Source organism: Pongo pygmaeus, chromosome 21 (genome assembly GCF_028885625.2).
Source record: "Pongo pygmaeus isolate AG05252 chromosome 21, NHGRI_mPonPyg2-v2.0_pri, whole genome shotgun sequence".
Classification (NCBI taxonomy): domain Eukaryota; kingdom Metazoa; phylum Chordata; class Mammalia; order Primates; family Hominidae; genus Pongo; species Pongo pygmaeus.
This window is the reverse complement of record NC_072394.2, coordinates 61,978,603-62,050,027: the sequence shown is the minus strand read 5'-3', so window position 1 is coordinate 62,050,027 and position 71,425 is coordinate 61,978,603. Positions and strand designations below refer to the sequence as shown.

The 71,425-nt window shown below is 48.3% G+C and overlaps 1 protein-coding gene across 7 annotated transcripts; it reads right to left on the bottom strand.

Moving 5' to 3' along the window:
- Nucleotides 1–37,543: 37,543 nt before the first annotated feature.
- Nucleotides 37,544–64,125, bottom strand: EDN3 (endothelin 3). Of its 7 annotated transcripts, none has more exons than XM_063659046.1 (5): nucleotides 63,727–64,119; nucleotides 62,895–63,183; nucleotides 42,369–42,545; nucleotides 41,133–41,192; nucleotides 37,544–39,216 (listed from the first exon to the last, which is right to left on the bottom strand). In XM_063659046.1, exons 1-5 carry the CDS (start codon nucleotides 63,776–63,778, stop codon nucleotides 39,180–39,182), a joined length of 615 nt encoding a protein of 204 aa, XP_063515116.1. In that variant the 5' UTR covers nucleotides 63,779–64,119; the 3' UTR covers nucleotides 37,544–39,179. The 7 variants fall into 7 exon arrangements, with proteins under 7 accessions (XP_063515116.1, XP_063515114.1, XP_054323547.1 ...); XM_063659044.1 differs by having other exon boundaries at nucleotides 37,544–39,220; nucleotides 41,098–41,178; XM_054467572.2 differs by having other exon boundaries at nucleotides 41,098–41,178.
- Nucleotides 64,126–71,425: the final 7,300 nt, after the last annotated feature.

Genomic DNA, 71,425 nt, shown 5'->3' with positions numbered 1-71,425 from the left:
TCTCCATCTATCTATCTATCTATCTATCTATCTATCTATCTGTCTATACTGAGACAGAGTCTTGCTCTGTTGCCCCGGCTGGAGTACAACGGTGCAATCTCGGCTCACTGCAACCTCTGCCTCCCGGGTTTAAGCGTTTCTCCTGCCTCAGCCTCCTGAGTAGCTGGGATTATAGGCACATGCTACCACGCCTGGCAAATTTTTATATTTTTAGTAGAGACAGGGTTTTGCCACGTTGGCCGGGCTGGTCTCAAATGCCTGACAAGTGACCCACTCGCCTTGGCCTTCCGAAGTGCTGGGATTACAGGTGTGAGCCACTGTGCCCAGCTGGTTTACACTTTAAAATTCACCTGGTGAAGAGCAGATGTTTGACCCAAAGAGTCAGTGACTCCTGGAGAGTCTGAATCAGTCACCCTGGGCAGACTGGGCTACCTACATTTCAACGGAGTCCCAGCTCAGGGCACAGGCTGACAGCTCTGTAGCCCCCAGGCCCTCCCTCCTGAGGCCCAGAAGGGTGAGCGGCTCTCCCAAGGCAACTCCAGGGCTTTGGGTTCCTCAGCATTTTCTTAGCACCAAGGCCAAGCTATACCCACAAAGCCAAGAAACAGGAAGCAAAAAACTTTCTGGGCCTCCGTTAATTGTGCCTCATGCAGGAGGGAAGAAAATAGAGCTCAGAAATGATGAGGGGTCGATGAGCAGCACAAAATTGGGCTTCAGAAAGAAAAATCCATTTGTGCTTCTTCTTCTCAGGAAGAGGGCCACGTGGAGTCTGAATCACTCTTCTGGGCCATTTGGTTTTGACTTCAAATCAGAAAATTGTAGTCATTACAACCCCAGGACTGATTGGCATGGAAGGAACAGCAGGTCCGCGCCTGGGCCTTTGTCTGCTCCAAGTCTGAATGGAGAGCAAGTCTCATTTCCTCCGTGGTGGGTGGGCATCCGCGAGGGTGGTGAGGAGAAAGGGCAAAGGGTGGGCACCCTCAAGGGTGAACGACCTAGCAAATGGCTTTCCCAATGCATCCGAGCCTGGCTCGTTCAGGTCTGACTTGTGCAAACATACTGCACGCTGTGGATGTTAAAAGGGGTCCTGTTGGGGCTGCCTTCTTCATTCCTGTAGGCCCTGACCCCAAGACCACAGACATGCTCCGTTCCCTCACCCCACTGCTTTGTGGTAATTACCCATTGATCATCTTCAGGCTTTAACCTTAATCCCCTTAAGCCTCAGCAAATAGCCCCTAATTTGCAATCATCTGAAATGCTATTGATTTTTTAAAAATTTAACTTGCAGTCCATTTCCACCACCACTGCCACCCAGAGGGAAGGCGGATGACTTCAGGACCCTCCCCAGAGCCATTAAACCAACCCCTCCCCCCTAAAAAATCCCCTATCTCTCAAGCACAAAACAGGCACATTTCATTATTTATTGTAGCTCGCTGACCTTTTACATTCTTAACAGCTCCAAGAACAAAGCCAAATCCCCAGTGTGCCTTAGTTTTGCAATTTGTTATTAATTTGAAGCCATCGGATGTTAAGAGTCACAGAGCTTTCCCTTCGGTGTGTTGGGGCATTCTGGTGCCCCCCACCTTGTATGTGGTGGGAGGTGGGCTTCCATTTGCCAGTGGATCTCTCCTGCCCCGGCTGTCCCAGGTCAGGCAGCCACGTGCTTTCTGCCCACATTACCAGACTGGAAGTCACAGTGACTCCCCACTCATCCCATTCCATCAGGGTCCACACACAGGAAGGCACTCTGTGAGATACACACACACGGACACACACACACACACAGCAGGAGAGCGAGCGTGAGCATGAAAGAGCGCTCTATCCTTTGTATATCATCTTTAGAAGAGATAAATTAGCAAGACAACATTTTTACCACCAGCTGTATGTGTAGTTTAAGGGCTAACTTTGTCCACAAGTGAAGTCTCCCCCATATTAATCACATTCCCAAAGGATGGGGTGTTGGAAAACCTAGAGAGGCAGGCAGGGGTGCAGCTTTGGAGTTTGACCTTCATGCATCTCTGCGTGGTCACCTGGGCAAGTCCCTTACCCCTTTCTACAATTTGGTTCCCTCATTTATGAAAAGGGGATAATAATACTGACAACACTGCATAGAACAACACACACATATACAAATAGTGCATGGAAAACGGTGAAATCTGAAAAAGAGCTGTAGCTTGAACCAATGCTAATATTTTGCTTTTGATAATCTATAATCACATAAGGTGTCACCACTGGAGGAACCTGGGGAAAGGATACATGGGACCCCTCTACTATGTTTGTAATTTCCTGTGTATCTATTGTTATTTCAAAATTAAAATGTTGGGGTTTTTTAAGGGCATAAAGACAGCACTGATTTCACAAGTTTTTAGAGAGAATTTAGGGAGCTAAGTCAATGTTGAGTGCTTACCGCCAAGCCTGGCATCAGTGTGTGCTTCATAAATGGGATTTATTTTTGATCTATCACTCTATTTGTTTAAACCACCAGCAGCTCCTTTTCTCATTAGGAGTGTCCAGAGAATCAGAATGGTGTTTGTTGAAAGGGTGTCTGTCGAGCTTGGCAAAAGCAAAACTTTTCTTTTGTGATGGTTCATTTATTCTCCAGGTGAATTGTTGCTAATTGCACTATTACATTGCCAACAGGAGTGTCAACACCAGCCCAGTTAGACGTGCTGATTGCTGATTGGCTCCAGCAAGGTGGGTTGGAAGCCGGTCCTTCGGGCAGTTTGGGGTCCATGAAACAAGACTACTGAAGTCTAAATGAGGGAGGAAGGGTGCGGTCTGCTGGTCAGTGTTGTGCTCAAATTCTTCTTGTTTTCCCTCCAACCCCTTAGGAATTCAAATCTCCTCTGTGCCTTTGCAAAGCAACATCCATCTTGAACATAAATGAAGTTCTGGCTTGATTTCTGTGCTTCGGCATCAGACATCTCCCTTTTGCGGACACCTACAGCTCTGTTCTTGAATTTTGTGATTGCGTAATAAGCACCCGCTCCTTCTTTTTAAGTCCTTTGGCAGATAGTCATTCATGCTTATAGGATGACCCAGGCAAAGCTAAACACAGATCTGGGCTCCAGTCCCACCATGGCTGTGTGACCTGGTGGAGGTTCCTTAACCTCTCTGAGCCTCAGCTTTCTTTTCCACAGATTGCTGATTAAAACACTTACTTTAGTGTTAACACAAGGGAAAGCTGGGCATGGGGGTCTATGAGAATTCTCTATACTATTTTTGCAACTCTTTTGTGAATATGAAATAATCTAAACTAGAAGATTTAAAAAAAAGCAACCCAAACACGTGCTTCCTAGGCTTTCTGAGGACTGGAGATGGCAAATGTGCGGTGCCTGGCATGGACTAGGTGTTCATCAGCTTTGACACAGTGGAGGGACATGGCGCAACCATCGCGCCAGCCTGTACTCTTTCTCTTTCTTTTCCCTGCTGCAGCCTGTGTCACAGATTAGGAAAACACATTGAAGCAATGCTGAAGGGGCAATAGGAGTGGAAGGAGGTTATCGAGTATGAGAGAGTACCCTTGATACAGTGGGGAGAGGAGTGTTTCTCCCCTTGGAATTATAATCACAACCTGAAACACAAGTTTCGACCGCTAACTGACTGCTGCCTCCCTCTCTCACCAAGGGCTGGAGGCCACTGCAGAGCAAGACAAGGTGGGTCTGACACAAGATCCATCCTAAATCCAGCGAGAACAAAGAAGGCTCAGCATCCTCCCCTGTGGCTGATCCTGCTATAGTGCTCCCTGGCAAGCTCAATGCTTTGTGTCATTCTGGAGCTCGGGGAAAGGTGAAAAATACCGTGCATCCATGTTAGCTATTAAAGTACGAGAAGTCCCTGAGTGTATTTACATGGGGGAGTTGGCAAGGGAAAGGCAATTCAATTAAACAAAAGGCAGGACACAGAGGAAGTTTGGAAGGAGGGTCGATGGCTGAAATGCTTCATCCAAATACAATTCCATCTCCCACCTGGAGGCTGCAGAAAAGCTGTGTCCGGCAAGAGATTTACAGCCCCAAGCATTGCCTCCACTGGGTGATAAACTGTGCTCTCTAATCAATATTGGCGCTGGGCTGTCTGTCTGCAGCATAGATTCCCATTTAGCAAAGTCACTGAGTAATGGAAAATGCAATTGAGTTGCATAATGAGTCTGGGTGATTGGATGGACTGGGCAGAATGGTCCAGCTAAGTATATTCAGTCTGGCACATTAATTAAAAACTTGACACTTCAAGCGCCACCCAAAGTGCCCCATTAATTATTCTGTGAATCCAAAGGTCAGATGTAGTGGATGAGTTACAAGACGATGATAAAATTGCTTGGCTCTGGGGCCATCACAAGAGCACGCATTGCACTGAGGCCTGGACTCACCTGTAGCTTCAGTGGGACACTGGTGCCCTGCCAGTGCCGGATCCAAGAGGAAGGACTGAGGCTGCCCAAGGTGCTGACACCAGCGTGGCCCTGCTAGTGAGTGAGCTTGCCACATCTCCGCTTTCATCTCAAAGATCTACAGGCACAGACAGGTAAAGGAATTTGCCCACAGTCAGAAATCAGCAGATGAGAATTCAAACCCAGGCTGTGAAGCATCAGAGCCACAGCAAGGTTATTTCATGCAAGGAGAAACAAATTGTGTGCTTAAAGCAGAAAGCAGAGTGGCATTTCTTCTGTAATGTAAGCAGCTGTGTGACTTTGGGCAAGTTGCTTCACCTCTCTGGGCCACTGTTTGGCTGTCTGTAGTTAAACAGACCCCCCCATCTCTGGGACTTCAAAAGGGGAGAGGACGGTCAGCAGGGGTGGCCTGCTCAGAAGGGCCATACTTCATCCCCAGCACCCCTCAACAACTCCAAGGGCAATGCCACCCCAGACCTCACTGCCAGGCCTTCCAAAGTCCAACAAACTCATGTCCCCTGACCACAGCTCGTTCCCTTGATCTATGTGCACCTGGGGATGCTGGTGGCTGGGAGGTGAGTTCATGAGGCCTCAGATCCGCCCTTGAAGTCAGTACTGACATTCACCCATTCTTCAGACAAGGACACAGAGGCCTGGGAAGAGTCAGCAAGGACAGAAGCTGGGTTCACAGCCCCCCAGGCCAGTCCCAGAGGCCTCAATCTTCACCAGCTCTGTGCCTCTGGGCTTGAGAAGATTGGACAGGAAGAACACAGGAAGCCCCAAGAAAAAAGAACTGAAACTGCACCAAGAGTCAATGATCTGCTGCCTCCTCAGACGTGCAGCAATCTGACAACATCCATCAAAATTAAAAGCACGTGCACTCTTGACTTCACAATGGCCTTCTAGGAATTTACCCTCCCAACGCACTAGTGCACATGTCTAAGATACAAGGCTCTGCCGTAGCAGAACTGCTTACGGCAATGAGTTTACGACTGCCCACACCCCCAGCCTCAAGTGAGGAGGCTCCAGCTCCACAGCAGGTTGGCAGGGGCTGAGCTGTGCCCCTCCACTCAATGGAAATATTTCCTGGACCAAAACGGAACTGCACCAGGGACCAAGACAGATAGGACCTCCTCCACCCCACGGAAGCTAACATGGAGAGAGGTCCCAGTGGATCCACCAGAGAAAAGGAATGTCCATCTTATCTGTCACCTAGAGTGGGATCCAGTGCAAACCAGCACACACAGGAGGATCCATTATAGTTGCTGGAATGTAAGATGGACATACCGTGTGTGTACATATGGGAAACTTCTGGAAAATGCAATGTTGGGGTGGAGGAGGTAGGAGGCTTTTTCTTCCTGTTGTTATGTCCTTCAGTCATGGTTCATTTGGTTTTGCATTCTCATGAGCATATATTATTTTATACTTAAAAAAAAAAAAGGGTTTGAATTTCAAAACTTCCATGACCAGCTCTGAAGTCAGTGGATCAGAGGGAATTCCCTGCTCACTCCTGGAACAGACCCCCTGCCCGACCTCCCTGGGCTCTGAGGGAACCACAGCAGGACCAAGTTCAGAAGCTGACAGATGCCAGTCAGTGAGCCCCAAGTCCGTGCTCTGAGCCTAGCTAGCACTCAAGCTTAGGACAGCAAAACTATTTATTTAACTGATGGCTGCTGTCTTCATTCAAATGATGCTCGCCGTGTTAGAAATGAATGCCCATTGACTCTGTTACTGTGACAAAGTGCACCTGTGTTTATCCCTCTGCTGCCAAGGCTGAATGTTCAATATTTTGTCCATCAATTTTTAACATTTTTTAAAAAATGGGACTTTGGTGCAGGAATGAAGAGGCCATCACTTTCCCAGGCACATAGCCTTTCTGCCTCCACCCTCTCCCGGGATTCTGCTTGAAGCCTGGTAGAGTCACATCCCCATGGGCCTTGACACTCAGAGGCCATGCTCTCCCAAAGCTCTGGCTTTCTAACAGCGAGGGGACACTCCTGCTTGTGCCGAGACTTGTGCAGCTCTAGTAGGAATGTCCCTCTGTGCTTAGAAAACACCCAAAGCTTGCCACGGCATCCAGGCTGCCTACCGCACCCCTCACTCAGCCTTCTTGGGCCACCAGGTGCCCATTCCATGCCAAGCTTTGTCTCCTCAACAAAGTTGCTCTGGTTGAGCCAGTGAATTGTGTCTCCAGGAGGCTGTGTCATGGCTTTGTCTTCTACAAGCTCATGCCCCGGAGGGAAGGACAGAGTGACTCTGACATGTCAGCCCATTCACTCATTCATTCACTCATCAACTCTAATAAATTTCCTGCTGAGTATCAGGTACTGGACTGGATTTGGGGAATCTGGTGATGAACACATTAGATGGGGCCAGGCGCAGTGGCTCACACCTGTAATCCCAGCACTTTGGAGGCCGAGGCAGGAGGATCACTTGAGGCCAGAGTTCAGGACCAGCCTGGCCAACATGCTGAAACCCCGTCTCCACTAAACATAAAAAAATTAGCCGAGTGTGGTGGCGCATGCCTGTAATCCCAGCTACTCGGGAGGCTGAGGCAGGAGAACTGCTTGAACCCAGGAGGCAGAGGTGGCAGTGAGCCGAGATCACACCACTGCACTCCAGCCTGGGCCTATCTCAAAAAAACAAAACAAAAAAAAAATCACACGCACACTTCAGATGGGACTCTCCCCACAGGGCTCAGCTCAGTGAAGGAGCAGTGGGAAGGAGAAGGGTTTCCCTAGTGCAGCCAGAGCTTCTGGTGAACACCCTTGCCCTGCCTCCCGCCCCACCTCCACTGCAGTGCTGGAAGCAAAATGGTGCCCAGCACAGGCAAACAGCCAGGGCCAGAGGGAAGGGAGGGCTGCCAAGGAGCTGCAGATGTTGAGCAGCTTCCTGGGGCTGCAGTATAGGATCCTGGGCTGCACTGACACCAGTGCAGCTGGTGTTTCCTGTCCTGTTTCCAGCACTGCCACACTGCCAGTGCTTAGTGGCACTCCCTTAGGGACATGTTCCCTGACTCCAGTTCTCCAGGACCTTGTTTGCCCTTAACTTCTCAGGGCCTCTACTTCCTTATTTGAACACTGGGATAGAAACAGCTGCCATTTTGAGCGTCACTGCATGCCTGGCTGTCTGCTAAGCCCTCTTTGTGTCTTGCCCCTGTGGGTCACCCCAGCAACCTGCATGATGGGCTATGCCTTTGCCCCTACAACACAATGAAGAAACGATATCCTGATCCCTCCACCAGGATGGGATGAGGACTGACTGAGATGGTGTGTGAGAAAGCCTGGGCTTGCCCTGGGAAGGCCCAGTGACAGCTTCCTTCCTTCCTTCCTTCTGAAGGATCTGCTGGAGGTCACATGCCCGCCCACATCTGGTTAGCGTGAAATACACCACCGATGACCTGACCCTGCAGCTCCCACCACATCTGGGATGTGGCCTTGGAGGAGTGCCCAGAGGGCTCCCCTCTAGAATTCTAGCACTGTGCCATAAGTAACCCCAGATGCAGGTCCCCTGGATCTTTACAGAGCAACTCCAAGCCCACCCCCAGGACACCATGTGGCAGCCACAGGGGCCACCTCCACCCTCTGGAGGAAACCCCCTGGTATTTCTTCATGGCCTTTGGTTCCTTAGAGTGTGAGCCCTGGTTCCTGTGAGCAGGAGGAAACAGGGAGAGAGGAGAGAGAGACAGGACAGAGGAGAGAGAGGGGGGAAAGAGGAGAGAGAGAGGGGAGAGAGGGGAGAGAGAGAGGATAGAGGGGGAGAGAGGAGAGAGAGATGGGAGAGAGGGGAGAGGGAGGGAAGAGAGAAGAAGAAGAAGAGAGGGGGAGAGGGAGAGATGGGAGTGGGGGAGAGAGGAGAGAAAAAGAGGGGAGGGAAAGACGGGAGGGAAAGACAGGGGAAGAAAGAGAGGGGAGGAAAAGAGGGGAGGAGAAAAGAGGGGAGGAGAAGAGAGGGGAGGAAATGAGAGGGGAGGAAATGAGAGGGGAGGAAAAGAGAGGGGAGTGGGGGAGGAGGAGAGAGGGGAGGAAAAGAGAGGGGAGGAAGGGGGAAGAAGAGAAGGGAGGGGAAGAGGGAGAGAGGAGGGAGGGGGAGAGGGAGAGAGGAGGGAGGGGGAGAAGGAGAGAGGAGGGAGGGACAGAGGTGGGAGAGGGAGGGGGAGACAGGAGGGAGGGGGAGACAGGAGGGAGGGGGAGACAGGAGGGAGGGGGAGACAGGAGGGAGTGGGAGAGGGAGAGAGGAGGCAGGGGGAGAGGGAGGGGGGAGAGGGAGAGGGGGGAGACAGAGAGAGGAGGGAGGAGGAGAGGGACAGAGAAGGGAGGGAGAGAGGAGGGAGGGGGAGAGGGAGAGAGGAGGGAGGGGGACAGAAGGAGAGAGGGGGGAGAGGGACAGAGGGGAGAGGGGGAGAGGGACAGAGGAGGGAGGGAGAGAAGAGGGAGAGGGAGGGGAGAGGGAGGAGGGAGAGGGAGGGGGAGAGGGAGGAGGGGGAGGGAGGGAGAGGGAGGGAGAGGGAGGGAGAGAGAGGGAGAGGGAGAGAGGGGGAGAGAGAGGGAGAGGGAGAGAGGGAGAGAGAGGGAGAGAGAGGGAGAGAGAGGGAGAGAGAGGGAGAGAGAGGGAGAGAGGGGAGATGGGGAGAGAGACAGAGAGGGTTGCATTTATCACAAAGACAATGGTAAGCAGAGAAGAGGAAGCCTGGCCCAGCTCAAACTCCCAACTTCCACAGTAGCTGAGTGTGGCAGAGGAGACAGGCAGAGGTCATTGGAAAGGCCCAGCGGCATCTCCCTCTTGCTTTCCTGGATCCCAGCAGTTACTTGGTGAATGTTCCTGTGGCTCTTGAAGCCATCCCCAAGGCCCAGCGATAACGTACGTGACAAGGAGGGTCCCTTGAGACCTCCCGCTGTCCCCACTCCTGTGCACCATTAATAATACTACTACTAAGGATATCAGAAATAGCCACAGTCCCTGTGGCTCTTGTCCTGCCTGAGGCACGGTGATCATTCCACTGAGTGCTCACCTCAGCCCCACAGGAAGAGGCTGCCTGGTCGCGTCCACTTTTGAGATGAGCAAGCTGAGGCTCCATGAGTTCTGTGGCCGCCGCCCAAGGTTGTAGAGCGAAGAGAGGCAGGACTAACTAAAGCCGTGCAGCGTGGGAGCCCATGGCCTCCCGTTGAGCCGTGTTCACCCGTCTCACTTACTTTATTCACTTGGCCCCTTGGAGGTGCCAGGCCTGGGAGTGCTGGGATCCGTGCTGTCTGGGGTGAGGGTCCAGTGGGAGGAGACCCACCAGCCACAGCAACTACGTGACTGGAAACACAGCAGGTGGGACCCATCTTCCTAGGAGGAGTCATGAGCAAGGCCTGCCTCCTGCACTAGAGTGGCCGCACCTGAAACCAGGAACCCTCAGGCTCCTGACAGCCCCCAGGCTTGGTGCTGGGAGTTACAGAAGCCAAAACCCAGCCTGTTCATATCGATCTCAGCTTTGCCAGGTGATGCAATCAATACCTTTGTATAATTGTGCTTAATTGAGGAGGAAATGGGCTTTATCACAAAAGGCAAAGATCTGATTTTGCATTTTAATTTTAAAAGGTTTCTTCATCTAAAAGAGCAAAACAAAAAGCCTAAAGGGGGTATTTAGGATGAGGCAGTAAGTGGTGAGCTGAGAGTGGAGGGTGCGCACTCCAGGCAGACAGAAAAGCAGGTAGGACTTTGCGGGGCCCTGCTGGGTGCACGCACGCAGGCATGACTGGTTGGCCCCATGTACACAAGGCAAATGAGGCACCATGGCACTGCAGAAAATGCCCAGCAACAAGGCCACCCTGTTCTAAAGTGGGCACGATTCAGGCCTGGCCTAGGGTCTGAATCCCTGCCCTGTGACCTGGGAAGGTCTCAGACCTGGTGTCCTCCTCCATCAAGTGGGGCAGCCGCAAGGGTTCCATGAAGCACCGTCGGCCCAGAGGAAGAGTAGAGGAAAGCCGCATGAGGGTTGGGAACTGTCTCCTCCCCAGGCTTCCATCCTTTCTGGCCCCATCCACCACCCCAGGCCTCACATGTCACTGACAGCAAGCAGAAGACACACATACGCCAGGGGCGTGCACTGGGTTAGATTCTGTGATGAGAAAAATGCTGCCACCTTGCTCAATAAATGAAGCCATGGCTGCCAGGCACAGAGCCTGGGTGATCCAGAGCAGGGGAAAAGGGCCTGTTCCCCAGGCTGTCGAGCTCCTCATAGCCAGGGAGAATCTTAGGCCACATCTCAAGAAGGGCAAGAACTAGCCAGGCTCCTACTTCTCCCCGTGAATGAAATTCACCTCCACGTGCCCATATGCCAGCTGGATGGCACTGTGGGACTCTCCCAGGGCTGTGCTGAGGTCCAAGCCAGCCCCAAAGCATAGGAGAGGTCCTTATGGCTGGGTCCACCTGTCTACACGGCTCACCAGAGAGGTGTCCATTGCCCCATTGTTGAGACCAGGCTGATACAGCTCCTGCAAGCATCTGACCTCTCTCATGTGGCCCGTCGTGGTCCCTGAGTGAGGAACGAATGGCCTTGCACCTTCCCCATCTTTTTCCCATCTCTGCCAAATTGTCCCTTGCCCTTCCCTTCCCCTTCCCCCTCCCCCTCTCCTCCAGGACAACCCACTTTAGTTCTGTATGTGCCCACAGCTGGGTGGGGAGAGTGGCAAGCAGGCAGGAACATGCCTCCTGAAGGCAGCAGCTGGTCCCCAGCTCCAGCCCATTGTTGCCAGGTGGAGACACAGGACCAGACTACCCAGTTCCTTGGGAGAAGTCAGGAATCCTGGGTTTTATGTGAAAACTGTGAAATGCACACAGCCAATTCATTACGGGCTTGTTTTTTGGGAAGGGAAGAAGCTCCGGCAGGTGGCTTCCACCTGGATGCCTGTGACACACCTGCCTAAAGGTGCAGGGACACAGAGGGGCCCAGTGAGCTGCCGGAAATGGGGGAAGCAAAAATATGAGGAAAACCAGCTTGAATGACTAAAGAAATAACCTGTCACACTGTCAGGGGAGGCCAACCCCAAGGGGAGCAGAGGAGGGCACGTCATGATTAGGGCGGGAGACCCCGAAAGTCTGTGAACCGTCACTGGAAAGAAATAGAGCCGTTCAGGGGTGCAGGATGAACTGTGCTCTGGGACAGGGCAAGAGGGAAAAATTCTACAACTAAGCAAGATGCTATCAGCTCTGCCGTCTCCTGGGAACTAATTACTAATTACTAATTACTAATTACTCAGATTAATTCCCGTGATATCAGCCCCAGGTTCCTCTGAGATTCCACACCGATGTCAAGACCCAGGTGCATAAATAGCTCTGCCTTGAAAGGAAGGAGGCAGTGTCTGCATCGTTTCAGATGAAAGATTTCCAGAGTAGTGCCCACGTTGCTATAGCCATGCTCCATTAGATAAAGCAAGTTTAAACTCTCCCAAGCCCTCAGGATCATGAAGAGTTGCTGCAGTTTCAGAGGAAGGTAAAATCACTTTTTCATCTTTTAATTTTTGGGAAGCAGGGTCTTGTTCTGTTGCCGAGGCTGGAGTGCAGTGGTTTGATCAGAGTTCACTGCAGCCTCAAATATCCTGAGCTCGAACAATCCTTCCACCTCAGCCTTCCAAGTAGCTAGGACTACTGGCAGGCACCACCTTTGCTTGGTTGATTTTTTTATTTTTTTGAGACCAGATCTTGCTAGGATGCCCAGGCTGGTCTTGAACTCCTGGGCTCAAGCAATTCTCCTGCCTTGGCCTCCCAAACTGCTGGAATTACAGGCGTGAGCCACCATGCCCGGCTCATTTTTCTTTTCTTTGTTTCTTTTTCACTCTTAAAACTTAGTTTCACTTTCTATGTCCTGCACTAGAGTTTCCTTGGGCTAACAAGTTGGGTCCAACTCCAGGATCTGGCACATGAGACTCACCCAATTTGCTTCTCCTGCCTGCTTTCCTTTAGCCAGCTACCGCCTACCCTCAGGACAATAGGCCCCTTCCTCTCCTGGGCTCCAAAATCCTCTGTTAGCACCTTTAATCCCACTGGGTTGGAATATAGGTATTTATTTGATTTTCTTTTCCCACTATATTAGCTAAGGATCTCCTGAAAGGATCACTATTGTGTTCCCAAGAGCCTCATACACAGCCTTCCATCATAAAATACTTAGTGGTTGTTGGATGGATGGATGGATGGATGGATGGTTTGACGGCTGGATGGAAGGGAGGGAGGGAGAAAAGATAAATTGATGGATAGATGGATGATTAATGGATAACTTGATGACTTGGCAATAATTCAGATGGGTGGTTATCACATTTTAGAGTGCAAATTCCTCATCTCTAAAATAAAAATAGTAAGAACACCTCTGAGTTGGGGACTATTGTTAGCCCCACTTCACAGATGAGAAGATGTGAAGTAACACGACCCCAGGTCCCATGAAGACTGTCTCCTGGAAACCTTCCCAGAGCCCTCATCTCTCTATGTACTGAATGAATCACTATCCCAAGAAGTTGAAGTCTCATGGGGAAGGAGATGGGCACTAAAGATACAAGCACATGAGTCATTGGTTTATGATCTGCCACTGGGTAAGGTTATGAAGCAGCGCAAGATGCAACGGATGAGTTTAAGATGAGAATCAACATGGTGGGGCAGGGACAGGGGTGGGTGTGGGGATGACCCAGATGGTTCTTGGACTCCACTGCCATGAGGCTTATGTACTTTGCTTTGATTGGCTCAGGGTCACCCCGATAGCTGTAAAACAGTGACCTGGTCCAGTGGATTTGTCCACACTGTCACACCCTGAAAGGGCAGCCTGCGGGGAGGAATTCCTATAAAAGAACCAAAGGCCAACTCTGAAGTTGCCCTTCTCTGAGTCTCTGTGTCTTCGCTGACATCTTCAAGGGCTGGGTTGCCTCCTGGGTGGCCCACAGACCCATACCTTTTCTGGTATGTTAAATGGTTTCTCTGTTAAAGGGGCCTGCTTAGCCAAAGATCATTGGGGGAGGAGAGGAGAGACACATTCATGAACCCATTGTGAGGCTGTGTAGTCTGCGAGGACAGTGATAAATCATCCAGGGCCTCAAGCACGCTACATTAAACTCTCATCTCACCATTTCTGTTTTTTGCTTCTTACATATTTGTTTAGATTACAACATTATCCCTGGAAAAGGTAAAAGGCCCTTCCGGAGTTTGTTTTTAAGATCCACTAGGAAAAACCTTCAGTGTTCAAATGGAAAAATAGAACCTGGGGTTAATCAACTGCTTGACTCATGTTTGTTTTAACTCGCTGTCCTAGAAAGTCAGTGCTAGAAGCAGCTTTGATGATCTCCTAATCTAAGCCCTGAGCTTTACAGATGGGGGAGCCAAGGCTCCCTGGACCAGAGTGCTACGGTAAACTTGGTGTAACTGTGTGGTGAGGTGCAAGAAAATGTCACTCAAGAAATACCAAACTGTGCGAAGATTCACTTTTTCAAATGAATTTAGAGTAGGCTTAGGGCTACCTGTCTAAACAAAATCACTTCCTGGAATTCCAATAGGTTCTCTTGTGAGGGGGAGGACCCGGGGCTCCAGGCGGTTCCCCAGTGTCACACATGTGACAGCTGACAGTCAGTCAGATGCACATGCTGGACATTCAGCTTCCAAGGAGTCCCATCCACTGTGCTTGGCATGGAGTCAGTACCTGAAAACATTTGAGTGAGTGACTATACGAAGTGTCTTGCTCGAGATCACATGCCGTTACTGGAAGAGTAGATGTGAACTCCTTGGTGCACAGACACATTAGTGCTCCACCCGCATGCCTCTGATCTCCCTAATGTGTGTCCCCTCCCCACCCCCCACCACCCGGCTTCTGTGTGTTTGCTTCTAACAGCTCACAGTGTCAGTCTTCTTTAGAGGATGATGCCTGTGCTGCTGGAATGGCTCACTTGGACTGAGGGCCAGGAGTGCCTGGGAGTCTGGTTTCTCAAACCCTCCTCCCCCCGGGGCAGGTCACAGCCAAGGGCAGGTTGATGCAGAAATGCAGAAGCCCAGCTCCTTTGTCTTGAGCAAGACAAACCTCAAGATAAAATTTATGATCCAGAGCTCCCCACAGGCTCAGGCTGAAGCTGGGACTCAGGTGAAGCCTCACCTTTCCTTGGTCTCTTCCCCTTCCCTCTCCAGTTTCTCTCTGTACCTTCTATCTCTACCTGACCAGTTTTTTGGGGGAGTGCCCCTTTAATGAATCACTTATGCACAAACCTTCATTTTAGGGGCTGCTTCTGGGGAACTTGACCAAAACCAAACTTCAAGTTCTCAATTTCCAGTTCTGCACATGCTTCCTGGCCCACTCAGCAATAGCATGTGAGTCAAATAAATACTCCCAAGGTGAAAGTCATGAATTTCTTCCAAATGTAACCCCAATATCGAAGGCCCCAATAGCCTAAGGTGATGATGGTCATCATCACCATCATCATTAATTATCATTATCATCACCATCATCATCTTCATTATCAACATCAATCATCATCATTGTTACCATCATCATCAATCATCACCATAATCATCATCCGTCATTTCCTCATTATCATCCCCACCATCATCCTCACCATCATTATCATCATCATCACCACTGTTATCATCAATCACCATTATCATCATCTTCATTATCAACATCAATCATCACCATTATCATTGTCATAATCATCACCAATCACCACCATAATCATCATCCATCATTATCATTATCACCATCAATATCATCTTCATCATCACCAGTCATCACCATAATCATCATCCATCACTATTATCATTATCATCATCAATGTCACTATTTTTGACATTCCACAGGGCCCTTACTATGTGCCAATCACTGTTCTAATGAAATGAATTAATTTATTGATCCTCACCACAACTCTTTAAGGCAGGTACTATGATTATTATTTCTCCATACTTTAAAGATGAGCAAATTAATGCTTGAAGGAGTTACATGCTTGGCTCAAGGCCACAGGGCTAGCAGGCAGCAGAGCAGAAATAAGAACAGCTCTGCTCCAAACCCTCTCCACTCCCCTGTACCTCATCAACCTGTAGTAGACACCCATGGGGGCAGATGAACATTTGTGCTGAGATGTGATGCTGGTTATGAACCTCAGTACCTACCCAAGACCCAATCTAGCCCCTTACAGAGGCCCCAAGTATGTCTGGATGACCCTGGAGCCTGCCAGCTTCAGTCCTCTCAAAGGACCCTCCCTGATCAGCCCTTCTGTCTCTGCCTCCTCTTGTGCATCTCAATGTCTTCCCTCTCTAGGAGCTGCCCAAGGGACTCTCAATGCTGGCCAGGGTGATAGATGCAGTTCCACAAATCCTAGAAAACCACAAATCCTAGAAAACCAAGTAACCCCAGTTCCACAAATCCTAGAAAACCAAGAGTTAGGATGGATTCCTCTCCCCAACTTGGGGTCATAATTTATCACCTGGGCACAAAAATGGGGCTGCTTGAGCCCAAAGTCTTGCAAAATCCCTCTGGAAATCAATGTCCTTTGTTCTTGGCCTTAAAACCTCTCACCATCCAAACTTTAAATCCAGGCCAGGGGGCTAGTGAGGTAGTGTCACCATCAAGGGTGTTGTCATCCTCCTTCTCTCCTCTGCTAAGTACCCCACACAGACTTTCCATGCCCCTTCTCTAGAAAGCCAGAGCCCCAATGCTTAACTCATAAAAAGAATCCCTCATCCCAGGAGGAAGGGCACAATGTGACCAAACAATCTAAATGCATTGCAAATGTTTGAGACAACCCCACAGAAAAGGAAAGGTACTGACTTTAGTAACTTTGGAAATGAGTGAAGTGAGTAAGACTAAAGACAAAAGGAACTGTACAGAAGCACTGGACTTGAGCTGATAAGGTTGCTTCCCACAGGGTCAAGGGAGGCACCAATGAATAATTCTGATACTAATATCCATGTCCCTGGCAACTGAATAATGAAGTAAATGGACAGAAGATGGTGAACACCAGCTTTTCACCACTGGAGTGAGATAAGCAAGGGGTGGAGGCCAAATGATCCATGTGGTGATGGATTAGATTTGGAGACATTAGTGTGAACTCAAGTTGAGCTTTACATGGATATAGGTGGTTCCAAATAAAAATATTTATAGATCTGTGCATATACATGTGTTAATATGCACAATCGGATCCCCTTACTCTGTCAGCTGAGATGGTCTAAAGCAACAGCATCCCTATAGCAATGAGCCCACCTGTACCCAGATCTTGGTTTCTAATATCATTGTCCAGTAAAAGGAACAAAGGACCCTTGGGAAAGTATCTTCTTGTAGGACTGATACAAGATGACCTTGGGGTGTCTTATAGTGCCAGAAAGTAAGGAAATGGTAAAGCAAGTAATAAAGATCCCACTAACAACAATGAGACTACGTCAAAGGGACACAGGAGCCAGCTGAAAGAGCTCCCCGTGCCCAAAGTTGGGACAATTTGTGCAATAAAATACATAAAATGTTATTGAATCGTAACCCAAAGTAAAAATAAATATCCATGAGACCACACTGATTAAATAAATGATTGAATAAGTAAATAAATTTGAGAACAGAGATAAATCTCCCAGGCAGAAGAATTCCAAATAGTTTCTGTAGATACCGTGCCCTCGGGGAGATGGAGGAGGACCGGCTACTTCTTAAGTGTGGCTGCACAGTGACCTTCTTCCAAAGTGTGTAATGAAGAACCAGACCTAATGTTGGAGAACAAGAGGCCCTCTTGATACCTCAGACAAGATCTGAGGATGAGAAGGAATTTGCAGACTTGGTGCACGGTGGTGGAGATGTAGGGAAGCACATCCCAGGCACAGGTAACAGCATGGGCTAAGACTCTGAGGCAGGGAGGAAGCATCTTTGAAGGAGCAGTGAGAAAATCAGGGATAGGACTCAAACTACAATGCACACATACAAAGGGGGCACCATCAATGAGAACAACACATGCATAGGCTCTCACAGGCTTCCAGAGCTCTCCAGACAGACAAGCTTTATCCATAGATTGGGAGAGGTCCTGAAGGCTCCTGGGGAGGGTTAGAAGCGGGCTTTTGGGAGCTTAGGGTGGTGGTTATTTAATAACCAGCAGGGAAGGCTGCACGATTCTAAACGGGGGTAGGGGAATAGGAAATCTTCCAGTAAAAGGCCATGTAGTATGTATCTTAGACTTTGTGAGTCACATGGTTATTAAAACTACTCAACTCTGCCATTGTGTCAAGAAAGCAGCCACAGACAATTGGCAGATGAACAGGCATGAATGTATTCCAATAAAACTTCATTTGTGGACACCAGAATTTGAATTTCATATCATCATTTGTATCAAAAAATATTCTTCTTTTGACTTTTTAAAAATCAATATCACAAGCCTTATCAGAGAATTGGTCTTTTATCCCAAAGGCAAGAGAGCCTTGAGTGCAATTTTGGAAGCAAGCCCTGGACCCAGGCCTCAGGCATGTACTATTCCGGCCCTCGTGGTGCCAGGCCATGGGTGATTCTTTGCCCTAGATCATCCCTTTGGACTTTCTAGAATCCCACAGAATGGCATACAGGAGGAGAGGGCCGTGCTTGTGGGTCCTGCTGCCCAGGGAGACTCGGAGAGCAGCAAGGGACTGTTTGCTGCTGGCCTGGGATTTTGACATTTGACTCTATTCTATTAGGTTGGTGCAAAAGCGAGTGCCGTTTTTGCCATTACTTTACCGGCATTACTTTAATGGCAAAAACCGCAATTGCTTTTGCACAAACCTAATATTAGGAAAAGCTCAGAGTGAATTGCAATTTGGTTGCTCTGGAATGGAGCTGGGGTCTAAATTCACATCTTTAACCAGTCACCCTTCACTGCCCCCACCACACACACACACACACACACATCTGATCTTGATCAATCTTGAAAGAATGAGAGAGAGGAGGCAATTTTCCCCCAGAAGGGAATCACCAGCCACAAAATAAGCTGCTTATAAAGCACATTTGTGGAAACAGTGCCATGGTGTGGAAACAGCCTGCCTTTAGAATGTGAGGTGTGTGATAACGGCCCCCCAAACCTGCTCCTTCTCTGCACACCTATGCAGAGAAGGAGTATAGAGTGGTCTTGGTTGTTACCCAGCAGCACAAACCAGAATCTGGCAGCCAGGCTATTTGGCCAAACACTCATTGAAATGTTGCAGTGAAGATACTTTGTAGAAATGACTCATCTTTGCAATCAGTTGACTTTAAGGAGGTTACCCTCAATAATGGGGATGATCCTCAGCCAATCAGTTGAAGGAGCTGAGAGCAAAAACTGAGGTATCCTGAATAAGAAGGAATTCTGCCTTGAGACTGTGACATAGAAATGCTATCTCAGTTTCCAGCTTACTGGCCTGCCCTGCAGAGGTCAGACATGCCAACTCTCACAGTCATGGGAGCCAGTTCATTATATGTGTATGTATATCCTACTTGGTCTGTGATATGGTTTGGCTGTGTCTCCACCCAAATCTCATCTTGAATTGTAATAATCCCCATGTGTCAAGGGCAGGACCAGGTAGAGATAATTAAATCATGGGGGTAGTCTCCCCCGTATGGTAAAAGTAAGTGAGATCTGATGGTTTCATAAGGGGCTTCCCCCTTCACTTCGCTCTCACTTCTCTTCCTGCTGCCATGTGAAGAAGGACATATTTGCTTTCCCTTCCACCATGATTGTAAGTTTCCTGAGGCCTCTCCAGCCATGCTGAACTCTGAGTCAATTAAACCACTTTCCTTTATAAACTACCTAGCCTCAGGTATGTCTTTATTAGCAGCGTGAGAACGGATGAATACAGTCTGTTTCTTTGGAAAGCTCTGATGATGTGGTATTTAAAGTACTTGGCACGTAGTAGGTATTCAGTGAATGGTGACTATTTTTTTCAGTGAATTCAGCCATGATTTATCCAGAGCCTATAACATGACAGGTCCTGGGCTAAAGCACTAGGGTAGGGGAATCTGGGGAAGAGGCTTACCATGGCCTCTGTCCATGATCACTGTCCTTGTATGCTCGTGGTCAAATGCTCCCTCCTTTTACAATGACAAAAACAAGGTTCCAAAAGTTAAGCAACTTATCCAGGTTGACACGGCTCTTAAGAGGCAAGAACCATACCTGACCTAAAGGGCACAGACTTGACCACTATGCTACAGTTTTCTGTACAGCCTTTTTTCTTTCAGGAACACTGTTCTCTTGCTTCTTTGCCTAATGGGGAAGGACAATTATTACCCCTATGTTACCAAGGGAAAGCTGAGATCAAAGAAGTTCTGCAGGATGGCACTGAGTCCAAGCTGCTAGTCAACTGCCCACCTTCCCCCAAGGCCTCCGTTTGCGATGCACAGCCTTGGCTCCCTAGGACCAAGCCCCCAAATCAGGGAAGAGCATTCACATCTCCCCCACTGAGCCTTGCCTTTTCAGAATTGCGAGGTCCTCCCAGCCGTGTGTTCCATGAAGGGAGTTTTGTTGTTACTTGTATTAGAGCTGCTTTTGGAATCCTTGCCTCTATTGCATTTCTCTTGCCTCAGTGCAGCCCAAGATGTTCATTTCCATGAGCCAGGAGCCCCCACAAAGTGCTAAGAAATAGAGTCTGAGCTATAAACATGCCCGGATGTTCTCTTGCTGCTCAGCCTAGAAGCTGAGGGCCACTGCAGAGATTCTGGGCCACGTGCAGTCATGACGTGAAGCTTATTTCTACCGGAAGTTTTTAAGGTTGTTTCATTAAACCCCTTATTGACTCTGGTTATGTTATTATGGGAACTGACTCCACTAGGGCCAGGGTCTACACCCTGGATCCAAGATCAACTAGTAATGTGACTTCGAGCAAACCAGATCTTCTATCTGAGCCTTGACCTATTCACTGTTTATCAGTTGGCTTTTGCTGCATAACAAACAAGCCCCAAACTTAATGTTATGAAACAAGACACACTGATTATTGTTTGTGAGTCTGGGGGTAAGCAGGGTGGTTCTTCTAGACCCTCTGGACTTACTCATCTGTGGTCAGGTGTAGTTCAGATGTACAACTCTGCTGTACTTGGCTGGGCTCTCTCTTGTGTTTGGGGTTTGGCTGGCTGTCAGCAGATGAGGGTGGCCTTGACTGGGACAGCTGAGCTCTCCTCTTCCTGGTTTCTCACCCTCTTCAGCCCAGTCCAGGCTTGTTCTCATGGTGGCTAGACAGGGTTTTGAGAGCCCAGAATCAAGCAAGCCTCCCGATGTGTGGAACTCTAGGCTGGCTATCATTCATTCTAGGCTGACTGTCATTCATTCTGCCCCTTGACCAGAGCAAGCCCCAGACCAGCCTGTATTCAAGGTCTGCACTTCTTGATGGGAGATGCCACGAAGTCATATTGCTAATTGTACAGCTACAGGGAGAGAGTAAAACCACAGAGACTGGTAAACAGTCTATCCTCATCTGTGCAGCAGCCATTGGCTTTTCTTCTTTGTATTTTTGCTGTTCAGCACTCATTTCCTCTTCCTCACACTGTCACACAGTGGCTGGGATGAAAAGCCTGTAGCAGACATGCCTGCACTTCTGTGGGATTCTTCCCAGAGGTGAACAGCTGGATCAAAGAACACATGAGCTTCAAGTTTGGGCCCTAGCTCCCGATGACAGGAGGCTTTGTTCTGACTTCTGCCGGCAGAGTGTTGGGGTGCCGACGTCCCCATGCTCTCACTAGTGCTCTGCAGACAACTTTCAACATCCCTGGGATCTTGTCACCCTCTCAATCCCTCAGACAACTTAGCCTGAGTGTGACCCAAGGCTTGCTAGAGTGGCACGGGGAGGTGCTGAAGGTTCGTTTCAATCCCCCAAAACTCACAGGCACTCTCCTCAAGGCAACACCAGTGACCAGAAAGGCAGGCAGAAGTGTCCACTTCCAGGACTGTCTCTCCAGGCTGATGGAGGCTCACACTCATGCAGGCGACAGAATCTGAGAGCTCACTGTCAGCAGGTTAGGAAAGCAGAGAGGGTTGGCACTAGGGCTGGGGTTGGAGGAAAAGGGGAAACTGATGACATTTCGAGGTCATCTTAGCCTTTCCCTAAAGCAGTGGGTCTCAGCCAGAAGTGACTGTGCCCTCAAGGTGACATCTTTGGTTGTCGCACCTGCCCTCAAGGTGACATCTTTGGTTGTCACACCTGGAGGGACCTACTGGCATGTAGTGGGTTGAGGCCAGGGATGCTGCTGAACACCCCACAATGCACAGGATGGCCCCACCACAGAGGACGATCTGCACAAAATGTCAGGAGTGCCGAGGCTGAGAAACCCTCGCCCAAAGAAACGGCGACAAGGCCAAGCTTGTGGGCTCTCAAGACAAAGGTCCAAAGTCTAAGTCAGCCTCGCCCACTTCCTCCTGAATTTTACTTCTTTCCCCAGTTCCCATATCTGCAGAAGGGAGTCAGCGATCGTCCCTTCCCCAGGGGGCTGTGGTGAGGTTCAGTGGGACAAGGCGAGCTGAGTGCACAGCCCAGGGCCAGTGCGCAGAGCTCAGTAAAGGACAGCGAGTGTCGAAAGCCATGTCTCCAAGCACATGCCCAAGTGTCTGCTCCCCACAGGGCTGAGCCAGCTCACATACCTGGCAAAGGAGCGACATGGACCCAGTGCAAAGCAGATGCTGCGCCACCCTCACGGCATCCCCAAGAGGGCACTCCTTGTTCTCATTTCCTTCCCCAGCAACACACTCAGCTGCTGGGGCAAGGACCAGGTGCAGATGAGAGGAGGACACACGCCAGGGCCCTGGGCCATCCACACGGACGTCCAGTGACCTCTTCCAAATCCAAGCCACCCTGTCAGATGGCGGGCCCCTTGTCACCTTGGCTGCCTGGTGGCACCTTGTTTCACAGAGCAACCTAGGGCTGCCCCAAAGCTCTGCTCAGCTGAGAGGCTCTAGACTTTCTGAGAGAGAACTGTGCTCTGCCTAAACCCAAGTCAGGAGTAGCCAAGCTCCCCCTGCAAAGGACACGAGAGCTATCGCAGCTGCCAGCCATAAATCTCTCGGGAGGAGAATTTTCCTATGAGCACACAGGTGCTGCGGGAGGGCCAGGCTGGGAAAGCAGTCTCCTTCTAGGTGGCTCAGGCCCTGCATGCAGCCTCTGTCCCCTCTTGCTTGCTCGGCTATTGTTCCTGTGTCCACCCACACCCCCAGGGTGAAACCAAGTGAGGGCCTGTCACCACCACCTCAGCCTCAGTGCTTCCAAACCAGGCTTGTTCCCTAAGGCCTGCAGAGGAAGCCCCAGAGCCTGTCACATGACTGCATGAACCCCAAACTTGCTTCCCCTTTTGTCTCCTGCTGCTCACTAATGCTAAGTCCTCTCCCTTAGCAACACACACACACACATGCACACACATTCATACACATGCACACTCACATGCACACACACTCACACAAGCACATACACTCATACACTCACACATTCCTACACACACCCTCATGCGCACTCACACAAGCATGCACTCACTCATATACACTCACACAAGCACACAAAGCACATACACACACTACACATGCCTACAGTCACACCATCATACACATATGCACACACAAGCACATATACTCCTACACTCACACATGCCTACCCACCCACACACTCATACACTCACACACACTCATACACATGCACACTCACACGGTACACACTCATATACACTCACATAAGCACACACACATACACGCAGGCCACGCACAAACACACATACACTCACATGCACACACACACAAGCACACAGACTCAAACACATACACGTATACTCACACACTCATACAAGCACACACATGCATGCACACTCACATACATGCACACACAGGCACACATACTCACATTCACATACACAAACTCACACAGATGCACACACTCACACACTCAAACACACCCCAACCCCAAATCCTAGCCATGGGACTGTGTACATGCTTTCCCTCTGTCTAGATGCCCCTCCATCTTGGGGTACACCTCCTCATCCTTTGAGGCTCTACTCAAAGACTCCTTCCTCCAAGCAGCCTTCTCAATGCCTGCCGGGATACCGAGGCAGAAGAATGATCACAGGGAGCTTGCACCTGCTTTTAAAACCCTTATCATCTCATCAAACCCTCACGAGAACTGCAGAGAAGGAAACAGGGCACAGACAGGTTGAATTACTTGCCTCAAGTCAAAAAGCCTTTTGGTTAGGAGCCAGAGTTTGCACCCAACGCCCCTCTTCTGGGCCTGCAGGCTTAATCGCCACATGTGCTGTGGTCTCTGGAATGGATTAGCCCCCTAGGGTTCTTGCAATAGCTTCTCATCTCTTAGCGCTTTGACCACGCTGCAGAAGGCTTCCTGGATGCCGCTACCCATAGGATCAGCTTCTAGAAAGCGAGGACCAACCCCAGAGCTCCAGGGCCATGCTCCACCGGCTCTGCATAATTGTTACCACAAGGCCCTTTTGGCTCTTGTGTCCTTCTGAGCTGTTTGAAGGACTGGCTGGAAGACTTCCTTTTCATCAGGATCCATCTCCCCAACTGCTCCCTAGTAAACACCCTCAGTCTCCCCATGCTGGGTGCAGATGTTGTTTTGCTACAAAGTGAGCTTGTCCCCACATAGCTGAACCCTGACACCCTCCCGCTCATCAGCATCCCATCTCTTCTCTTGCAACACACCATTCTTTGCAAAGATGACATCTCTCGGCCACCCAGTCTGACACAGGGCATGTCTCAGTAACCCAGAGAGTCCTTGTCCAGACAGCTTGCATCCCCGTTGAGATTTAGAAAAGCCCCGAAGTGACTTATGCTCCACACAATGGGGCCGCCCATCATGATGGATGTGACATTGTTTCATAGCAGACACATGAAAAGATTGCAAGGCAGACCCCCTTCTTTTTGTCTCCTCCTCATTATTTTTATTGATAACATGAGCCTAGCACACATTATTCTAAGCACATATAATGGATTATCTCATTTAGTTCTCACAACCATCCCACGAGAAAGTGTTATCACTATCCCTACAGTGCATATGGAGAAACTGAGGCAGTGATCAAAGAACTTGCCCTGGTCATTCAGAGGAGTGGGGCCAAGTTTCCAACCCAGAGCACTTAGGCCTCTACAGGCGGTGCCAGCAAAGATCGTGCCCATGCATGTTTGGGGTGAGGGCTGGCTCTTACTAGTGGTGGATTAACACTGCTTCCAAATGTTAAAGTCTCTTCTGAATGATCCCAGCCTGCATGTGCAACTAAAGGAGGGTTAACATTTACCAGACCTAACTTGCTGCTCCTACCCCACCCAGATGGATAGAATCTCTGGGGCTCCCCGTGGCCATCTCGAGGAGTGCAGATAGCAGGTCCACTGGCCAGCCTCTGGCTCCACCAGCCTTTTCAGGACAAGCCTCCTCCACCTTCTTCCAGAACTTCCACAAAAAAACAAATGTGCAGAGTACAGAGGTTGCTGAGAAGGTAATGTGCTTGGGCCCCAGGCACTTCTGCCTCCCTGGTCCCTCTCCTCCATAAAAAGGATTCCCAAGTCTATGTCCAGCAGCACTGGTGTAAAGAGCATATAACCCAGCTGCTTCCAAACTTGGCGTGAATGTGGTTCCTGCAGAGCCCAGGAAGGTGGCAGGGGGTTGGATGGGTCTGTTCCAGGAGTGAGCAGGGAATTCCTTCTGACCCACTGACTTCAGAGCTGGTCATGGAAGTTTTGAAATTAAAACCCTTTTTTTTTTTGTAAGTATAAAATAATATAGGCTCATGAGAGTGCAAAACCAAATGAATCATGACTGAAGGACATAACAATAGGAATAAAAGGCCTCCTACCTCCTCCATCCCAACATTGCATTTTCCAGAAGTTTCCCATATATACACACACGGTATGTCCATCTTACATTCCAGCAATTATAGTGGATCCTCCTGTGTGTGCTGGTTTGCACTGGATCCCACTCTAGGTGACAGATAAGATGGACATTCCTTTTCTCTGGTGGATCCACTGGGACCTCTCTCCATGTTAGCTTCCGTGGGGTGGAGGAGGTCCTGTCTGTCTTGGTCCCTGGTGCAGTTCCGTTTTGGTCCAGGAAATATTTCCATTGAGTGGAGGGGCACAGCTCAGCCCCTGCCAACCTGCTGTGGAGCTGGAGCCTCCTCACTTGAGGCTGGGGGTGTGGGCAGTCGTAAACTCATTGCCGTAAGCAGTTCTGCTACGGCAGAGCCTTGTATCTTAGACATGTGCACTAGTGCGTTGGGAGGGTAAATTCCTAGAAGGCCATTGTGAAGTCAAGGGTGCACATGCTTTTAATTTTGATGGATGTTGTCAGATTGCTGCACGTCTGAGGAGGCAGCAGATCATTGACTCTTGGTGCAGTTTCAGTTCTTTTTTCTTGGGGCTTCCTGTGTTCTTTCTGTCCAATCTTCTCAAGCCCAGAGGCACAGAGCTGGTGAATATTGAAGCCTCTGGGACTGGCCTGGGGGGCTGTGAACCCAGCTTCTGTCCTTGCTGACTCTTCCCAGGCCTCTGTGTCCTCGTCTGAAGAATGGGTGAATGTCAGTACTGACTTCAAGGGCGGATCTGAGGCCTCATGAACTCACCTCCCAGCCACCAGCATTCCCAGGTGCACATAGATCAAGGGAACGAGCTGTGATCAGGGGACATGAGTTTGTTGGACTCTGGAAGGCTTGGCAGTGAGGTCTGGGGTGGCATTGCCCTTGGAGTTGTTGAGGGATGTTGGGGACAAAGTATGGCCCTTCTGAGCAGGCCACCCCTGCTGAGCGTCCTCTCCTCTTTTGAAGTCCTAGAGATGAGGTGGTCTGTTTAACTACAGACAGCCAAACAGGGGCCCAGAGAGGCAAAGTAAGTTGCCCAAGGTCACACAGCCCATCACATTATGGAGGAGATCCATATTCATTATTATTACAATGTTCACTTTTTCATCTGATTTTAAAAGAAATTAAAACATTTTCGGCCAGGCACAGTGGCTCATGCCTGTAATCCCAGCACTTTGGGAGGCTGAGGTGGGCAGATCTCCCGAGGTCAGGAGTTCAAGACCAGCCTGGCCAACATGGAGAAACCCTGTCTCTACTAAAAATACAAAAATTAGCCAGGCATGGTGGTACATGCCTGTAATCCCAGCTACTCAGGAGGCTGAGGCAGGAGAATCACTTGAACCCAGGAGGTGGAGGTTGCAGTGAGCCAAGATGGTGCCACTGCACTCCAGCCTGGGTAACAGAGCGATACTCTGTCTCAAAAAAAAAAAAAAGAAAGAAAGAAAAAAGAAATTAAAACATTTTCATAGGACCCTAAAAGTTTCATGGGCCCTAGGCCCTGTGCTCACTGTGCCAAGCGGGGAAGTTGGCCCTGAAGCTGCGCCAGGGTTTGCAGCAGAAGGAACCACAGAGCCCTCTCCTAAGCCTGACACCTGCCTGCCTCCTGTAGGCCCCATGTCTGCCTAGCTGGAGGGAGGAGCTCACAGTCCACCTCGATCAAACTCAGTGGCTGAAATCACACCACAGGGGCGGACAGGGAAAGAATGAATTGCATGCTGTACTCCTACATCTTCTCTGTCCTCTTAGGTACCCTCGCCCTAAACCCTTTGAACCCCGAACCAAAGGCCAAGGGGTGTCAGCTCATGCAAATCAATGCCACAGGGAATCAATAACCCATCAGTTCCCAGAATCAGGCTGTGAATTCCAGGCTGGGCTTGGTCAGGCTCCCATTCGCCCATCCAACATTCCAGGATTCAGCAACAGGTGGCCACTTTCACAGAGAATGAAGGTGCTACAGAGAACCTGGCACCACGCTGATATTGAAACCACACCAGGGTCCTCCCAGCACAGCCTCCACTCTGTCCCCAGCATTTCCTGAGCTCTTCTGTGCTCCCAGAATCTGTGAGGAGTACCCCACTTTAGGCAAACATGCTCTTCTTAACAAGTTATGTGTAAAAGGAACTTGATATGAATTCTGTGTGTTCCTGAGACTTCAGTCTCACATTCTGACTTCAAGTTCCTCTGACCCACAGACTGTCTGTCAAGGAGTCAGCGCTGATGCTCTATAAATCAGCTTTGAACTGCAGAGAGGCCCACACATATGGCCTAAGAGTCCTTCCTGCACGTGAGGGGTCACTTCCAAAATATCCATTCCAGGCCAGACTGTAGCCAAACAAGAAGACTACATTTTTATTGCTTATTTTTTCTCACTCCAACAAAATCTTCATTGACAGTCTTCAGAGGATGTCTTGATTTTTGCTGGAAAATGTAGAGAAACATGTCAGATTATTACTATCATTTAAGCAATGGGTTTTTTCCAGGTATTTTGTGATTTTTAAGTAACATTATGGTAAATATCTTTGTAATCAAAACTTGGGGTATGAACAATTTCAAGTTCTTCAATCATTTTGACAAACTGTTTATATAATAACCATTCCAACTTACACTTCTACTGGTATGCTGTGAGAATGTCAATTCCTCTGTATTATTGCCAGGTTTTTTTTTAATGCCAAAATTCATTTTAGTATTAAAAAATTTATATTTTTTCAATTAGGGAATAAAGAGATGAACCACATCAGAGACAGATGCCCATTGGATCATGAGGAACTAAATCGCCTCGATCTAGATTACTAGATAAAATACAGAACACAGTTAAATTTGCGCTTCGGATAAGTCATGATAATTTTTTCAGTGAATATCCCATTATTACATGGAACATACTTCTACTAACATTTTATGTATTGTTCATCTGAAATGTAAATGTAACTGGGTTTCCTGGATTTCTATTTGTGAAATTTGGCAACCCTACCTCAATTGCCATTTGTGAGCATGTACATTTTATCTACAGGTTCCTTTCAAACATTAGCGTAAAACTTCCTACCTTTACCATGTATGCGTACTTATGCTAAGACCATACTCAGCACTTGCTCTGCACTGATGAATGTCTTCCTCGGTAATCCTATATGTCAGTACCATTGCAAGCGGTATTAATTTACTTAGAACACAAAAGCATGTATTATCTTAAAAGTTTCCACAGGCCGAGAAATCTAGAGAGGCTTAGCTGGGTGGCTCTAGCTTGGGATCTTTCATGAGGCTGCAGTCCGCCGGTGGTCCACCTGACACATTGGTGCTGACTGTTGGCAGGAGGCCTTGGGTATATGATCATTCCCGTTTTACAGGTGGAAAAAGTGAGGTTCAGAGAAATTAAGGAACCAACCAGGCCAGCTGGGGTAGAAAACAAAGCTGCCTGACTCTAGACATGAGCCTTAACAGCTATTCAGTTTCATCACGGGTGAAGAAGTTTTCCCATGTGCATCATAAAGGAAATGGTTGTAATTAGCTACTTTAAAGTGCTGCTGTGTGTGACCTTAAGTATTACTTCAAGTACAATAAGAACTAAGAGAATATGGTCCATCAGAAATCCGGTAGACCTGGAAAAGAACCATTTGTAATTATCCTATTAATTTATTACATAGTAACAGATACTTTGAAAAGGCCAGGAAAGAGTTCATTCCTGTTAGAAGGCTGGGCACATCCCCTGCAGTCAGGATTATGCTCTTAATTTGCTTGTTCATAGATAATTCAAAAAGAAGCTCCAATCCGTGCCTTGTCAGAACAATTATAAACTCTAAATTTATGGTGTCCACATGACCAAGTGTTGACTGCAAACCCTGCAGGTGCAGAAAATGTGACGTCAGAGGATGATTTAATTGAGGCATCAGGGAAAACAGCACAAATTCTGCTGTTCTGGGCTTTTTTGGTAACTAACCCTGAGCCTCTGGGAGGCTTCCAGGCTGAACACCCATCTCCCTAATCCTCTCAACAAATGGTCTCCTCCCATTCTTCTTCCACATTTCCCAAAACTCTGAGGGAGAAATGGCTGGGTCTCCGTGACGAGGGTGGGAAATATGTGGTCACTGGAGCAGGTGGTACCACCTGTGGTTGGCTCTAATTCCAGGCCCACAGCTGCTGCCCAGCTGCAGAGACCCAAATCCCAAGGTTTTTTGAGGATTTTCCCACCATCTGGCCTCCGAAATTCCCTGCCCAGAAGCTTTCTTGTGAGCCAAATTGTCCCACTGCAAATGTTACCAGTGTCCTCAGGGGATCCCTTCACAGCCCCTTCTTTCCCTGAGACATTTCAAACCTCTCCCACAGGGGCCCCCACAATTATGTCCCATCTGTCTTCCAGCAATGACTGTTCATCAGAAGAGGAGCTTCCCCCCAGCCCCATCCAAGCCTGGATCAAAAAGAGCTTGGGACTCCTCCAATCATATTCTGTTACCCTTTGCTGTCGTCATGGCTTTAGTATTCTAACAGAGGAAAAAAGCGTTTTAGAGATCTGAGAAAAAGCCCTCTTCCCATCCTTCAATTGTCTTGGTTATTCACCTGTTAGCTATATAACAACCCAGGCACTCAACATAAGATAGGAGATGAGGAAGCAGTTTTCTTCTGAAAGAGACCCCAAAAGGGTGCATAAATGTCTATGCTTTCTTTTCCTCACAGATTCTCTGCCCTTGGAAAAGCTGGGCTTGCATCATTAATTCATTCATTCAACAAACTTTCCCTGAACACAGACTTGGTTCTGAGCTCAATAAGAGCAAACATTTATCAACCTGTCTGGCCCTTTGCCAAGCCCTTGATGTGCATTCAATGCTCACAACGACTCCATGAGGAAGGTAACCTTGCTCTTTCCAGGTCACAAAAGTATTAGAGCTCAGAGAGGCTAACTTAGTCGCTCAAACAACACCTAGAAAACAACTGGTGAAAACCAGAGTTACAGAGCCTGGAGCCCGAGCTCTCACTCGCCAGCTTTCGAGGCTTCCAATAAAGCACGAGGGCCGGGGTGCACACATTGATGCCACGCCGCTCCATGTGGTAAAATAGCATTTTAGCAAATGTGCATTTTGCATCATTGCCATTTGACATAGATCCAGGTAACATTGAGTACGTCGTATAGAACAGACAGGATTTGAATATAGCAAAGGAATATTTTCTGTGAGGGCTAAACACTTCCTTGTAATATTGAAACACAAATAAATCATAGATTTGCTAGTCAGCTCTTACGAAGATATAACTCCAATTCTCCACCTTGTTCTACATCCACACCCTTTGTAATGTGATTTTATGGCTCCTGCTATCAAGAGATAGAGTTTATTCCCATGCCGCTTGAATCTGGGCTGCTTTTTGACTTGCTTCAAATAATAGAACATAAAGGAGCCAGGCCTCAGAGACCCAAGTCTCTGAACGTAACACTTTTCTCCCCCCGCTGGGCCCCTCACCCCCACCGTGAGGGCAAGCCAGGCTACCCATGAGGACAAACCAGGCTACCCTGCAGATGAGTGACTATGTAGAGCAGAGCCAAGTCACCCCAGCCAAGGCCATGCCAGACCAGCCAGTCCCAGGTCAAGCTACCAGCTGACTGCAGATGCACCAGCTAGCCCAGTCAAAATCAGCCCAGCTCAGCCCAGATGAGCAGAAACACTCATTTATGGGGGGTGGTGGGAGGGAGATTGTTTTTTAAGCCACTAAATTTTGGGGTGATCTGCTGTAAAGCAATAGCTTACTGACACAAAGCTAACAAAACATCAAGCATTTTGCTTTCTCTCTTGATTGATCATTTGAATTTAGGCAACACTTGGACCCACATAGAAAAGACCATATGGCAGCCCAGAGCTGCTTTAGCCTCAGACAATTCCTAACAGTAACAAAGCTATGGCTTAGGAGCCTTCCAAGGGCCTGTATCTGAGGGCCGAAACAAACAGAATCCATTACAAAACAAAGCAAAGCAAGGCGAAAACAAAAACAACCTTGCAAAATAAAACTGATAAATGCCTCATTACACACCTTCAAAACAAAACATTATGTCAACTAGTCAACTGTGACTCTATTAATATGTAACCACATGAGTTGTGTACAATTTTGTGCTCACAAGCAAAATAAATAATTTCTTCTTGATGAAATCAAAAAATTTAAAAATCATAAGAAAATTCAAATTATTATTATCTTTGGCAGCCAGGCACAGTGGCTCCCACCTGTAATCCCAGCACTTTAGGAGGCCAAGGTGGGCGGATCACTTGAGGTCAGGAGTTTGAGACCAGCCTGGCCAACATGGTGAAACTCCGTCTCTACTAAAATTACAAAAATTGGCTGGGCATGATGGCGCACACCTGTAATCCCAGCTAGTCATGGGGGCTGAGGCAGGAGAATAGCTTGAACCTGGGAGGCGGAGGTTGCAGTGAGCTGAAATCACACCACTGCACTCCAACCTTGGCAACAGAGCAAGATTCAGCCTAAATATATATATATATATATAATCTTTGTCACTTTTACTGAGCCCAATTCCACATAATTTTCCCAGGAAATATGGTAAACATTTTGGAAAATCTTACAGTTCTCCGATAATTACCTAGCATGGTACGCATCTGCATTTTCATGGCATCACCGTGCCGTGGCCTGAAACCTCTGAAAATGACTGCACCCAGGGCCTGCAAAAGTCTTAAAACAGCTCTGGAAAAGCATCTTCTACAGGCTCATCGCACCCGATTGCTGAGAAAATGAGAACTGCGAGTTCCCCTGAGGAGACAATTAGCACTGATCTGAATCAAGAAACACCAGCATGCCTTTTGATGAACACATGTAGTGGCTCCTAGAGCCTACGTCCCCAGACAGGAGAGCCTTGTCAGGTAGCAGGTGTCTACACTGCACCGATCCAGCTGAGACCTGCTTCCCCTTGGGTTCCGTTGCACTCTGTCAGTCCCTGAGCTCCTGGGCCCACATCGGTCTGTTTGTTTGCTTGCCTTTTCACTAGACTGTGAGTCCCTCAAGGCACAGACCATGTGGTGCTTATCTTCCTGTCTTCCTTCACTCAACAAATGTTTATGGAGTGCAATCAAGTGCTAAGTACTTGTCTAAGTACTAAGATTACAGCAGCAAACACAACAGACATCAACTCTACCCTCCCAGGGGAGACAAACAGAGGGGACAAGTTGTGTTTTAAAGTGACAAAATAAGTATGCAGAAGATAAACTATCTACAAATTAACCACGAGGTCTCCAGCCTTGGGCCTTCCTCTCCCTTTGGCTTTGTTTTCTACTGCCTCACCCTCCCCACCACCCCAGAGGATCTCTACACACTGGCCAGTTCTCCAGACCCTCTGGGAGGTAGAATTGGGGAAAAGAGCTGAGGACAAGAGGCTCTCCTGTAGGATTCTGCAAGACATGGTTAAGGAGGTGTTGAGAGAGAGGTGGGAGCAGCTTCAGGGGTGAAGGAAGCAAGCAAGAGAGAAAACAGGAACATTTTACAAAGCATGGATCATCTTTGTCTCTCCCTTCGCAGCGTGTGGGAGATTAAGTAGAGCCCCCAAGTCACCTTTTGGTGCCTGGACTGTGCTTCTGTGTGGCTCGGCTCTGAGACTGGACAGTGGGCGATTGCCTGCCATGCCATCCTGTGATAGGTGCTATCAAACAAAAAGCCATGGAGGGGCTGGACCCAGACCGGGAGGGGATGGAATCTATGCTAGCCAGGGGATGTGGAGGTAGGAGGAGAAGAAAGAAGAGCATTCTAGGCAGAAAAACAATCTAATTGAAGGTCAAAAGGTGGACAGGAATTCCGGCAGCTGCAAGGAGCCTTTTGTGGCTGGAGTTTCAGGAGCAGTCGGGTGCCATGAGCCTGCAGGGATGAACTAGGGCCAGATCACGGAAGGCCTCATAGCCCTGTGAAGGAGTTAGCCTCACTTCTACTTAAGTGCTTGGGAAATAGGAGATTCTTAAGAACCGGCTTTTTTTTTTTTCTTTTTTTTAATGCTGACTTAGTATTTGCCAAGAGAAAAGGCTCATCCACCACAGTTCTAAACTCAAGTCATATCTGAAGCTGCCTGAGCCACTAGGAAGTGCCTCTGTTATTAAATCACTTTGAAGAATGTCCAATAGCAATTCCAATGCAGGCTGATGTTTCCTCATCTGAAACCTATACCTATAAGTAGGGCTCCCTGATTCCAGGTCCCAAGGTTAATCAATTAATTACCAGGAAGAAGGTTCCCCTGGTTTTTGATCCTAGCAACCAAGTGAATGCATACTTAAGATATTTAAGGTTGAACTTTTGAACTCCAGATACTCTGACCTCAGGTATGACTGGGATATGGTTGTGATAATAATTTCTTGGGCATCCTTGTCATGATGTCACTCGCTCACTGGCCTCTGGCTTGTCGTTGCATTGTGATTTGGGAGCAAGTCTCCTCTGACACTTTCAAAAACAGAACGCAATTTTCCCATTAAATCATCTCTTTCGGCCGGGTGTGGGGACTCACGCCTGTAATCCCAGCACTTTGGGAGGCTGAGGCGGGCAGATCACAAGGTCGGGAGATTGAGACCATCCTGGCTAACACAGTGAAACCCCGTCTCTACTGAAAATACAAAAAATTAGCCAGGCGAAGTGGCGGGCACCTGTAGTCCCAGCTACTCAGGAGGCTGAGGCAGGAGAACAGCGTGAACCTGGGAGGCGGAGCTTGCAGTGAGCTGAGATAGCGCCACTGCACTCCAGCCTGGGTGACAGAGCGAGACTCCGTCTTCAAAAAAAAAAAAATCATCTCTTTTCCCTACTTATAACATTAGGCTGTCTGCTGGACCACAGGTTATAGAGAGACATAAAGGAAGATGTCACCAGGTCTTCTCTAGTGAGAAACATGGACAACACATATGGTTGGAAAGAAGTACCTGAATAAGCCTGTTGAGATGCATTTCATATTGGAGGCTGGAAATTGATGGAAACCATCCATGGCTTCTCTTGGAAGAAGCATTTAATCCACGTAATTCTAGACAGGCACTGTGTCCTAGTCGAGGCTCTTGGGTTACCAGTTACCTGCCATCGGCCCTTGGTGGGTTTTGCTGCTCATTATCCATTTTTCCTTCCTCTGGAAAAAGCATCCAAACTTCCTTTGGGTCCAAAAGCTTAGTATGAGAGCCTAGGCCACTCCTTACATGGTAACCTTCAAGCCCATTGATTAGCTCAGGATGGACACAGTACCCACGCCGGCCCAATCACAATGGAGCCAGCACTTGCACAGAAGTTAATTGGGGACAAAGCTCTCCCCCTGCTCTTGGACTTTCTGTTCCCTCCCCTGACCTCTGGGCTTGAGTTCAGTCATCAATGGCCAGTGATTTACTCAATCAGGCCTAGGTAATGGAATCGCCATAAGAAGCCTTAAGTAGGTTCCGGGAGCTTCGACGACGGCCAACACATGGATGTACTGGAGGGTGGAAACCTCCTCTCCCAGGGCTTCGTTCTCTGCCTGTTTTCCATGGGGCTGTTTTCCTGGGTCACCCCCTTTATAGTAAAGCTGAAGTTGTATGCACAGTACTTCCCTGAGTTCTGGGAATTGTTCTGATGAGTTCTCAAACATGGGGGTATAGCTTAGCTTATGGAACCCCCAAATTTGTAGTAGGCTGGGAAGAAGTGTGGATCTGCTGGAAACCCCACTTGTGTGGCTGGTGTCTGAAGTAGGGGCAGTCTTGCAGGATTGAGACTTTGGCTTGCTGGCTCTGATGCTGACTCCAAGTCAGAATTGGGTTCAGTTGTTGGACACTCGGTTGGTGTTGTAGAATTGGATAACTGGTGTGGGAAAACAACATGTAGTTGGTGTCAGGAAAAAAACCCATACCCTCGGTGGCAGAGGTGGTGTCAGAGGAAGAGAGTGTTATAGGCCAACTTGTGTGAGAAAGTAGTGAGAAGTGTCATATGCTAACGTGTGTGGGAAAGTAGTGAGAAGCAAGACTACATGTTCCTTTTTGCTCCTACTCACACAATGCAAGATGAAAAGGTACTCCAGACAGTAGTGACAGTGGTTTTCTGGGGGTGGAGGTGAGGCTGTGGGGACAGGACAGGGAGGCGGCAAGAAGGCCCTACATAGAATGTTTTAATAGTTTCAATTTTTCAATCAAAGAGTTTTACTTGCTCAATGTCTTAATTAAAAATACCTTCTCCATAAAATTATTCTGAGCCTTCATTCCTCACCCTCAGCTGCCATTAACTAATTATACAGTAGTACAGGTGGCCACCATGTGTTCAGGTGAGGACCAATTTCTAGCTATGTGGCCATAGGCTGGTAACCCCTCTGTGCCCCAGTTTTCCTCATAATCCATAAAATGAGGACACAAAGAATACAGACATCATGGAATTATGTTGAGGGCTTAAAACGACGGCATATACTTTGAACAAATTGGAGACTTATTCGTGTGTGTCCTGGGCTCCTCACACACACCTTGTGCAAGGAGAGATCCTAGGAACCACCGTGGATTGACTGACAGGAACAAGCTTCCCGGAGAAATGTACCCCCTCGATAACCCACAACAGTCTCTAATGACAGTTCCGGGTTTTCAATACTAAACTCAGACTCAAAAATAGGGGAAAAAAGAAAATATCAAAATATTCAGGCAAAGGAGAAATGGAGAAAATAGGCACTTTAAGTAAAGTTTAAACAGGCACTCCAGAGATGCCAGAGAACAGTGGAGTGGCAACGTTGGAGGAGAACACTAAGTCTTCCAGAAACAAGTGGAGGAGAGAGGCCCTTCAACTGAAAATTCAAACCAATTCTAACTGGTATAAATTGAATGGAAATATCTGCCTAGACACCTTATACTGAAACTGCAGAATGTCTAGGATAAAAAGAAAAACATTAAAGCCACCAGAAATTAACCCATGATTGGTCTCAGAGAAAATTTCTAACCAGCAATAACTGACCTCAAAAGACAATGAAATAACATCCTCCAACTAAGGGGCTACTACTGTCAACTTAAAATTCTATCCCCAGAAAAACTATCATTTATAAATTTCAAAATAAAGATATTTGCAGATAGACAAACACATAGAAAAAAGAAGAAAAGGTAAAAGAAAGAAACTGAGGCTGGGAGAGTTTAAAGCTGGTTTCCCTAAAGGACATGGTGTCAAATCCAGGTCTCCAGACTCCACAGCCTTTTTTGCTGGGCTTCAGCTGAGGCAACCTTCACAGGTGAACAGGATCCCGGGCTCAGAAGGGCTTGACGCTCATGGTTTAACGCACAATCTGAAGTTCTTACTCCTTCTAAGCCAGGGGCCTTACAGTTTCCATAGCCAATCCTGCTCATAAATCCATAGACTGTCCCTTCATTCCTCCACCCAGATGCCAGAAAAGCCTGCCACGTCTGGGCCTCGGACTGCCCGTGACTCCTGGAAGTCCTTGGCTGTCCTCCTCTGCCTGGGGCCTCCGTGGCACCTGGGCAGCTCCTGGACTCCAGGTCCTGTTAGTGCCTCCAGTGAACACTGCAGCTCCTGCTGTGTGCTGCCCCACATCCTGCAGAAAAAACCCAACTCTCTCAATCCATCAAAGTCAAAACTCTCTAAAATGACTTTAATTAAAACAAGAGGCTCCTGGGTTTTCTCAGATCAGGTAGCCATCAAACTCAAACCTACTCCTCTTCTTGGATTTCTCTTTGCTCTTTGGCTGGGCCTGTCTTTGTCCAATTCCCTGCCTCCCACGGTCTCTGATTCTTTATTCAAAAGGCAGGTGGAGAAGGTAGGAAAGGAAGTAAGAAAGAAAATGAAGGAAACCCCACTCTTTCCGAACATCCCCAATCCCCAAAGATGTCTTACAAGCTTTAAAGACTTGCAGGTGTGATCATTGCTGCCTTCTGGTTATCAAGAATTCAGCAGCCACACCCTTTCCCTAGAATCCTGAGCCCCCAGCAGTGCTCTCTTACTAGAATCCTGAGCCTCCAGCAGTACCCTCTCTCTAGAATCCTTAGCCCCCCCAGCAGTACCCTCTCCTGGAATCGAGCTCCCTCACAGTGCCCTCTCCCTAGAATCCTGAGCCCCCCAGCAGTGCCCTCTCCCTAGAATCCTGAGCCCTCCAGCAGTGCCCTCTCCCTAGAATCCTGAGCCTCCCAGCAGTGCCCTCTCCCTAGAATCCTGGGCTGCCCAGCCATCTTTGGCAGGGCCACAAGGAAGCCTCCCTATTGCTAGGAAGGCACTATGGTCTGGGGGAAGAACCAGCTCTCTCCCCGGGTTTCTCTCTTTCTGAATGCTGTGAATGTTTTATCTTCTTGGAACGGTCCCCAAACCCCGGTTCTTCCTTAACACTCAGGCAGCCCCTCATCTAGCCCCATAACTGACTTTAGATGAATTCCACTTCCCAAACCACAACTTCTTCCCGTCCTCTCCAGAGGTCCATGAAAAGTTGATGCGCAACCATGCACATAAAGACAGTGAGGAAAAAAACCCACAAATCAGAGCAAACTTTAGGTTTTTTATTAGGCTTTTGACAGTACTTTCTGAGTATTTGAGCAATTAATGGGTTTCTCTCTGATACCATCTTGCCACGGTGCCAAACAGCGCATATGCATTTTAAAAATGTAATTCAAGCTCTAAGGAATATGAGTTTGTATTCAGAATGCAATTTAAAATCTACCTACCTATTTACCTATCTATACGTATATACAGTGACTACTTCGAACAGATCCACATAAAGGAGTTGGAGTAGAGAACAGTTTCACAATAAATAATCGCTTCTCTAAACTGTACAAAATCCTACCAGCAAATCAGCCACTTTCATTTCCTCATGATAGGTCACCACGTTTATACCTGTAATAACTTATGAAATACACACAGAGAATTTAACATTTGGTCAAGGCCAATGCTCTGTCATACACCGTCTTAAATGTCTCCCTACGAGGCCCTGGACACCCCCTCAAATGCCGTTTCTTATCTCTCTGTGACTGGGTGGGGAGATGGGCAGCCTCTCCCCTGCGCAGGCGACTTTACATGGCAGGATCACAGTCCCACACTCACGGTAAGCTCAGCTCGGCGGGAAGAGCGCAGCTGAAAGAGATTTTGAACTGTCAGACGGTATAAATTGTTGCCAATTTATATAAACAGGAATTTACATAATTTACAAAGAATTTGTGTTCGTGACTTATTTTGAAGCCATTCCCCAAAGATCCACATTTACTCATGAAAGCAAATATTCAACCTAATAGCCTTGAGCTGGGGCTGTCTTTACAGTCGGCTTCCTGCAAACAAGGCCTGGGAACTCCACTGTGTGTTGGCCTGGTGTCTATACAGAATACAGAGGGTCAGTCACTGAACAGGAACAAGCTCTGTATTGCAGATACTAACTTTCCCCTTTTCTTGTCACAAACATCAAGGATCCTTTTTTCTTCTTCCTTCATTCTTTTGAGATACATTCTTTTGGTGGGTATCAAGCACAGCTGAAAATTTCTCTGCCAGAATCCCATAAGCTTCAAATTCATAAACTCCTGTAGAGCTATGATCTGTGTCTAAAGCCGACGCCTCATGGCCCTCACTGACATACACCATACAGCCTATTCTAGGCAAGGATATGAAAGTCGCGTGCTTCTGCTGCACGGGCATTTTGCATTTATTACAAGATGGACACGTGTTTACATTTGCAAAGAGTTAGCTTGGAGTCCACTTATTCTCCAAGAGAAGTCATGTCAAAAGCCAGTAAGTGGCTTTCCAACTTGCCAAACCTCTCCAAAAACAATTTCCTGCATGAAACCGGAGCTGCGGGTGTCATGCTCTGGGGCACATCTGGGATCATTTTACTCATTAGGAAAACTTGGGGTCATTCTGATTTGGGCATTCTTGCAGTGGGTGGTGGTGGGGTATTGTTAAGTGGGGACTCTTTGGGCGGGTGTTCTGCTCCAGGCAAATTCACTCCTTGTCCTTGTCCATAAAGAGGTGGAAATCTGAACTGCATGCGAGCAATGACAGAAGCCTCCCGAGACCAGGATGCTACAGGCCTGTCCTCCTAAGGGGCTCCTTCCTGAAAGAGGCAGCGGGGGCAGGTAGATGGAGCGAGGGCGAGTCCACTGCCGGGCACGAGCTTTGGATGGTGGAGGTCTAAAGCATGCTTGCTTTGTTGGTCCTTGACTTCAACCTGTCTTGGGGAAAGGGGGCAAAATTAAAAAAAAAGAAAGGTATGTTATGAAAGCGTAGCTCTGTAGCTCTGTGAAGCTGAAAAAGGGAATGTCTTCCCACTGCCTCTCCAGCCTGTTCCCTGATTGGAACTGTACGTACCCTCTTCCTAGTGCTTCTCAGCAATTTCTGAGCCTACCGCCAGACTAGAAAAGTGTGAAAAGAATAACACCAGCAGACAAGGCTGCTAGGGGCCCTCCCGCAGCCTGGCCCCATCTTTGATTATCACAAGCTAAGGATGGTGGCAGCTTCCACTCTGAGAATGTGAATCTGGAAATTAGTAACTTGAATCTTGCAAGAAAGCAAGAACATTGGCTTAATAAGAGACTTTTTCTTCCCAAGTAAAGCTTCTTACTAGAGCTTTACATGACTCATAGAGACCTGGAAGAACCACTTTTCCAGGCCCTGCTGGGACACCTGCACCACCAATTGCATCTTTTGAACATGTGACATAGAACAGTAATAATCACCACAACAGCAAAAGGACCGGTGTGCTTCTCCTGTATACAGCTTCCTTCTGGCTGTTCCCTGAGTACACTCTAGGGCATTTGCACTCACTGGTTCCTCTACCTGAAATCCCTTTCCCTCACTCATCCCTATGGCTCCTCCCAGCCTCCCTTCAGGTCACCTGGTCAGAAAGACAAGGCCACGTCAACCCAATCTCAAACTGCAACCACCCCACGCTTCCTACCCTTGCCGTGTCTTTCTGTTATTCTTTGCAATCTCACTTTATATTGTACATGTTTGCTGTCTGCATCCCCCACTAGTTAAGCTCCATAAAAGAGATCCTATGCCTTGTTCCTACTATGTCCCCAACATCGAGAATGGTGCCCAGCCCGTAGCAGGTGCCCAACAAGTCTTTGTTGAACGAATGCATAAGTGAATGAATAAATGATGCAATGGATGGATGGGTTTAATTACATCCCGCCCTCGCTGAGAGGAGCTTTGGTTTGGGGTGAGGAAGAGAAAAAGAGGAAAAAGAATGAAGAGGCAAAGTGGGACCATCTGGGTCTGACTCATGCTCTCCCGGGCTCTGTCTCTTCCGCCTCGGCCCTCCTCCTCCCGCTCCATTTTTATTATGGATGCTGACAGATCCCTCTCTGGACTAGACTAGAAGCGATCAGCCACCAATTTGGAAAGCCTCCTGTATACTGAGCATGGTTTCATCTTCCCTTGATCAGTCCCTGTAGAAACCCAAGCCACCTCCAGGCTATTATTATGAACATAAATTACCATCCCATTGCAGATGTGCCGCTGAGTCATTAATAACGACTTCTGATTGATAGAATGACAAATAAACCCAGTCTGACTGCAGGAAACCCTCAGGATCTCTCATACAAAAAAGACAAGTGGGTTAAAAAAAATAATAAAATGAACTGGTGAACCAAGGGACCCTGCTGTCAAGCTGCTGTAATTCACCTCTGCCCAGAATCAGCTGCTGAAAAGAAGAAATGATTTTTTTGAGGAGAAAGACCACATGTTGCTAAGGAAGCAGAGGCAAAGTGTGGGTCTGGGCAGAGCAGCCTACAGGGCCTCTGAGAGCGGTGGTGGACTAGCTTTGTCCAGGCCAGGTGAAATCCAGGCAGGACATCACTGCCCAGAGCTACAAGGGATGCAAGGGCTGGCTCCCAGGACACAGAGCAGGGTAGCCAGGGCCCGGCAAGTGACAGCAGCTGTCTACAGCTTCAGCCTGCTCTGCCCCCAGAAACGGTCCACCAAAGGCACCATTGCTTGTGGGTGCAGCATCCCATGAGATCTGGGGTTCCCACTGGACCAGACCAGATGCCATCCCCTCAAAACACCCTCCACCCACCCCCGAAGGAATGACACGTCACATCTTCACCTCCTTTGACACAGGCCTCTGTTGGCACCTCTCACCTTCCCTTCCTCTTCTTTGTCTGTTTTTTCTGCCGTCCTTGAATTACTGTGGGGAGAGAGCTGGTTTTAATGAATCAAACTGCCTTTCCCTGTGGCTGGTTTTTCGGTGTCAAATTATGACTTCCTCTTCCCCACCAATGAGCACATTAGTGCGTTCCCCAAGGACTGCGTCTCAGGCACAGTTTCTGAAGGCTGAGCATTCGGTGGGTGGATTTCTACCAAAGTACTGAATATACTCACCACTCACTTATTCATCGGATGTTTAAAAGCCCAGAAGGAGGGAAAAACCATGCAGTTCACACTGGGTTTCGCAGACGGCAGATCCAGGGGTCCTGAGCGCTACCATCTGCCTTGTTGGGGTGTTGGGAGCTCACCCCTGCCTATGTGTCTTTTGTGTGCATCAGGGCAGCTCACCTATGCCTGCTCCAGGAAGGGTTTTGAAAGGGCCGATCTGCCTCACTGGGTTCGTGAGTCTTGGCCCGAAGTTAAGAAAAAGAGGAGTAAGGAGCATTAACAGGAATGTCTGTTAAGTGAATACCAGCTCAAAGCCCCTGGGTCAAAGATGGAGTCTGCCTGTTGTTTCCATTCAACGTGATTTGCAAGCTTCCCTAAAGCAGCCAGGACAGACCAGAGGGTCTCAAACTTGTGGGCCTCCAAGGGCTACAAAGTAAGATAAATTGGTAACACAGGTAAATGGACATTGCATGTCCTACTCAAACGTGAGATGCCCCCACTCAGTTCCAGCTGAGAGTGGCCAAAGAGAAAGGGGGCTCTGAGACCAGATGGTCCTACGTGCTGGGTTTCTTCTCCCCCCGCACCCACCCCAATAAGCCTTTTGCACTCTTATCATGGGCTATTTTCGAGAAGGCTAAAAATATGCATTTGGCAGGGGTTAATTCTTCAATCTTTTAAGTGTCGACAACTTATTCAGATTTTCATAAAGTGCTGTGCAGGCCAGAAAAACATATGTCTGGAAACCAGATGCAGCCATGGCCACTGTGAAGCTTCTGTTCCAAAAGGCAGCAAGGGGGTGGGGACGCTGCATCTCCTGCCCTCCTGATGCTGAGGACTTGGGTCTTTTCTGGGCTCAGCACCTCCTTTCTCTGGCCCACAGGACGACAGTAGGTCAGGATACGACTGAACCATCCTACACCCTCCTCTGAGAAGCCCCTGGCCTGGCCTTGCTGGGGGTTGATGCATATCTGCAAATGAGTGAAACTGCAGGAGGTGTCATACCTGCTGACGTCCAGAGTTTGGGTGCAAAAGTGCAGGCAGGCCTTGTCATATCTCCCCACACAAGCGCAGCGCAAGTGTGGCCGATGGGAGAGCTGCAGGTTCCCCGGAAGCGGCCCCGCAGACCTCTTGCCCCGGAAGTTTCCTCTGTAGTTGGACAGTCCATAGGGCACGGTCTGTCTGCAAAGCACAGGATAATATTAGGTGAGCACACCCAGGCCTCCCTGCTCAGGGGCCCCCAAGGGTGTGGAGCGAGAACCATCGCCTGGCTGAAAAGGTCTCAGAAACTGGTGTTCACAACCCTCCCCGCTACAGCTCTGGGTCTTAGGAAGGTTCTGGAGTGAACTGTGCACACCCCCTGCCCTCCACAACCCCCAGGAAGAGAGTTGGGGCTGAGAGCATGGAAGGACATGGAGGGTCTGGGTAGCCGGGCAGCAGCCAGCACTCTTGGAGCCCAGCAGGCGTCTGGGCATGTGTGCCTGCACTTGTGAGGCCCTTAGCCTCACCCGCGGCACCAGCTGCAGGTGTGGCCTGAACGCCCTGCGGCTCTGCGCTCTGTGAACGTGGGTGGGCTTTCATTCTCTTCAAGACCAAACCACGGCCGGCCTAGCTCCTCCGGGACGGGTTCTGCTCCTCGGCTCTGGAAGTACCATCTGGGCCTCCACCTTATTCCATGGAAAGCCAAGAAATAATTAAAGACAACCATAGCACCCTTTCCAGAGGCTTTTCTTCCTGTGCCAAGGGCATGTGGGGCAACCTACGTGCTGGTCTGGGTCTTCGCCCTGATCGGACCACCTGCCTACCCCGCAGCCTGAGGCCAGACCTGAGACTTCTGACTGAGTTTCTTCCATGTGCACAGCACTTTGTGCTAATGAGAAGATGGGAAATGCACTTACAGTCATTAGAGACGCATCCCAGCCTTTGAAAATCGCTTCCTCAAAGAGACAAACATCAGAGGGAACACTCCGTGACCTCTGAGAGGCGGGTGAGGGCCTGGCCATGCAGCTGAAAGTGGAGCCAGCATCAGAAGAGCCACGTGATGAAGAAGGCTTGAAACTGTTTACCAATTTCGTTTATGGTTGGCGTTGGCAGGAGGAGTGTGATGGTGTGGTTCAGAGCAAAATCCGTGAAACCTGGTTCTAGTGAGTGTGCACATCCAAATCATCACTCACCAGAGAAAAAGGGGGTGCCTGCCAGGCAGTTCAGTGGGAAGAAGTTAAAAGCAGATGCTTAACTTACTAGCTTGATTTGAGGAACAAATTACTAATAGCTAGAAGAAACATGTGGCCAAAGCCACTTTTCCAATAAACCTTGGTTTTCTTGCTAGTCCCCAAAGATGAACCACCTTGGTTTCCATGAACCCCACTGAGTAGTACCAATTATCCACTTCAAAGGGAGTCCTGACATCCCCTCTGCATTTTCTTTTTTCTTTTCTTTTTTTTTTGAGACGGAGTCTCGCTCTTGTCGCCCAGGCTGGAGTGCAATGGCACGATCTCGGCTCACTGCAACCTCCGCCTCCCTGATTCAAGCAATTCTCCTGCCTTAGCCTCTCAAGTAGCTGGGACTACAGGCATGTGCCACCACGCCCAGCTAATTATTATTATTGTTATTATTTGTATTTTTAGTAGAGATGGGGTTTCACTGTGTTAGCCAGGATGGTCTCCATCTCTTGACCTTGTGATCCGCCCGCCTCGGCCTCCCAAAGTGCTGGATCACAGGTGTGAGCCACCGCGCCCAGCCCCGCTCTGCATTTTCAAAATAAAATCAAAGTGAATTTCTTTTCATTTGAAACACACACCATAAAGCCTTTTTGCAACGGTGAGGGCAAATTGGGCTAGGAAGCCCCATAGTGACCTAATGCTTGGAGGGAATCCCCCGCCCCCGCCTCCCTGCTGGGTTGGACACAAGAGCCTAAAACTGACCCCACCCTGTTCTTTGACTCTTGTTCTCCCCACTAACTCCCTCCCACCCAAGTTCCTCAGAAACAGAGGTGGTGGGATCCCTCCAGGCAGAGACAGGCCCCGCTGATGAGCCATCTGTGCTCAGGAAACGGAGACAGAGGGCAGGATCCAGCCCCATATTGAGCTGAACCCTCTTTCAAGCCCGTTTTTTCTCAGGAATGGGAAATGGGGGTAGGGAGTGCAGCAAGACAATGTAGACATTGTTTTGAGGCAGGGTTTGGCAAAGGTGTATTTTTCCAGTAATAGGGCCACATTAAATCTCTAAGTGTTGACATTAAATCAATCCCCCCATTTCTTGGTGAAAATTACACACAAGGAGTAACAACGCTCTCATTTCTCCATCAATAGCGAGACCTGCAATTTTGAAATTGCTGTCAGCTGATTATGCATTTGCACATGTAGAGCCACTCAAGTTGAGCAAAAACACTCTAAAGTGTTTTAAGTAAGGAAACAAGGCAACATGGTATTGTTAATAAAGACAGGCTTAGCACTTCCCCAGCAGCCAAGCGCAGTAAAGTGCTGGTATGCAAACAAGCCCTGGCAGTTTCAGAGAATGCTTAGAAAGGCACGGCCCCCTTCCCTCCCCTCCCCTACAGCCTCGAGGCACAGAACCTCTCCCCCAAGGCCTGGGCCTTCCAGGTGTGCAGTCTGCTGACTGACCTGTGCGGAGGTGAGGGAAGCTGATGGCCCAGCAGAGCCTGCCCCTGACATTGTAGAGTCTGGAACAAGAGTTCACAATGGAGGCCCACCTCCCACAGGGCTAATCATTTAAAGGTTTCAATCGATCTGATAAGCCCTTAAACGAAAAAGTGTTATCTCCTGTGTCTGGACAAATGTGGCTTCCAAATGCTGCCTTGCAGGTCCAGCCTTTAATTTAGAATCCTGGGCTCCTGGCCACTCCGTATTGAAATGTGGTGGAGACCCAGTACCTTCTCTGCCATCCTGCTCCATCCCACACCAGCTCTGGCTTCAAGCACTCCCCGTGGATACCCCAGGCTGCTTCCTCCAAGCCCCTTCCACCCCCCATCCTGTAAGCAGCTGTCACCCTGCAGGCCTGGAGATATGTACCCGGAGCCCTGCTCATCCCCAAGTGTCAGGCCCTGGAGGATACCTGCGCAGGCCCTGGAAGTGGTCTTGGGGATGCGTGAGCAGGGAATTCCAGCCCCTGGAACCTGAATACCTGGAACATGGTCTTGAAGAGGGTGCATATGGCTTTGAGTCCCAGACTCTTGCAGTGGGGTGGGAGGCATGGCCAGAGTGGTGTCAGAGGCAGTCCTCTAACCCACAGGGCCCAGAGTTGTGGTGTTTCTTACCCAAGTCTAAAGGCAGATTACTGGATCCTCAAAAGAGAGGGCAGGTCTTTTACTTCGTTTTTACCCACCATGGGCCTCACACAAGGCCAGGCGAACAGATTATTGATTGAGCAACTGGTAATTCATGGTGAGATCATTCTAGTCTGGTGAGACTGGATTCTTTTCACCCTAAAGAGTTCAATAACCACAAAAATCACTGAAAGAATCTCCAACATTTTTCAGCATCCACTATATACGTGGTATCAATCTAAGTGTCATAGGGACACAGAAAGGCATATCCCTATGTGTCCATGCCTCCAGGAGTTATATGCTGTTGGACTATGAAAACAGGTAAAGGAAAAAAGGCCAGTAGGTACAGGTATGTGCAAGGTACACACAGAGACACATGACCTGATAATACTGATAATCACTTCACCCTCTCAACAACTTCCTGGTCAACAAAAGTGTGGCTGGACAAAGCAAAGGAGATACTGCATGGAAAATACTTAGCAAAGTGCCTTAAGCAAACATTAGCTACTATTGTTATTTATCTGGTCTGAGAGGTCAAGTGAGTTGTATCAGAAAAGTCCCATCTACTAAGCTTGGCGTTTGAGATGTTTGACTTAGCAATAAAGAAGGGTAATAAGGAGCCCAAGGCCACAGGTCACCTCATTCGACACCACCTTCTTACCGAGGTCTGACGCCAGATTACCAGCTCATGAGCACTTCTATTTCAGTTGTGATAACGTACTCATATCTCATGAGCATTTATATTTCATTTGTGGCCTGCTTCATCGCTGGCTGTTTACTGAGTAGTGAACAGGAAAGACCTAACGGTGGACCATGAACGTGAAGTGAAATTGGCCGAGAACCTTTGACCAGCATGCCCTGCCCAATGGCTGGGGCCTACTGCTCTATAATACAATGGGGTTTTCAGAATACAATCCTTTATACAAGTAGGCAGCTCTTCCATCTGTTCATGTCTCAGTTATAACACAAAGCTCCATGCAAAAGAAAAACAGATGAGAAGATTAATCCAAATACCCTTAGAAAAAACAAAATGCCCTCCAGCACACTTACATATGCAATCTCTGGTGTTGTGTGTGTTCATCTAATAAATTATCACGCAACTTATGTATTCAGAATTTGTATTCTGAATACATAATGAATACAACTTACGTATTCATTATTTGATTGGTGTGGTGACATCAGAGTCTTATTTATCAAATGTTTCTTATTTGTCACATTTTCCCAAACATCATGTATAAGTGTTATTAAATATTAAATTCCCAAATCTCCCATATTCGTTCATCTGCAACACCACACTGAATACGCTTTATTTCTCTCTACAAGAAGTTCTTAAATAAGGAAAGCTGACTTTTATTTTAAAGATTCTGTTTTTAAGTTCTGTGTTGCCTTTTCATAAATGAATTAACACTCTCCATCTTTCTGATCAGGAAACTGGACTGTATATCTGAAGTTTAAAGAAGAGACACAGATATTCCCACTGACCAGATTCTAAATTCTTAGGAAAGCTTATCAAACTGTCATTCCCTATTGAAAACCCAGTTTTTATTCCACCCCGCACAACTGAATAGCATTCAACAAATATTTGCCAACTGCTTTTCAACACGCAGGCGCTGGACTAGACTCCGGGTAATTATGTAAAGACAGACAAGGGGCGGGGCCCTGCCCTGCACACATACACTTTCAATCCAGTACTAAGGTCAGCAAATTGGCATTTTTGTCAGCTTTTTTCAGTCAACAGTGTTTTGTTTTTGTTTTCGTTTTGAGACAGAGTCTCACTCTGTCACCAGGCTGGAGTGCAGTGGCGCAATCTTGGCTCACTGCAACCTCCGCCTCCTGGGCTTAAGCTATTCTCATGCCTCACCCTCCCAAACAGCTGGGACTACAGGCACACACCACCACACCCAGCTAATTTTTTTGTATTTTTAGTAGAAACAGGATTTCACCATGTTGGCCAGAATGGTCTCAGTCTCTTGATCTCGTGATCCGCCCCCCTCAGCCTCCCAAAGTGCTGGGATTACAGGCGTGAACCATAGTGTTTTTTGTTAAATCCGGAAATTTCACGTAAACATCCCAATTTCCAGCTTTTCTTGAAGAATTGGAAGTTGTGCTAATACCAGCCTCATATTCCAGCATGGTAGCCAGGTAATGATGTCAGAGACTGGGCGAAAACCCTCCATTCTGCCCCAGTCCCCACCATTTTCAGTAGTTTTATACCTGGCCCCCTTCACTCATCTTTTTTATGTGTCTGGCCCTCAGGAGCATCTGAATTTACAACTCCTAGTCTAGTGGTTTATTCCATAAAGCTAAGGCAGATAAGTCAGATGACACATGAACAAAATGAGTACCTGATACTATTTTCCTCTTTAAAAATAGAGGTGTTGTTTCATTTAAATAGAGGTGTTGTTTTCATTTAAAAAGCCCAGCTGGTGACTTGAGTGTCTCCCCAACAAATAGAACATGTTCATGTCACACTTAGGATACATGTCAAGTTGATGATCTGCTTCCTCAGTTCACATTTTTCCTTCTGAACTGGGAAAGCAGAGGCAATATTGCCTTTTGGCCCAGGGGACATATTGTACAGAAAGCGTGGCTCTGTGACTTGTCCTGTGACCAAGAGGAGGAGAAACAACTGTTTCCCACTGGCAGACAGTCAGGAGGCAGCCCCCAGCTGCCAGGCACCAGCAGTCATTGGATACTACCTCCTGCCATTCCCTGGAGAAACAACTTCTAGACCCTCACATGCTTTCTAACTACAGCTCAATTTCAGACTTTATTACATTCCGTAGAAGGCACCACTCATCAACTCTCCCAAGCTTAGAAATGTCTGCCTGGGCAGGGAGGAAAGTGTCAATCACCTTTATTTACCATCTGTAATCTGAACCAGTTAGAACGTGGCTCTAATGACTAAGACAGGGTGAAACAGAAAGATTAATCGAAATACCCTTAGAAAAAACAAAATGCCCTCCAGCACACCTACATATGCAATCTCTGGTGTGGAAGTGGCCGACTATTCAAAGGCCCATGAAAGTGACCCTTTGCTTCAGCAAACATCCAGCAGACACTGCTACGCACAACACATGGAGACAAAGGGGAGGGATAGGACCAGGAACAGGGGCACCTGAGCTCCAAGGACTGAGAAGCAGGGAATTCTCTGGAGCCCGAGGCCAGCATTGGTTATTTTTGTCTCCTAGGATCCAGTCTGCCATCTTCTCTTTGGAGAATTATCTGCCTCCCATTGTGTGAGGTCTCTGGGGGGGCAGTCAATTGATGGGCCTCACCTACCTCTGCCTGAGGACTGGTCAGGAGACCTAAACTGGGTCAATAGGACCCCCTCTCTCCCAAGACTCCCGAAAGGGGCAACTTGAGATCAGAAAACACTCTGGAGCTACGATTTGCCAAGCGGCCCCACCCCCCCTTGTCCACTTGATGCACCCCTAGACCCCCAATCCTGTCCTAACACCTCTCCTTTCAGAGCCTAGGGCTTCTTCTTGCCTCCAGTCTGTGAGCTTTCCCACGTCCTTCCAATAAACTCCTCCTGTGCTTTGCCAGCTAGACTAGGTTTCTGTTGCTTGTGACCAGTGAACTCTGGCTGATCCTAGACCTCACTTTCATGAGATGGCAACCACAGCCTCTTGGGGGTAAGAGGAAGGCTTGTAGTCTCCCCAGCTGTTGAGGACAAGGAAAAATTTTCTTCACTGCAACAACACACACAAAAGCATGTTCAGAATCAGGACAAACCCAGCACAGTAAGCTGGCTGGAGTCCTTTCCCCCAAATGTGTGCATTGTGAAATGTCTGCCCTCTGCAGGTGGAAGCAGGCTATGCCCCTCCTTTCCTCCAGGTGTGCCCACTGCCCAGTGTCTGTCCTTCAGCAGGTGGAGGCAGGCATGCCATCCCTTCCTTCCCAGGAGGCTCAGAGCCCACCCCCGGACACTCATTTGACCACCTCAGAAGTTTTATCCTCTACTGAACTTATTCCTTGCCCGCTCATCAAATGCCTATGAAAGTCTGCTGTGGGCCAGGCCTTATGCCAGACAGCCCATGGGGTGCCCTTCCAACCTCCAGGAAATAAAATAGGCCAGGAAACATAGCTCTTCAGTGACCTCATTATATAAGCAGAGAACACACATGGGCGCTTTCTGGTTCTAAAGAATATTATACAAAGCTTATGCTTCCTAAACATCAGAACAGTGAACCGGCAATTCATAGCTTTACTTCTGCTGCAGAAAATTCTCACGGCTTAAAGTTGGGAGGACCCAAGGCAGACCGTTCATCCCGCCACCCCACAAGGTGGGAAGTCCATCTCCTGCAGCCCTCAGAAAGAGCCAATGATTCTAGAATATTTGGAAATACCAAAAGCAGTGAACAATGTGCTGTGGGTTAATTATTGCCTTTTTAAAAAATTACTTTATCCCTCAGCCCATGATTCTAGGATAGTTGGAAATACCAAAAGCAGTGAACAATGTGCTGTGGGTTAATTGTTGCCTTTTTAAAAAATTACTTTATTCCCCTCCTTTCCCCCTCAAAAAACCTTTGGAATTACCCAGGACTTGGCTGTTTGAGAATTTTAACAGTATCACATACATTTTCAAAAAGAATACTGAGCATTAACCCCTACCAATCAGATCTAAGAATGAGGGCCAGTTCCTTCGTTTCATTTAAGAGATGGTGTCTGGCCCAGGCACAACCCCCTGGCTCAGCAACAGCAGGACCTTGTCCAGCCAGAGCCACTGATTGTGTCTGCCCCATTCACCTCTCCATCCAGGGCAGCTGACACCATGTCTGACTCAAAATCAGGTCCCAATATCTCAATAATAAATACCTGTTAAATGAATGAATGAATAAGGTCCAAATTAGCCATCACTGCACAGCCCTACCCAGTGTCCCAAACATACGACATTCTTGGCTGACTCAATGGATCTCTACTTATTTTGTCCTTAATCAGCTGGTCTTTGAGGGGTTTTCCTAGAAAACCTTCTAGATGACTTGTGGCCTCTAGATTACTTGAAGTGGAAGAATTACGTCTTGGCAATAACTCCTACAGGCCACATCAGCACCTTGGTGGACAAACTAGGATGCACAGATACGTAAGGTACCAGAGGCAAAACAGAGGCTTTATTAGGCTGCCAGATCCAGCCTTCTAGTCCCAAGGATGACTCATTCACAGGAAAGGTGGGCACCTTCCCTCTAGGCCTGAGAAACAAAAGGGCTGGCTGGGTCTCTCCAGGGTCCCTCTGGCTCCAAACTCCACTCAGATATTTCCAAAGGCCCTCACCATCCCTTGAACATCCTTAAATAGCACAATCACTGGAGAAGGCCTTAGACCTTTGCCCCAGCACTAACACCAAACTCAAAGTGAGGTGCTCCACCCCACCCAAGATAAGTGGTTCCCAGGATCTCATCAACTGTATTCAGAAAGCCTTAGCCCAAACTGTTTACACTCTCTTCCATGGTCTATTACCATAAGGCTGAGATTAAAAAGAATCTCAAAGTCACAGAATTTATCATCCCATCAGCTCTTTGGACCATAGACCTATTCCTCCCCTAACACAGGCACCTGCACACTTAAGGATATTTGGAGGAAGCACCAGGGGGTCAAAGGAAAGGAGAACAACAGAAAAATACCTGTTTTTGTTATGTGGTGTGGGATTTTCAAGACTTCTGGCTAAAAAAAAAATCAGAGAAACAAACTCCTCCAAAACTTGGGGAATTAAGCCGTCTATGGAATCCTACAGATTAGCAGGTTTCCCTCCATCTGGTACAACCCAAACGCATCAAATGAGTTAGGCTAGAGTTTCTCTCCCCAGCCCCCAGTGACCCTGCTGAATTCCAGGCCGAATGTAAGCATGAGAAATCCGTGGCTGCCTGGCCCAGCCTCATTATAACTTTACGCAAAGCTGCAGACAGACAGGGCTCAAAATAGTTCCCAGAAGTGGAAAGAGAAGAGGGAAAACAGGGAGCAAGTATTTTCGTAAGGATGGGGTTATGTGCAAAGGGATTTAAAAAAAAATGCCGACACCATCATACATGCTTTTGAATAATCTAAAGAAAGCAAGAGAAGACACCCTTGCTAATTTTCAGGAGATACCAGGTTAAGGATGGAAAAGATCTTCATGAGCAAGACTTATGCTTACCATCACAATGACTGTAAAGATACGCTCATCTTCCACCTAACCTAATTGTCTGTGTCCTTGTGTAATGCCCTTTTGGTAGCTCTGTCAGAGGTGTTCAAACCAGAGCAACTCCATCTTGAATAGGGGCTAGGTAAAATGAGGCTGAGACCTACTGGGCTGCATTGTCAGAAGGTGATGCATTCTTACTCATTGGATGAGACAGGAGGTCCACACAAGACATTGGTCACAAAGACTCCCACTAATGAAACAGGACGTGGAAAAAAAAAAAAAGATAGCCAAAATCCACCAAAACCAAGACGGCAACCCAAGTGACCTTCTGTTGTCCTCACTGCTCATTATATGCTAATTATAATGCATTAGCCACTAAAAGACACTCCCACCAGTGCCATGACAGTTTACAAATGCCATGGTAACATCAGGAAGTTACCCTATATGGTCTAAAAAGGGGGAAACCTCAGTTCCAAGAATTCATTAATAACCCACCCCTTGTTTAGCATATGATCGAAAAATAACTGTAAGTATACTCAATCAAGCAGCCCATACCACTGCTCTATGGAGCAGCCATTCTTTTGTTTCTTTACTTCCCTAATAAATTTGCTTTCGCTTTACTCTTTGGACTTGCCTTGAATTCTTTCTTGCTCGAGGTGCAACAACCCTCTCTTGGGGTCTGGATCGGGACCCCTTTCCAGTAATAGCTCCAATAGATTTATCACTTACCTCAAACTACTGAGTCTCTATTAGAGACACAGGCTTTATCCTCAAACAAGATGCCAGGGCTGGGATTAGGGTGAGGCAGGTGAGGTAAGCGGAGCAAGCTCAGGGCTGGATCCTGCCTTTACTAAAAATAATATTTGGTCGATTATGAATTTTTTTTGCACTCATTTTGGCTTTCTGAAAATAGTGCATTACATTTTACTTGTTTTTTCCTACTTTCTGGTGCCTCCTGAAAGTTTGTATATGAGGGAGTGCCTCACTCACCCCAGTCTATTCTCAGCCCTGCCAGAGACCCATGGAAATCAGATTCCTAAAAATCCAGAAAAGTTACATGGACCTCTGCTGTCTCATGTAGTTGCTTCTGACTCTTGGCAGAGCTATTTTACACTCCCCAAGTTGTGGGGCGAAACTGCCCACCAGCAGGCCAGTCATGTTATTGGTCGCGTCTGTCGGCACTTTTGTCATCAATGCGTATGAAACGAAGCTGTTTCTGGTTTTTAAATTACTGAGCCAGGGACCAGGCTTCCCTGACTGTTCTGTTCCGGAGTTACTGTTTATTAAGAGCTCCCACCAAGTCTGCCCTGAGGAGGCCACAAAAGAAGAGGAGGCCAGTGCTTCCAAGCCTGTGAATGTCCCCAAGTTCTCTCAAAGTTCTTGGCCCTCCTAAGACTCTGAGGTGGGGCAGATGAGAAAGAGAGCCGATGCCTCGTCCTGTCTGTCTATTCTTGGGAGGCTTGGTGGGTGAGCCAGGATTCCGAAGCCCCCAAAACTATGCGGACAAACAATTCATTCACATGTGGCCGTCTGTACTCAGCCATGCTCTGCAGTTTATTTTCCGAGTGCAATTAATTTCTATTCCAAAGTGGGCAAAAGTCTGTGTGCATATGTGTGTGCATTTCCAATTTTGAGGAACTCTGTTTCAACTGAAACACGACAAGGAAGGAGACCAGGTCACCTTCTCATGCAAAACAGAGACCGTCCACTTCCATTACACTGGAACGCAGGGCGGTGCCGTAGACAGGGTCACCCTTTACAGCTCCCCCTCTGAGGTTTGGAACTGGAATTATAAAGCAGAAGCATTGTTTGCCTCCCAGCTTCCTTTGTTTTAAATTCTTGCAGGAACAAACATGACCAGACACATCGGAGCCTTTCATCTGCCTTCAGATTTAAGGCCAAGTTCCTCACTGTAATGGCCCTTTCATCTAGCAGAAACCCAAATTCTCCCTTGGGGTCACACATGGTCACAACCTCTTTGTACCAAGTTTTCTTCCTACAAATTAAACTGCCTTCCAGCCTCAAGTCCCTGTCTCTCAAGTGGAGATTAGTTGCATTCCACCAAGTCTGTTTTTTGTTCCTGGACCACTCACCCCTCCTGCTGACTCTGGGGCAGAAAATGGGCTTTCTACCTGTGCATCCCCAACAGAAAAGTCCTCGTAGGACTGACCTTTCCAACAAACTGCGAAATTTAGCCCTAAGTCCCTCCAATTTTAAAGAAGTATCTTGCCATCCAGTGTTCTAAGAAATATGCCACTCCAACTCAAAACTGGTACCCAAAAGTGCGCTAATTTCTAAGGAAGAGATAGAAATGGTTATGTGAAGGGAAAAAACTCCTGAAACCATGATCAGTCAGAACCTCAAGCTCAGGGTCCCTTTTAGTCTGGCCAATACCCTCTTCTTTCACAAGCCCGTCTCAAAAGCACATCATGAAATGATGTTTTCTAAATCGATGTCTGTGGGATTTCCTCGATTGCTTCCTGGTGACTCCCGGTTGGGACACCCACTTCAGGTCCTGGGCAATGCTGGGTGAGGTCAGAAGTGAGGCTACTGGTGCCCCATGGGGTCCTCACCTGCAAATTACAAGGCATTATATCTACTCTGCTGGATGTACCAAGGACATGAGAGCCACAGATGCCTCACAGAGCTCTCAGCATAGGTGTTTAAGAAAGAGGTAGACAGATCATTCCTATTCTCCTGAACTGATACCCTAATCACCCCAATCACCACCCCTACCTCCTATTTCACAGACACAGCCCCAGACCGGTGTCCGCAAAGAGCGCCATGCCCCATTACTGAAAACTTCCAATGATTTACCAAGGGGAGAGGGAAGCAATAGAAAGCAGAAAGGAGGGGCTGGAAGGGCGGGACTGAATCTCAGCCCAGCCCAGCAACCTTTGACCACAGAGTCTTTATCAGGCTGCTTATCAGCAACAGCAGACAGCCAGGCACACCTTTTCCCAGAGTCTGTAAGCTTTCTGCTAATTGAGGCTAACAGACCGTCCTGCAGGGGACAGGGTGGACAGGCTTGCTTCGGGGCACTCCAGGAGCTAAGATCAGAGTCAGAAGGTCCAAAGAGGTGGACCCCAGCAGCACTTGAGAAAGGACTTTCTACTTACCAGCCAGCATCCTCCAATCACAGGATTGGATATGGCAGGAGGACTGGCTTTTTTGGCCCAGGAAGGGCTTCTGCAGGGCTGGAGGTTGTGTTGTTATCATTGTGGCCACCGTCTTCAAGACGTTGAGTGTTTACTAGATTGTAGGTGCTGTGCTAACCACGCCCTGTGTACTTTCTTATGTCATCCTGAAAACATCTTTCCTCATAGAATGCTATCTATTCCCCCACTCTCTAGATGGGGACACTGAAGGTCTCAGAGGTGATATCTCCTAAGTGGCAGATCCAGATTCCAGCCCAGGCATTCGAGCCCACAGTTTGAGCTCCTAACCCCTACAAATGGATCTGTTCCTCCTTCACGTGGATGAGTGGGCCCCAGGCCCCATTTCTCTCTAAACCCCAGGAGTCTCTCTCTTTTTTTTTTTTTAATCCTAGAACCTTAATTCTTTATTTGAAGTTTTAAGTCAAATCCTTTATAAAGACTGTAGCAGTAGAAAACAGTGCACTTTTAAAAAAATTGCTGAATATAAAATGTTTGAAAATTTTCTTTATGTGTGAAGACACATAAAGTATGGGGGGAATACAACAATCAAAACTAACTTTTTGTAGATAGCCATTTCATTTCTTTAAACTGTTTCAATGCCAATATGTATTCTACAAAAGAGAATGGTTTTAGGCTCCAGTGTTACACTTTTATAAAAATATATATGTAAAAATAAATTTTACGTAGTGAAATCTAAAAAAAACAAAAACAAAAACAAAAAACAAAACTTTTTTTTTTTTTGAGAGGGAGTCTCATTCTGTCGCCCAGGCTGGAGTGCAATGGTGCCATCTTGGCTCACTGCAACCTCTGCCTCCTGGGTTCAAGTGATTCTCCTGACTCAGCCTCCCAAGTAGCTGGGACTACAGGCGCATGCCGCCACCACACCCAGCTAATTTTTTGTATTTTCAGTAGAGATGGGGTTTCACCATATTAGCCAGGCTGTCTGGATTTCCGGACCTCACAATCTACCCACGTTGGCCTCCCTAAGTGCTGGGATTACAGGCATGAGCCACCACGCCTAGCCAAAAAAACTTTATTATTATTATTATTATTATTATACTTTAAGTTTTAGGGTACATGTGCACAATGTGCAGGTTAGTTACATATGTATACATGTGCCACGCTGGTGTGCTGCACCCATTAACTTGTCATTTAGCATTAGGGATATCTCCTAATGCTATCCCTCCTCCCTCCCCCAACCCCACAACAGTCCCCAGAGTGTGATGTTCCCCTTCCTGTGTCCATGTGTTCTCATTGTTCAATTCCCATCTGTGAGTGAGAACATGCGGTGTTTGAGAATCCCAGGAGTCTCTAAACCAAAGTGTGAAGCTGGATCTGCAAGAAGAGATGGATTTGAGCAGCCCCACCTCCTATGTCTGCCCTGCTCCCGTAACCACACCAAGAAGCAAGAAGACAGAACAAGGCACAGAGCAGCAGCCAAGAAAAGAAAAATCCTGCACCAGGAATGGGACTCATGGCCTGAGGGTCCCTCGCCCTCTCCCCCAGACTCAGCCCCCTCTGTCCCAGCATCTCTGACATCAGGACAAACCTTCCGGTTTGTTTGGAGTGCACACTCAACCAGCCCCTCTTACCCACAGAGAAACCACCAAGGGCTCTGGTAGGCTAAAGGAGAGTCACGTGCTTCTATGAAAGCCAAGGCTACATTTCCAGAATAAAATTTAGGACTTGTGATGGACCAAGGATTTGGGCTTTGCCCATGTGTTAACATATGTTAATAAAAATAATCTTGCAAAAGGGCAAATATATGATTACATAGAATTATATATATGAATCATCACTATCAAAAAGAACAAAACCCCAGCCCTAACAATGTAACAAGACCCGATCTCTACAAAAAAAAAAAAAATTACAAAATTAGCTAGGCATGGTGACATGCACCTGTGGTTCTAGCTACTTGAGAGGCTGAGGTGGGAGATTCGATTGAGCCCAGGAGTTCAAGGATGCAGTGAGCTATGATCACATCACTGCACTTCAGCCTGGGCAACAGCACGAGACACTGTCTCAAAAAGAACAAAACCACCCTGAATCAGTCACGGATGGGGAACCATGTCTTTTATTCATTCTTGGGTCCCAGAGCCCCATTCAGTACTGACCCAGGTGAGGCACTCAGGGAAAACATATTGAATGAACAAAAGCAGGAGTCACCTAAGACGGCATATTAGTCACCTAAGAAGCCCATGTTGGGAACATGCACACAGGAGGAGGCTTACAGGGCAGGCTTCAGGGCCAAACTTCTGGGCTGGCAGCCCAGTCCCTACTCACTAGCTCTGCGACCTTGGGCAACTGACTCCGCCTCCTGGGCTCAGCTTCTTCCTGTAAACTACAGGGATAATAGCATCCAACTAATGGGGCTGTCAAGCTGAACCCATGAGATGCCATGAGGTCACAGTCATGGTCGGCCATCCTCACCATCCATGCATGGCATCATGATTAGTAGCAGACTATTCATGACCCCTTTCCAAAACCATGATGGCAGAAAGACTGGCCCTCTGCCTCAAATGGCCACATGTCCCACAATGATACTGCCAGGTGTGGCTCACAGGTCAGGGTGCCTTTTGTTTTTTTCAGATGGAGTCTTGCTCTGTCACCCAGGCTGGAGTGCAGTGGCGTGATCTCTGCTCACTGCAACCTCCACCTCCTGGCTTCAAGTGATTCTCCTGCTTCAGCCTCCTCAGTAGCTGGGACTACAGGCACATGCCACCATGCCTGGCTATTTTTTGTATTTTTAGTACAGACGGGGTTTCACCATGTTGGCCAGGCTCATCTCAAACTCCTGACTTCAAGTGATCCGCCCACCTCGGCCTCCCAAAGTGTTGGGTTTATAGGTGTGAGCCACCACGCCTGGCCCAGGGTGACTTTTATTGGGATCCCAAAATCACATTCTGGTGCTCAGCTGGCTCCTCATGTGCAGGAAGTTGGGGTTCCAGATCCAACCGTTCTATTGGGATGTTCTAAAATTTGGAATATGTCTTCTTGAGACCATGCCAAGATGCCTTTCTTGAAGAACATAGAAGGCAAAGCCAGAATCTATGTGCTGCCCTTTTGTGGTAGAATACATTAAAATACAAGTTTAAATGTTTTGTTAATTCTTTTTTTTTTTTTTTTCAACTCTTTATGCCTTTAGGGGAGAAAAGAACTCAAAACAAATGGCATTCCTGCTGGATTAAGTTAAGTGTGGCTTGCTCCAGGGCAGCCTGGGAAGCCGGTCTGGGCATCTTGATAGGAGCTGATCAGACTGTTGGGATTAGGAGAGACTTGGCAGCTCACTGTCCTGGAGCGGCTGATGTCTGCACCTTCCAGAGGGTCACAGAGAGGCAACAGCACCTCCTGGCTCGAGGCCACACAGATAGTCATGGCCAGGACTCAAGGGCAGCACTTCTGGGTTCCGGAGTCTTCTCCACAAGTGGGGACTGGAAATCCCAAATTTTCCACCATGGTAATGATTCCCAACATCCTGTCCTGTTCTTTTCATAACTACATTCCTATTTGCCAGCCCATGTGTGTCAGATTTTGGTGTGGAAAACAAGGTCACCATCCAGCATCACAATGCCTCCCTCAGATGTCCTTAGAGGGATGAACAGATGGCAGGATCCCTCAGCTCATGGGGCGGGGAGGAACACAGTGGGGCTCTTTGCTGGGTGCTTCACAGCTCAGTCAGCCATTGGATAAACAGGTTTTCAGTCTTCAGCCAGGCTCTGAGGGGCTGGTCCGCCGTGAAATGTGGTTCGAGCTGACATCCCCGTTATGGGTCACTTTAGGTGTCAACTTGCCTAGGCTACTGTGCCCAGTTGTTTAGTCAAACAGCAGCCTAGATGTTGCCCTGAAGGTATTTTTGGCATGTGATTAACATTTAAATCAGTAGACTTTGAGCAAAGCAGCTGACCCTCCAAAATGTAGTGGGCCTCATCCAATCTGCTGAGGGCCTTCACAGAAAAGACGGGTTCCCGAACAGAAAAGAATTCTGCTTCCAGACCTCCTTGACATCAACTCCCTCGGGAATTTTCAGCCTGCTGGCATGCAGATTTCTGGCCTGCCAGCCCCCACAATCGTGTAAGCCAAATTCTTAAAATCTCTCTTTGTCTCTCTCCATATATATATCTCTGGAGGGACATTGCCCATAACTTCTGTCTTATCCTCCATAAAAGTCCATGGCCCCCAAGAGCAACCAAATATTTCCTTTGGCAACTGCACTTCGATATATGCATAATCTGCACACACACACACACACACACCCTGTTGGTTCTGTCTCTCTGGAGAACCCTGACTCCTACAGGCCCCAGCTACCTGGTATCTGTTTCTTCAGTCTGCTCATAGAGAACAGCCGCATTGTACAAGGACATTAGCACACGGACCTCTTGTTCACCACCTGTCCCCTTGCTATCTTATTCTTGGCAACTTTTCCATAACAATAGGATGGGATATGTTTTTCTCTGATTTGGGACTTTGTTTTTGTTGGCAGTGGTGGGATGGCTTGGGGACTGTGGGGGACAGCCAAGGAAAGGCTAATGGAAATCACCCTATCCCATTGATGAGCTGTGATCCCAGCAGCCTTGATGGGGTAAGTATAAATTTGGTTCCTCTTTGGGGCCATGAACTTTTGGGAAGATATCACAGAAGTTATGGGCAACATCCCCAAGAAAAATTCTCTTGCCCACGCCTGTCTACAGGGATGTGCAGGCCCCTGAAGAGCAGCCAGGCACCTGGAGAAAGAGGCCTCCTGTGTGGAAGAAGGCACTGGAGATTTAGGGGCTCAGCAACAGCAAAGATGAGCCAGAGTACCCAGGTGGCAGGACTTAGCCAAAAGTCAACCAGCATTTCCTGAGCATCCATGCCATGCTGGGTGCTGACAGAAAGGGCTGACCAAGCTCGGGTCTGGAAGGACTAAGGAGGGGAAAAAAGCAGGAGGGCTAAAGGGACAGCTGAGGAATCTCAGACCTTCTTTCCAAAAGAGACTTAAGAGACCAACTAGTCTCTTGAGCCTGAACTAGACAGTTAACCTTCCACGAGAAGATGCAAAGCGGGTCTCAGTAGTAACTCCCAACATGACTCCTGCAGCGTCTCAGATCCTCGAAGGGAGCAAAAATGACCATACTCAGAGAAATTTCCATCAAAGATCAACTAGGAGTGTTGACTCTGTCTTCACGCAGCTGGATGGGCCGTGGGAGGAAAGCCTCTGAAAGGTGAAAAGCACCCAAAGTTCAAGACCCCTGACTGAGCCACAAGAATCAAGGCTCCTTCTAGTGCCCAGAGCAGCTGCCGCTGGGACAGGGAGAAATCACACCTGGTGGAGAAGTTTGGAGAGCCAGGCCAGTCCATAAATGAAGACAGCGTGACAGCAGGAGAGGGGAACACGTGACAGGTGGGGTTGTGATCTAATGGGGAGACAGAACCACTGGAAAAGACTGTGTCACTCACTTCCAGTGCCTCTTTTGCTCAATTCAGTGATTTTTTAGATTCCTCCCCGTCACTCATGTTCCCTGTCACTATAGCCCATTTTCTCAAATTGCAGTCTTGTCTGAGATATTTTAAAGATGACAAATAGACCTAGCTACACATCTACAGAGTTTCAGAAAGGAAGGGAAGGAGGGAGGGAAAAGTAAGGAAAGAAAAGAGGGAAAGAAGGGAGGGGGAGAGGGAGGGGGGCAGGAGGAAGTTTGGAGGATAAGAAAGAAAGGAGGGGGCAGGAAGGGAGGGAAGGAGGCCATTCGGGAAGTTCTGCCTCATAAAAATTACTTTACCTGTCTAATTTCAAAACGCTCGAGTCTGGCTATTGTCATTTTTCTTTCCCAAGTAGCTCAGGGGATGCCCAAACACCAGATTTAATCCTTCTTTCATCGTGTTTAAATTGAACCAGGGCCGGGAAGGAGGGGAAGAGGTAAATCACACTTCAGGGGGAAAGTTATCAAGTTGGCTGTCCTGGAAAAAGTTAGAGATCCACAGCTTCCTTTCAGGACAAACTCGAAATCATGAGACAGGACTTCAAACAGATCGCAGGGTGCATGAGACAGAATTTTAAACAGATCACAAGGTGTTGGTTGAGACTCTCGGACATGTCTCAAGTCATCACTTCCTCCCCAGCCAGTGCTCCGGAGCTTGGTAAACAGGCAATGAACGAAAGAGATGGTCTCCAAATCCTCTCCCACCTGCCCACCACCCCAGGTCCCTGCCTGTCATTCCATTCGCTTTCTTCTTTCTCCTTCTAGACTCACAGCTGGGGATTCTGGCCAAGACAAGAACTCGGTTCCTGGTGACTGCCCAGTGCCCTCCATTCTACGAAGTGAATTTGATCAGAGCACAATGACGCAGGATAAGAATCAGAAAGGGCGGTGCCAAGGTGCAGGGGCTATAAGGAAAGGTGACTCCCATCGCTGTCTGAGGATAAGAGGCAATTGATGATTGCCCAACACTCACAGCTTCTATCTTCCCCACAAAGGGAAAGAAACAGGGAGGCACCTCCCGTCCTCTAGGTGGGCACAGCCCAGCCAGCAAATCAGGGTATCACGACCAGCTACAGAATTTGTGGGACCCAGGAGAAAATGCAAATGTGCAGCTCTTGGTTCAGAAAGTATTAAGGATTTCAAGACAGTGACAAGCAGGACTTTAAGCCGAGCCAGAGTCTTTCTGAGTGAAGCCCCTGCTTGCCCTTCGAGCATGATGGGGTGATGTTTCAGATCTATCATGGATGTGATTAGAGGTCTTGTCCCCTGGTCTGAAAGCATTCCACCCCTCAGGTTTACTACCCTCCTCTGCACTTCACTTTTGAGGTGCCGATGACACAAGGTAGGTAAATGAGCCCCATGAAAGCTGCTACCAAGGGCTCAGAGGTTATGGGGCTTGGGGATAAAGGTAACCGTGAGGAACTGAATCAAGACGGCTCCGGGACACGGTGGCAAAGTTGCCTTTCCAGGCTTCCAGGGATTTGCATTCACAACCATCTCTGAGTTCTCAGCTAAGAATCCCTAATAGGGTACAAGCAGGAGTCCCAAGAGACCCCATGAACACCCAGGGAACAGAACTTAGAGGCGTCTGATCCAAGTCCCAGATCTTAGAGATGGGGAAGCCAATGCCAGAGGGTTGCTGACTCAAGCAAGGTCAAGCCTCTGTATGGCTTGCAAGATGATGTGTCTGCAGGAGGGGTTCCCTGAACACTGGGAGTCATCAAAGCCTCCCCCTGTCAGGGCCACACTCTCTCCACATGGCCCCAGGAGAAGGCTGACTTCCCCACAGGACGAACCCCAAGACAAATTCAGGATGGTGCTTTCTAGGCCCTAGGGTAAGAGAGTTCCTAAGGACTGCAGGAGAGAAGGGAAGACCCTCTGTGGCCATGGCAGTGGGTTACTGGAGCCAGCCTGTGTAAGGCCCATGGACGAGCTGATGTGAATTCACCCTGCCTTGGATCCAGGGGGGCCCACAGGGAGGAAGGGAGCCCATCCCGGGGGAATTCCACCCCGAGTGGACTGCGCAGGTTCTATCAGGCTCGGCTAAACCCACCCTTAGACTCCCTGGAGACCAGGATGCTTTCAAGGAATTTTGAACCCCTTGGATCCTGGTGGGGTCAACAGTGAGTATGAGCCCCCTTAGCCCGTGGGGAATGAGATAAACTTTCGGGGCTTTCTCTATCTCAGAAAAGAGGCTCAGAGAGACTTCTCAGGTATCTAATCCCCCTGGTCAGTTCACTTCATTCAGAGGGAGGGCTCCCCCTTCCACAGGATCAAACTCAGGATTGAGTTTCTCTTGGGCCAGGCCCTCAGGGGGGATGTGGGTCACACCCCTGACCTGCAGAAGAGACCTGGGCTGGCAGGAGGCCCCAGCAAGAGCTAAAGGCTGTGCCAGGGCAGGCTCTGGGATAACTGAGCGGGGCTGGGGTGGAGTGGGGTCCTCCTGGGAATGAGCAGATGTGGGCCTGGTCCGGGAGCCACGTTCCTCACCACAAAAGGCTGACTTACTCCGGAGTGTTGATCCAAATGATGTCCAGGTGGCAATAGTAGACACACTCCTTGTCCTTGTAGGTGAAGCACGTGCAGCGCCTGGATCGGTGGTGCTCAGGGGCCCCCTCGGCCGCCTGCTCCTGCCCAGGACTTCCAGGGCTTGGACCCTGCAGTGCTCTCGGGGCCACAGTCCCCTCGCCAGGGCCAGCCACAGTCTCTTCACAGTCCCCCTCAGATCTGGCTGCAGTGGGGCCTTGGGACACGCCGCGCCTGCCAGCATCCCCAGACTGGGAGCAAGGCACGAATCCTGCAGGAGGCAGATTGAGGGGCTTCTAAGCTGAGTGTGCAGACCCCTCAACACCCGCCACCCCCAAACACCTGAGGAGGGGGGTGGAGCAAGCAAAATGTCTGCAAAGTTTCCAAAGCTCTGCGCAGTTTCTGAAAAGTTTCCAAGCTATCTGCACTCTGTGAAAAGCTTGCAAGCTATTTGCACCCGTTGAAAACTTGCATGCATTTTGCATACTTTCTGAAAACTTTGCCAGCGTTTGGCACAGCCTCTGAATAGTTCGCAAACTTTCTGAAAAGTCCCCAGTTTCATGAAAAATTGACCAAGTCGGCCCAGGCAGCAGGTCTCCAGCCAGTGCGCGGGCTGCAACCCCCAGAGCCCGTGCGGGTAGTCGTTGCGCGCCGCTTCTGCTCCCCAGCCCGCCCCCAGGCGTCTTCAGGAGTGCAGAGCCCAGGCAAGAGTTTGCTCCCCGCGACGCACATCTTCTCCGCGCCTCGGGTCCCCCGCCCTGGGTCCTTTTGTGTGCGCTCGCGCCAGGAGAGGCGCGCCGCCCCGTGCGCTTACCTGCGGCGGAGGTCACTGTGAGCCCGAAAAGGAGCCACAGCCCCGGCTCCATGAACCCAGATCAGGCGCCGGAGCACCGGACCAGGAGGACGGCCACTTGTGGCCGCGAAAGGGCACTGGGGCCGGGTACAGCTGGCCTCGCCCTCCAGCTGTGGGGGTTCGAGGCCGGCCGATCGCTCGCTGCGTCTCCAGCTCCGGCCAGGAGTTGGCTGTGGCGGTCATAAACTTTCAGAGCGCGCTGCCCATCCCTGTGCGGAGCTGGCCGGCTGTGGCTCGGGCTTTTCTGGCTTCTGCACCACCCCCGTCGCCTCCCCGCCCCCCAGAGGGGCTGGAGCTGCCTCGCCGGGTCTTTGAACTCGGGCGCACTGGGGGTCGCCTCCCAGGCGCTGGCGGGAGCTGGCCAGGAGCGCAGCGGCCCGAGGCGCACCCAGGACAGCGAGGGGCTGCGGCGGCGTGGCGCGGCGCGGCTGGGTGGGGTGGGGTAGGGTGGGGTGGGGGCCGGGACAGCTGCCAGCTGCCGGAAGGCCACGAGAGCGCGCGCACACACGCACACGCGCACTCACAGGCGCACCCTCGCCCGCCAGTTCGCTGCTCCGGAGTAGCAGCCCCCCAACCAAGAGCAAGAACAGATGAGAGAAGGCTGTGCTCAAGGGGTGTTATCTTTTCTATCAGGGGCTGAGGGAAAGACACATTTCTCAGTGTTCCCCAAGTGACACCTTCCCCTTGAAGAGCCTGCTTGCCAAGAAGCTCAGTGTACTTTATACTCTTGACTCACGCCTCGGGCTGGCTCCCTACCTCTCCCAGGAGTTCAGAGCCTGCGGGTGGGGCAGTGGCCTGGGAGCAAAGTCAACAAAGATCCTGGGTTAGCGGTCCTGTGGTGTCCAGGGCTTCTTCGCCATCTGCACAGGTTGGGTGGCTTCAGGTGAGAGTCGGGCTCCTCTCCCGAAAGGCCAAATTCATTTCACACAACCGTCCCCACCATGGGAAATGACCTCCCAAGAGCCCCCTATTTCCTTCATAGCCTTCCAAGTCCTATGTGTGGGAGGCTGTCCCCATCTCCAGCTCAGATAAAAATGTCTGAGACTGGGAAGTCCTCCTGACTTCTCAGGGCACTTGTGGTCAAAGGACCCTCCTTTCATAACAGATGGGGTTGGGAGAGGGGCAGTGGTTCACATCTGTAATTCCAGCTCTTTGAGAGGCCAAGGTGGATGGATTGCTTGAGCATGGGAGTTCAAGACCAGCCTGGGCAACATAGCGAGACCTCATCTCTAAAAAATGGGGTTGAATTGGGTCCTGCCCTCTACTAGCCTTAACAACCAGCTTCTGAAAACTAGAAAGCAGCTGAAGTGACCAGAGCAGTTTCTGAGAAGAGTCCAAAAAAGTGCTACAACATCCACCTGGCTTGATAGCTCGTGACACCTGTCCTCTGAACACAGCTGCTGTACCAGGAGGAAGCCGTAACAAGCCCACATGGAGAGATCACCTGGAGAAACCTACGTGGAGAGAAACCGAGGCCTCCCAGCTGACCACCAGTGTCAGCCACTGACCTGAGTCAATGTGCCTTCCGATGATTTGAGCTCCCAGCCCTCAAGACTTCCAACTGAGGAACAGCTGTCCCACTGTACCCTGTCCGAATTTCCCACCCACATAATCCATGAGCATAATATATGGTTGTTTCACAGAACTGAACTCTGGGTAAATTGGTACAGAGCTGCAGTAACTAGAGTAGCACTCAAGCTTCCAGCACTGAAGCTGATGCTGAAGTTCTCCATCCCCCCACTCCCATCCCATCCTGCCTAGCCCTTGAATCCAAGTGTTTGTTTGTTTGTTTGTTTTTGCACTTGATGCTTTGAAAATAAGAAAAACCCAAGACTCACAATATCTTCTGTTACTGCTGGACTAGAATTTGGATCATTTTAGTATTATCTTTGTTTGTTCGGGCTACTATAACAAAACGCCATAAGCTGGGTGGCTGATAAACCACAGAGTTTTATTTTTCACATTTTTGGGGTCTGGAAAACCAAGATCAAGGTGCTGGCAGATTCGGTGTTTAATGAGGGCTCGATTTCTGATCATGGATGGTGACTTCTCACTGCATCCTCAGATGTGGAAGGCTCAAGGCTGCTCTCTGGGGGTCTCTTTTCTAAGGACACCAATCCCATTCATGAGGGCTGCACCCCTCATGACTTAATCACCCCTCAAGGGCCCCACCTCCTGACATCATCACCTTCATGGATAGGATTTCAACAGATAAATTTGGAGAGGACAAATATTCAGACCATAATAATTACTATCTCTTTGGAATTAAAATTTCCATCTCCAACAAAATAAAAAGTTCTTGGATTGGGGGATGGCTGGAGGAATAGAAAATATACTAATCAGCTAAAAGGAGAAAAGGAGTAGGAGGAGGTTTCCGGGTACCATGTTCAGACACAGGAGGTATCATGGCTGCTTAGACTACTCTCTGGGTCTACGGCCTTCAGTAGCTCGAAGCCGACTACCACTTGTCTTCACTGGAACTAAAAATCAACAAACCCTGGATGAGCCTCTCAGGCACCAGGAGGTGCTAGCCAAATACCAGGATGGAGCTGGCCCTGCCCTCTGGGTCTTCTACTCTAGTTGAGATAAGGAAGTTCAGAGACAGATCGCCAAGGATCCAAGATGCTGAGAACATAAAATGCTGCACAGAGCTAAGAGAAGACCGTGTGTTCAGCTGGATGATCAGAGGAGGCAGCGTTGTCCTTGGTCCCTAAAGCAAGTCAGGCGCCATGATTTGAGGCAGCAGCCTGCAGTGACACTTGCCAACACCAGCTCTCAAGTGAAAGAACTCCCTTTCCTACTGTTCTTCTGGCTTCTGACTATGGCCAGGGCAATGACTCGATGTGTCTTTAACAGCTCTCTAACAGAGAGAGAGCTGTACAAAGGGATTTTTGTACAAAGGGATACAAAAGGGATATAGCAGGCCATAGGCTTGTACAAACGGAAAGCAGGCCATAGGCTTGGAGCCTTTGTCAGGCCATGGAATCGAGCTTACTGTGCATGGTAGTGATTGACATAAAATTCCTTTCTAAATTAATATACTTAAGTCAAGTAAAGGTAACCTCAATTAAAATATGAAATAATTCATTGTAAAGCCGGCTTGGAGACTTGGCAAGATCACAAAACCTCCTGGGTTCCAGGCTAAGTAATGTGCAAAGGAAACATACAATTCATGTAACTCGATGGCAAGCTGGTGGTTTCCATCATTGTTTTGCCCTTGTGACAACTCAACAAAATTTATACTAACATTATCCCCATCTCACAGATTAAAAAACTAAGGCTCGAAAAGGTCAAAGTAACCAGCCTACAACCATGCATCTATTAAGTGGCAGTCTATCAGGATCCAAATTTGACTCCACATGATTCCAGGGACAGAGTTCATAATGCTTAAGCAGCGCTGCCTCTGGAACTCATTTAATGGTTCCCATTTTCTTCTGTGTATCATTGACAACTCAGTGCCTCCCCATCTGTCTAGTTTCCATTCCATAATCTCTGATGGAAGGTCATGTAAAGGAAAGATGACCTCTACAGAGGACACGAATGAATAGGCGTTCTTCTCCGCAGACATCTGCCAATATTCCTTGATCCCCCCTCACTGCCTCAGCATCAAATGTGCCCCTAGGAGAAGTCATGTATCAGGACACTGCTGGGGCTCGGCCAAGTGCACGGCTTGGTCATTGTGTTTATTTTTCCTCAACTTTTTCCAAGTCAGCAGATGTGCGACTGATACTTTGAGACCTTACCACTTACATTTTGATTCAAAACCCAGTCGTTAAGAATATTGCAATTTATCTCAGATAAGCATCCCCTCAAGTTGTCTCTTTATGTGCTTTATGATTCTTTGAAGATTGTTTTTCCTTTAATTTAAGGGATTTAAGGGAGAGTAACATAATACATTATGTAGTTTTCCATCATGGTGTAATTTCTTCTCCCCACCCACCCACAGCAGCAGGAACTCTGGACTTACTCAAAAACCAAGTAATTAAGTGCTTTTCCATGTCGTCCAACTCTTAGCTCTGTCTCCCCTCACTGGCACGTGGTTCATTCTAAGATGCACTGGAGGAAGTGCCAGGCTCCAAATCCCTTGCTTTATAAATGACATACACTGTGTATAATATTCTCAGTGAAATAAGATGATCACAATGCATTCTGAACTTTAGTGCTATCAATAAAATGTGCTCAAAGCCTAAGAGAAATCGGGTGATCCCAAAAGGAACAAAACTTGTTCAAAAGAGTCCTGAAGTTTTTTCCTGTATTTTCTGCTGTGGACATTTGCTGTTGTTGCCCTGCCAGCATCCCATCCTTCCAGGTCTGGTAATGGACCACATCTTCCCCTGGGGAACCACCCCTCCCCTTCTCTGTCCATGTGGTTTCGGGGGACGCTCCAGGGCCAGGCTTGTGACTATGGACTAACTAATCAGACCATACATCATCTTTGAGATAGGAAGAATAGTGGTATCCCCAAAGATGTCCATGTCCTAAGCCTCAGAACCTGTGAATATGTCAACTAACATGGCAAAAGGGATTTTGAGGGTGTGATTAAAGACACTGAGATGGGAGATGATCCTGGATTATCGGGGGTGGGGGGCGGTGGGCAATGTAATTTTTAAAAGTGTTCTTATAAGAGGGAGGGGGAGGATCAGAGTCAGAGAAGCTGTGACAATGGAAACAGAAGTTGGACTGGTACAAGGCTATGAGCAGAGGAACACAGGCAATGTCTAGAAAATGGAAAAGGCAAGGGAATGAATTCTTTCCTTCCGCCTCCAGAAGGCACATAGCCCTTCCAACCTATTTTTAGACAGCTGACCTCCAGAACTATAAGATAATCAATTGGTATTGTTTTAAACCATTAAGTTCATGATGATTTGTTGCAGCAGCAATAAGAAATTAACACAACTTTAAATATAGTGATTTGTCCAGAGATAGGCCCATGAGCCAAGCCTGGCTGCTCAGGACCCAGGAGATTCAGTTCTGGGACTTTGAAAAGAGGCTCTTCTGTTTTTCTGGGGAGCTGCTGAGAAAATCAGATGGAAGCTTGCGGGTGCCAGCAGTACTCGTCATCATGAGGTGAAAAGTCTCTCCGGGAATGGTGCCAACACAGAGTAATCAGAAAGTAGAAAGTAGAAGCAGGGAATCGAGGCTAAGTCATAAGCCCTGGACCCAACATGGCTCCTTGGACCTTTCACCTACATCAGCCAAGACATCTCCATCTTTGCTGATACCAGTTCAAGTTAGGTTTCTTCCACTTGCAGCCAAAAGCATCCCGATGTGTTTTGTCTCAACTGACTGTGATAGTGGAGTAGGCTGTAAAGAACATGGATGCTGCTAATGGTAATTGTCTCCAGAACCAGCAGCAGAATGGCTGTGTTGGTTCATTGGTCACGGAATGAGAAGGGCTACTGAAATAAATACTTAGTTTTTTCTAGAAAGTCTGAAATTCCGCAGTTCTAGCAGGCAAGACTTAAGTGCTCATTCAAAACCATCTCTGGTGGGAGTAGAAACTATGCAGGGAAGAGAGGAAGAGTGGCTCTTTGGACCCCGAAGCAGCACGTTATACAACCATCCAATGCAACGCTAACCTGGAGCCTCACACCCATAGACAGACCATTTCCTGATGGAAGGGCACAGAGATTCCATTTCTCAACAGCACCCAGCCCTTAGGGGAAAAGGGTAAAGGAAGTCAATTTGTTTTTGGAATCTCTTGCATTTTGGTATTTGTTTTATTTCAGCAATGCCTCTAACTCATACCTTTCCCATCCCTCCTAGGAGCCCTGACCCAGATCACGTGCATGCACACACACACACACACACACACACACACACACACACACACACACACACACACACACACAATCTCAACTTATCTCAAACAACATGTGTGTACTTTAACTGGAGCCTTCAATGCCTCAGCCAAAGGTGGGAATTTCAAGCATCTTAGCAGATAAATGGGAGAGACGCTTTCGAATAAGTTAAGTCAACATGCCAGAAACACACCTGTGTGTTTTAATTACCTTGAAGTAGCCTTGACTTTTATCAGAGGAATTTTTCACAAGCTGTATCCCTTTAAAGTTCATATAGTGATGAGTCCCTGTGTCCACCAAATACAGCCAATCACTGGATGTGGAAAACTTTCCAGCAGCTGCCAAATACCTTGATCTGTTTGCAGAATAAAAATATTCACATAAGCACTCCCTCGTTCCCACCTCATTGCATGAAATCCTGACCAAAGCCACTTTAAGTCCCAGATCAAATGCTGCCCCTTCTAGCAACCTGATTTGCCTGTTTAAAAAAATAATACGTTGAGATCCTCCTGTAGCTGCTAAAACATTTAGACTTGCAGGAAAGCATAATGGCCTCACTCATGGGCTTTGAAGTCAAACAGACCTGGATCAAAATACTGACTTCCCTCTTGCCTAGCTGTGTGACCTTGGGCAAGTCACTGCACCTCTTTGAGACTCAGTTTCCTCATCTGTGAACTGAGGATAAGCGTTGTCGCACAGATTAAATGACAGTGAAGCATTGAATGTAGGATCTGGAGCAAAATAAATAAGCATTGAATAAATGTTACCCAGCAGTGATAGTAGTTGTAGTAATTATGGTTATGTGCAAACTTTTGCCTCTCACCAGCTTGGAAGTCCTTTGAGGATGATGTATGAGTTATCTGTTGCCACATAACGTGCATTACAAGCATTCCTCAAACTGCAATGATGGTCAGCAAAGCATCCAGTGGCTAGGCACCTCTGTGGACTGCCTAGACCCCCTGCTGGACTCAGTCATTTGTCTGGGGATAGCTGCTGGAGGATCCAGGTTGACCTTGACTGAGACAATGAGAATTACTCACCTCTACTCCCCAAGTCTCTTTTCCTCCAGCAGGCCAGCCAGGTATGTCCTTCTCATAGCAGGAGAAGGGACTCCAGAGATGAAAGCTTAACACACAGGCCCCATGCCAGCCTCTGTTGGCTCCATGAACATCCCAATGGCCAAACCAAGTCCCATGGCCAAGCTGTTGTGACTCAGGAGGGCACACCATGGCAAAGGGTGTAGTAAGAGAGGTGTGAAGAATTGGGGCTATTTGCAATCTACCACAAGCAGGAAATGAAGTCCTACAACAGCCTAAAGTGCTGTCATGGTCCAGAGAAATCCATTTGTAAATGCTGGCTGAGTTGAACATGAAGTTGGGCTCCAAACCTAAGTCGCCACTGTTAAACATCAAAAGCAGTGGTTAAAAATAGAGGAATTTATAGAGTGCAGGTGATTCATTGTTGTTGAGGCTTGTGGGTCCCCCCGCCCCCACAAAAAAAACCAGCTAGTTTTTTTTCCTTACATGAAACTATTTAAATTTCTGTCCCCAGTGTTAGAAAAAAAAAAGATATTGAAGGTTCTGCATTCCTAGTATGTCACCTACTTTTCCTCCTCCCTCACACCTGGGAACAGTTCAAACTTGAAAGAGAAGTAAGGAAATGAACGGTGAGTGGGCAGCAAAAACCAATGGGATGGAGGAGAAGCCACTGCAGGTGGGGGAAGGAAGAACAGAAATCTAAGCAGGCTGCCTGATTCTGGAACTTTCAAAACCTAGAATAAGGAACGGACTTCACAGAACTTCTCAAGCTAGGGGACAGACGCATTTTCTTCTGAAAGAAATTTCACAATTGTGTTTTTA

What these genes read in the sequence shown, in the direction of transcription:
- EDN3 (XM_063659044.1), bottom strand. Translation starts at nt 63,778, where the DNA reads ATGGAGCCGGGGCTGTGGCTCCTTTTCGGGCTCACAGTGACCTCCGCC. An exon ending in CACAGTGACCTCCGCCGCAG is followed by an intron (nt 63,184 to 63,726) that starts GTAAGCGCACGG and finishes TGCCTCCTGCAG; the next exon opens with GATTCGTGCCTTGCTCCCAG. An exon ending in ATTTGGATCAACACTCCGGA is followed by an intron (nt 42,546 to 62,894) that starts GTAAGTCAGCCT and finishes TGTGCTTTGCAG; the next exon opens with ACAGACCGTGCCCTATGGAC.